The sequence below is a fragment of the Felis catus genome, chromosome C1, assembly GCF_018350175.1.
Source record: "Felis catus isolate Fca126 chromosome C1, F.catus_Fca126_mat1.0, whole genome shotgun sequence".
Classification (NCBI taxonomy): Eukaryota; Metazoa; Chordata; class Mammalia; order Carnivora; family Felidae; genus Felis; species Felis catus.
In genome coordinates, this window is record NC_058375.1 from 94,560,949 (window position 1) to 94,633,037 (window position 72,089).

Genomic DNA, 72,089 nt, shown 5'->3' on the forward strand with positions numbered 1-72,089 from the left:
GTCAAGCTTGACAATGTGAACTTGGGGGTCACGAGGTCCAGCATGAGTTCCTCTATTACCTGGCTGCCTGATTCCTCTCCTGGGGCGGGATCTGCTCTCCAAACTTGGGGCCCAAATAACTTTTGAACCCACTGGACACACTAGCCTCCAATTAAACCCACAGCAGAAGGAAACCCTGGTCTTGGCGATTACCCTGCCAAGGGAAGAAGAATGGAGACTATTCTGTGCACAGGCCCTACACTGTAGCCCCTCAGAATTCAGCCCCAAGATAACCCACCTGGACTAGCTTGAGTTGGGCCCCCATCATTGTTGACCTGATCCCTGGAACCCAACCTCAGAGACAAAGGCAGTACCCCCTTCCACTCGAGGTTAGAATGGGTACACAAGAGCACCTGACCAAACTCAGAGAAGCAGGTATTCTAACTGAGTGCCAATCGGCTTGGAATGCCCCGCTCTTGCCAGTCAAGAAGCCAGGAGGATGATACCCATCAGTACAGGATTTGAGGGCCATTAACAAAATGACTGTTTCTTTACACCCAGTGGTTCTGAACCCATAGACTCTCCTCAGCCAAATTCTTGGGTCAGCCAGATGGTTTATGTGCCTCGACCTAAAGGATGCTTTCTTCTGCCTCCACCTGGCTCCTCAAAGTCAACCACTGTTTGCCTTTGAATGGACTGAGCCCATTACAGGGCACCAGATGCAGCTGACCTGGACACAACTTCCCCAAGGTTTCAAGAACTCGCCCACTCCTTTGGGGGGAAGCCCTACCTGCAGACCTCCCCGACTTTCTGACAAAAACCACAGGGTGTGTCCTCCTCCAATATGTAGACGACGTCCTCCTTGCCAGTGACACCCCAGAAGACTGTACAAAAGGTACCAAGGCCCTCCTGCAGCTCCTGTCCTCCTCGGGGTACCAGGCCTCTTGGAAAAAGGCACAGATTTGTCAGCAGCAGGTCCGATACTTAGGCTTCCTCCTCACAAAAGGAAAAAGAGAACTAGGACCAGAAAGGAAGAAAGTTATCACCACACTGCCACAGCCCCAAACAAAACGAGGCTTGTGTGAATTTTTAGGGGCCACCGGATTCTGTCGCATTTGGATTCTGGGATTCTCAGCCACAACAAGGCCCCTCTATGACCTGTTGGGAGGGCCAGCCCGGGAGCCCCTTGCATGGACTGAGGAGGCAAAGGCCGCTTTCACAGAAAGAAAGTCGGCTCTGGGACAGGCCCCTGCCCTAGGTTTGCCTGACATAGAAAAGCCCTTTAACCTCTTCATACATGAAAAGTACAAAATAGCCCTTAAGAGTGCTCACTCAGAGCATGGGGCCTTGGCAATGGCCAGTAGCCTACCTGTCAAAAAAAAACCTTGATCCTGTGGCTGCAGGATGGCCACCCTGCCTCAGAGCACTGGCAGCCACAGTCCTGCTCATCAAGGAGGCAGACAAACACACTGGGACTAACACTTAAGGCCCCACACATGATCATGTCCCTCGTGGGCAGCCAAGGACATCGTTTCCTCTCCAATTCTTGGCTGACACAATACCAAGGCCTTCTCTATGAAAACCCAAGGGTCACTCTCAAAACAGTAAGAACACTAAACCCAGCCACCTTCCTTCCCACAGAGGAGGGAGAACCCGACCACGGCTGTTCCAAAGTAGTGGATGCAGTCCACACCAGCCACCCAGACCTCCAAGACCAGGCTATAACAAGCCCAGAGATCACCCTGTTCAGCGATGGGAGCAGCTATTTACAAGAGGGCAGCCGAAGAGCAAGATATGCAGTAACCACAACCACCGAAGTTCTGGAAGCCAAGGCCTTGCTGGAAGGATGGTCAGCACAATGAGGTGAGCTACACGCCTTAACCCGAGCCCTCATCCTGAGCAAAGGTAAATGAGTTAACATCTACACTGATTCCCGGTATGCCTTCACTATTGTGCAGTACACGGGGCTATCTATAAGGAAAGAGACCTCCTCACTGCTGCAGGGAAAACTATCAAAAATAAGGAAGAAATACTAAAGCTTCTTGAGGCCGTATGGCTGCCAGACAAGGTAGCTATTCTACACTGTAAGGGACATCAGAAAGGAGACGACCCCGTAACTCAAGGAAATCGCCTGGCCGACAAAACAGCCAGAGCGGTCACCTGTGGTGACCCAGGCGAAGCTCCTACCTATGCTATGACTCTTGTGCCCCAGAGGGAAGCCTCTCCACTTCTGTACACAAATGAAGAAAGAAGATGGGCCTCGACAGAAAGGGACACACTAAGCAAAGAAGGAGGGTGGGTCACGCCAAATGGACACATCTTTGTCTCCTAGCGACTCCTAGTGAAGGAATATCACTAACTCACTCACCTAGGGAAAACTGCACTGGAGCCCTCCTCAAAAAGAACTACTGTATCTGCCAGCTGCTGGCATTATGCCGAGCTATCAGTGAGCCGTGTATAACGTGTGCCAAAACCGATGCCTGGTCTGCCCCACGGCCCCTGCCTGGCACACAAAGGACGGAGGCCGCCCCTTTCGAAGACTTAGAGGCGGACTTTACCGACATACAACCAAATAAAGGATTCAGGTACCTTCTTGTGATAATCTGCACATATTTGGGATGGGTCGAAGCATTCCCGACAAGAACGGAACGAAGTTGCGAGGTGGCCAAAGCTCTTCTATGGGAGATTGTGCCTCGGTTTGGTCTACCCTTAACCATACACGGTGATAACGGACCTGCGTTTGTGGCAGACATTATACAAACCCTAACAAAGTCCCTCAACATTACCTGGAAACTGCACACTGCTTACTGACCCCAGAGCTCAGGGAAAGTAGAGCGGATGAATCGCACCCTCAAGGAAACCCTGGCTAAGTTCCACCAAGAGACTAATCTCCCTTGGCCATATTTACTCCTGCTGGCCCTCCTGTGTGCCCGATGCATGTCTGGAACACTAGGATCCTCCCCTTTTGAGTTATTATATGGGAGACCCCCCCATGTTTAGGAAAACTCCCAGGAGACCTACACCAGATTGGAGACAAGGGAATAAGAGAACAGCTCCAGACCTTGGGGGCAGTCCTAAATAAGTTACAGAGATACACCATAGAGAGGGCCCCAATTCCCTTAGGGACCCCTGTTCACCCCTTTCAGCCAGGAGACTCTGTGTGGGTTAAAGATTGGAAGAGGGAACCTCTTAGACCATGGTGGACTCGGGCCTCATACTGTTATTCTAACAACTCTAACAAGCTCTTAAAGTTTCAGGTATAACCCCATGGGTCCATCACTCCAGAGTTAAGAAGGCCAACTCAGGTGAACCCACAAACGGGCGAAGTGATCCAGATCTAGTCAACCCACTTAAACTGACCCTCAAAAGGGAAACTGGCCCGAGACCTCCAGCCCTGTTCCAGCCACGCCTTGGAAGCTGGCTGGCCTGCGCATGGCAGAAGCTTGAGGAATCAATGAGTGAACCTAGCCCAGGGGTATGGATGCAACTCTGCCAGTCCTTACCCCTTACTGGTGTCATAGCCCTGATCTTACTTCTTACTATTGGGCTGATAGAGAAGCTGGACATGGGACAAAAGATGCATGCTGGGTCTCACATACCTCCTCTGGATGGGATGATTATTAAGTATTGCCTGTATATTATAATAACCTCTCTCACTCTCACAACTTCCACTTACCCACTTTGCCCCCAGGATTGTTATATGACAATAAGGGGGTCAAGGGTGTTCAGTGCCTTCACCTCCCTCCACAAAGATTGCTACAAGGGAAAAACACCCATTCTCTGTCAGTCATCCGGTGCCCCAAGGACTAAGTATTAGACTGTAGAGATAACCTAGAATGTCAGGACCCCATGTCATAACAAGGGCCTCCAGAGAGGGACGTGAGCTTGTTACACTTACCTTCCTCAATGGGGGATCTCAGATGGGGGAGGGGTGCAAGACAGGGCCCTTCAAACAGTTATAAAGGATACCCAGGATAGGGTAATACAAGCCATAAAGGCGAGCACTCCCCTGGCAGCCTACCAGGGTCTGAACCTTTCAGCCCTCAATCAGATGCTTACCAATTTCCCACTCCAGCGTTGGACTAACACTACTCTACAAGTCCTCCATAAAATAGATAATCACACCCAAACCTGCTGGATGTGCTTGCCCCTCGGCCAGAGGGCTTACTTAGCCACTCCCATCCCTTTGACCTGGGAAGCTCCTGAAAATCTCAAAACCAACACCTCTGTCTTAATTGGACGCCTGGCCACTGGGGTCCATCTCACAAATGCTGACAATCTAATCTGTACAGTCCCTGAAGGTATGAACGGTACCTCTCTAGGCAGAAGAAATATAACTTTAAAGAGGAATTCAACCCTATGTTCAACCCCTGGGGTATTCTATCTGTGTTCTAATTCGGCCGACTGATGCTTAGAGGTCAACTGGACTCAGATATGTTATTCCGTTTTCCTAACCCCAGAGATGTATGTTTACACTGAAGATCAGCTCCTAACAGCCATTAGCCCCAAGTCCTGGGCTAAACAGGCAGTCTTGCTACCTGTTCTGATAGGAGCAGGAATTGTGACAGGAGTAGGAACCGGAATAGGGGGCATAGGTTCATCTGTAGGACTATACCACAGACTAGCTCAAGAGATAAGTGAAGACATGGAACGGGTCGCAGATTCTCTGGTAACCTTACAAAACCAAATAAACTCCCTGGTGGCAGTGACCCTCCAAAATAAGCGAGCTCTTGACATCCTCACTTCAGAAAAAGGAGGGACTTGAATCTTTCTGGGGGACGAATGTTGCTATTTCGTAAACCAGTCAGGAATAGTTACAACTAAGGTTAAGGAATTCAGGGAAAGAATTCAACATAGACAAAAGGAAAGTATCAATCAATGGAAAGGATGGGATCTCACAGATTGGGCATCCTGGCTTCCTGCTCAGGTGGGGCCCCTCCTCTCCATAATTTTACTTGTATCCATCGGCACCTGTATACTGAATGCCGTGATACATTTTATTGAAAACACTGTTGTTCACCAAACTACTGCACGTATCTTAGCCTTTCGAAAGTACCAACCTGTAAAACTGAAAGGTGATGCCTAATAAAAGTTTTTTTAAAAGGCATCAAAGGGGAGAATGTTGGAGAAGTGAATAAAGTATGACAAAGATGGGAGACGGGGCTAAAACAGACTTTGGTCTCTGGCTCAGAGACCCCTCCTCTGGGTTCTTCTTCCTTTGTTTGCTGCGGGCTCAAAAACCCCACAGATATGGAAGCTGACGACTATAAACTACCCTCCCCCCTTGCATTCGGCGCTCAGATCTTTGGAGAAATGGTCTCCTCTGAGCCCGTCGGTGTTAAATAAATCTCCGATCCACCAAGATCTCCGAGTGCTGCTTGGTTTTTCCACCAGCGTTCCAGCCTGGTTCCGCAACAATTTTAAGCATCAACTTTTATCCTGAGAATCATTTAACCTCTTTTTCCTGAAGCTTGAGGCACATACATCAGTGTAAACACTTCCCCAAAATGGCACCGGCAACCTCCTTACTGGCAGGCAAACCAGCAGACCGAAAGAGGTTACAACACATTTAAGCTTTTAAACCCCCCAGAGTCTTCCACTCAATGTGCCCCACACTTACAAATGGGACCCAGATTAGAGGAAATCAATACCAACAAAATATCCTGTCCATAAGAGGAAGAGGAGTGCGACCAGGAACCTCTCCCTATTTCCCCAGCTTCCTGGGGTAACCTCTGTCAACCCAATAGCAAGGAGTAAAGACAGTCTACTTTATGGGACGGGTGATTCCTCAAGCTTCTGCCATGCGTAGACCAGCCAGCTTCCGGGGTGTGGCTGGAGCAGGGCTGAAGATAGGATCTGGGTCAGTCTTCCAAGTCTGGGGTTCCTCAGGCCTGGCCCTCTTGACTCTGGAGTGGTGGACCCCTGGAGTGAGACCTCTATGAGGCCCAGTCCACTGTGGTTTGAGAGGGTCTTTTTCCAGTTTTTGACCTCGACCAAGTCCCCTGGTGAAAAGGGGTGTAGATGTGCAGGCAGCCCCACGGCACAAAGTGCAGGCTTACATCCTGGTCACCTGGGCGGGTGATGATGGGGCCAGCTTTGGCATGATGGGGCAAGACCCGGCTGTTCAGGAGGGAGTGGTCACTGGGTCTCCTGCAAGTCCAGGTAGTGGGGCCCCAGTGTGGTCAGGTGGCTGGCCAAGAGCCTCCCTTGGCTCCTCGGTAGCTGAGGCGCTGACCACCCTCTTGGAGCCACACGCGGGGCTGCTGCGGTCCGGGAGGCTGGGGCTGGGGAAGAGGCGCAGGGGCTGGATCCCATGGCTGAAGAGCTCATTGGCCAGACCCAGGTAGTTGTGAAGTGCCAGAAAGCTGTCCCACTGCAGCCTCACCATCTTGATCTGCCCCCACCCCCACCAAGCTCTCGAGGTACTTGGTGAACACGGCAGAAAAGGCCTCCATTGGCAGCTGCAGCACCGTGGAATCTTGGGCCACCTGGGCAGACACGGTGCCCTGGGGGTGCTGGTGGCCAGTGATGACATCCAAGATGCTCAGGAGGCTGCTGACACTGTCCCCAGGGACCACTTCCTTCACCACACACTCCTTCCCATCAGGCCCTGGCAGACAGATCTCCAGCAGCCCATCCTGCACCACATAGATACTGGCATCCAGCTGGCCTGGCCAGAAGACGTAGTCACCCTGGCTGGGCCACTGGGAGAACATGAGTCAGCAGAGCTCCAGGAAGAGCAGCTTCTCAAAGTGGCCCAGCACCCGGACATTCTTGAGCATATAGAGCACGTTGGGGGGCAGGTGGGAGTTACCCAGGTCACCCTCATCAAGTCAGCTTCAAACATCGCGGGTGGGGGCTCCTTCCGTTGTGGTGTTGGTGCCTCTTTCTGGATGCGCAGGATCTTCAACACCTGGGGCCATCCGGGGCTGGGGTTTTCTGCACTCACTCGCAGTCTGCATACCAGCGGCAGGAGGAATACGGCTGTGACCAGCACCACGACTCCAGCCCCAATCATCATGTCCAGCACCTCCTTATTAGCTGCTTTCTTGGCTGCTTTGTCTGCTAGACGATTTCCTCGTGCTGTAGGGTTGTCTCCATTCTGGTGTCCTTTGCAGTGTGAAACCGTAACTTCTTTTGGAAGCCAGACGGCCTCGAGGAGCTTTCTTCCCCGCCATGGTGAGGCCCCTCTCTTTGTAGATTGACCCATGTATATGTACAGTAGCAACGGCATACTGGGAGTCGGTTGGCTCGCTTGTCCTTTTGAATGCTGAGGGCTCAGTGAGGGCACGTCATTGCATGCCCTGCCTTTTGAACGTCCTCCGTGATGAAACTGCTACCATCACTGAACAAGGTGAGGTCTGGGTTCTGTCCAGCCTGGTCATGCAGATCTGGGCAGTTTGTGAATACTTTATCGGTCACCTCATAACAGTCATGGCCTGGTTTCCCTTCCTCAGAAGGTAGGAAAGCTGTAGGGTTCAGCGTGTGCACTGTTTTAAGAGTGACCAGTGGATTCTCGCAGAGGAGCCCCTGGTATTGTGCTAACTGCGAGTTGGAGAGGCATGAGAGTTTCTTCTCTTGGGCAGAGAGATTCCACACTGAAACAGTCTGTGACCAGCCAAAACTTGCCGGCAAGGGACCCTCAAGGATGCCCAGTGGTACATCGACCTTATCACCTGGAATCTGAGAGCAGCAAGCCCCCCACCAAGCTACCACACAACTGTCTATCAACTCTCCTTCTCCCCCAGTATGAGCCCAGTTCTGGCTCTGCAGACATTGGCAGTGAGGGGTGACAATCCCTGGGCCTCTGCGGCCTTCCTTTTTCACCCAGGCCTGAGAGCTGCCACCTCTCCCAGGCTGAGACACAGCAAAGTTCTCTCCCAAATGAGCACCAAAGCATAAATCCACTCCACCATCAAGAGTCACCCCAGCACACAGTCTCGGCCCCCTCCTTGGGCTTCTGAAACAAACATCTCTCCGACCCGAGCAGGTACTGAGATGTGACTTCACAGAATGAATCAACCTCTCAGCCCTCCATAACCCCGTGCTCCTGTGGGCGGAGAGGCATCCACACTCCTGGCTGTAGCTGGAGATGTAGGAAAATTCAGGAGTGAGGGGCAGGGGGCAAAGACGGAAGTGGCTGTACCACCTTTTCTGAAAGTCACTTTAAAAGGCTTTTCTGTATTCGGCAGGCCAAGGGCTGATACCTGCCCCGAGGCAGCTTTATCTCTAGGAAGGTGGCTTTGGCCTCTGTCCAGCCAGGGGGTTCTCCATCTGGCCCTACCAAAGATTATAGAAGGGTCTTGCTGTTGCTGAGAATCTGGCAATCCAGATTTGGCAGAACCCTGCAGCCCCCAGGAATTTCATAGCCCCATCTTGGTTTGGGGCTAGGGTAGGGAGGTGATGACCTTCTTCTCCAGCTCTAGTGCTCTCTTTCCATGAGACCCGATACCCTGAGTCTGACAGGAGTTGGAGGAGGGCCCTTGGGCCCTCTGTAAAATTCTCTCGGGTATTGCTGGCAAACAGGAGGTCATCCACACGCTGGAGAAGGGTGTAGTGTGTGGCCTCCCTTGGAAAGCTGGCAAGCCCTCTGGCCAGTGCCTCCCCAAAGAGGGAAGGCAAGTTTTAAAACCCCTGTCGGAGGTGCATCCAAGTCCATTGCATTTGATGCTCTGTATCTGATTTGGTCTATTTGAAGGCAAAGAAAAGGGTTGAAGGCAAAAAAAAGGGTTGGCTCCTGGGGCCAAGTGGAGGCAGAAGAAGGCATCCTTTCAATCTAGGCAGGTAAACCGGCTGGCAGACCCTGGGATCTAGCTAAGGAGGGTGTATGGGTTCAGGACCACTGAGAGCAAGACTTGAACTGGTCGGTACCCTCCTCCTGGCTTCCTCACTGGCAAGAGTGGGGTGTTCCAGGGTGACTGGCATTCAACCAGAATGCCTGATTTCTTGGATGCCTGCCCTTGCCTCCTGTGGGGCGTGGGGGGAGGGCATTGCCACGGTCGCTGCAGTTGAGCCCCTGGGATGAACTCTACAATGATGGGGGCACGGCTGTGGGCAAGTCCAGGGGGTTGTACTTAGCCATGAAGTGGGGAAGGCAGTCCTGAATTCGGGCAGGTCGCTTGGTTGGGAATGGGCACAGAATAGTCTCCATTTGGATCGAATCTGAGGCTGGTACATCCCCTTGGATCAAAGGTTATTTGGGCCCCTAGCTTTGAGAGTATATCCCAGCCAAGGAGAAGGATAGGGCACTCAGGTAGGTCATGCCGTACTGTGTGGCCCCCGAATCCACATAAAGGTCATAGTTTGGCCCCCTACTTTTATTTTGACTGTGGGCTCACGGAGGCCAAGAAGAAGTGAGCCAGGTCCCCCTCAACCTGAAACTATTCTTGCTTTAATGTCCTTTCTCCTTGCAGCAGGCACAATGATCCCTTGCTGAGGAGGTTGTGGGCCTCCTCCCTTTTTGAAGCTGGATCTTCCCCATCGTTTTGTCATGGCTCTCTTGTGCCTCAGGGTCAAACAGGGTGTAAACCTTGCATAGTCTCTCATAATTATCCCTGGGGGATTCCCCTTGGGCTGGACATATTCATGGGCTTCTTCGCTTCTGCTCAAATCCCCATGGAAGAGAGCCTCTTGGTACCGGTGCTGTGGACCGGCATCTGGAGAGTGTCTGCGCCTGGTGGAGGGCACAATCTGGCCACTGGTTCCAGGGGAGAGAGAATCTTCCAATCCCAGAGGTGGTGGGGAGACCAAAGGTGGCAGAGTATCAGGAACCAGAAGTTCATATGGGGGGGGGGGCAAACATTGGTTCTTTCTCCAGTTCACTGGTGAGAATTTGTGGAGGTCAGGACTTATACAGGAGCTGATCAGGGTAACCTGGGTCTCTGGCGACAACATGCCAGATGTAGCAAACCATTGGGACAACGAAGGTTCCCTCAGAGGGCCTTCTTACACCAAAAGTGAGCCATTCTAACTCACATAGGGTCCTTAGTGTGCCGGGGGTTATCTTAATTCCATAGTCTCCCCAAAATCCCTTCTTTGCTCTGTCCCGATCCCATAATGTTCCCATGAGGCAGAGTCGCAAAGACAGACAGAGGGATGGGGTGCCCCCTCTAATGAGGAGACCAGTCAGATCCCCGTTTGTCCGTGTCCAAAAGGAACTTAGGTGACAGCCATAGCAGTCTCAGCTTTGTGACTTATGATAGGAAACTATTCCAAGGCCACCATAGACTGTATGCCATTCACCACAGAATTGTAGACGGGCCCACTCAGACTCCATATGCTTCTGGGGACCTTAAGGGTACTCGCTCGTGGAGCCACAGAATCGAACTCGGCAAGCAAGCCAGACCGAGTCGCACATTCACACTCACATACACACCAGAGGTTATGACATTCCCTCCCACAGAATGTCTACAGATGAGGCCACTGAGGTCTCCGGGGAGTGATCAGGTTCCCCTTCCACCACTATGGGTGGACAGGACAGGACAGAATTGGGTCCCAGGTCTTACCAATCTCCGACGTTGGATCCAGATCCTCCATTTCCAAGTCTCGAGTCTGGTAGGAAGGGTGGAGCAGGGCCGGCCCAAGGTGACCCAGCGGGAGACTGCCAAAATTCAGGCAGGGAACGCCTTCTCCACTGTGATTCCTCATTCTGTCACTGCCTCGCAGTTTTCCCAAACTGGTGGCAACAATGGGCCAGTGCAGTTGGGTTTCCCGGTGAGGGCACCAAATGTTACGGAAACTGGTCTGGATCACCCGGCAGAAGAACCAAGCGGCACTCGGAGATCTTGGAAGCCAGGAGGTTTATTTTACACCAGTGGGCTCAGAGGAGATCATTCTCCAGAGGTCTGAGCCCAGAGCGGCAACAGAGGGGACAATTTATAGTCTGTTACTTCCGCATCCCTCATTGGTAGTAATCTGGTGCCTGAGGCAAGCAGGGTGTGAACAAGAACCTGGAAAGGAAGTCTTCAGACAGGGACTGAAATTCTCTCATCAGTCCTGTCGGCCATGATATATCAGATTTTTCCCTAACACTACAAGGGTAGACACATAAAGGTAGTTGCAAACCTGTCCACTGAAATTTGTCAGGGCAGAAGGGAGTGGTAGGAAGTATTCAATGTTCTGAATAGGAAAAATATGCAGCCAAGAATCCTTTATCCAGCAAGGCTGTCATTCAGAATAGAAGGAGAGAGAAAGGCTTTCCCAGACAAACAAAAAGGAGATCATGACCACTAAACCAGCTCTGCAGGAGATCCTAAGGGGGACTCCATGAGTGGAAAGCAGCAAAGACTACAAAGGACCAGAGACATCACCACAAGCACGAAACCTAGAGATAACACAATGACACTAAATCCATATCTTTCAATAATCACTCTGATTGTAAATGGGCTAAATGCCCCAATCAAAAGACACTGGGTATCAGAATGGATAAAAAACCAAAATCCATCTATATGCTTCCTACAAGAGACACATTTTATACCTGAGGACACCTGCAGATTGAAAGTGAGGGTATGGAGAACCATCTATCATGCAACTGGATGGCAAAAGAAAGCTGGAGTAGCCATACTTATAGCAGACAAACTAGATTTTAAAACAAATACTGTAACAAGAGATGAAGAAGGGAATTATATCATAATTAAGGGATTTATTCATCAAGAAGTCCTAACAATTGTAAATGTTTATGCTGCCAGTGTGAGAGCACCCAAATATATAAATCAATTAATCACAAACATATATAAATGTATACATAATAACACAGTGATTGTAGGGGACTTTAATCCTCCACTTACAGCAAGAGACAGATCATCTAGGCAGAAAGTCAATAAGGAAACAATGACTCTGAATGACACATTGGACCAGATAGACTTAACAGATACATTCAGAACTTTTCATCCAAAAGCAGCAGAATACACATTCTTCTCGAATACACATAGAACATTCTCCAAAATACATCACATACTGGGTGAGAAAACAGCTCTCAACAAATATAAAAAGATTGAGATCATACCATGCACGTTTTCATATCACAATGCTATGAAACTCAAAATGAATCACAAGAAAAAATTTGGAAAGCCCTCAAATATATGAAGGTTAAAGAACATCCTACTAAAGAATGAATGGGTCAACCAGGAAATTAAAGAAGAAATTAAAAAAATATATGGAAGCCAATTAAAAGGAAAATATGACAATTCAAACTCTTTAGGATGCAACAAAGGCAGTCTTAAGAGGAAAATACATTGCATCAGCCCATGTCAAGAAGCAAGAAAGGTCCATACACAACCTAACCTCACACCTAAAGGAACCAGAAAGGCAGCAGCAAAGAAATCCCAAAGCCAGCAGAAGAAGAGAAATAATAAAGATTAGAGCAGAAACAAACAATATAGAATCCAAGAAAGAAAGAAAGAAAGAAAGAAAGAAAGAAAGAAAGAAAAAGAAAGAAAGATATCAGTAGAACAGATCAATGAATTTAAGAGCTGGTTTTTTAAAAGAATAACCAAAATTGATAAACCCCTAACCAGACTTCTCAAAAGAAAAGAGAGAGGACCCAAATAGATAAAATCATGAATGAAAGAGGAGAGATCACAACCAACGCCACAGTAATACAAACAATTATTAGAGAAAATAATGAAAAATTACATACCAACAAACTGGACAATCTGGAAGAAATGGACAATTCCTAGATACTCACACACTACCAAAACTCAAACGGGAAGAAATAGAAAATTTGAACAGACCCATAACCAGCGAAGAAATTGAGTTGGTTATCAAAAATCTCCCAGCAAGTAAGAGTCTTGGGCCAGATGGCTTCCCAGGGAAATGTTACCATACTTTTAAAGAAGAGTTAATACATATTCTTCTCAAGCTGTTCCAAAAACTAGAAATGGAAAGAAAGCTTCTAGACTCATTCAAGGAGGACAGCATTATCTTGACTCTAAAACCAGATAAAGACCCCACTAAAAAGGAGAATTGGAGGCCAGTATCCCTGATGACTATGGTTGCAAAAATTCTCAACAAGATACCAGCAAATTTAATTCACAGTATATTAAAAGAATTATTCACATGATCAAGTGGGATTCATTCCTGGGCTGCAGGGCTGGTTCAATATTCACAGTTCAATCAACATGATACATCAGATTAATCGAAGAAAGGATAAGAACCATACGATGCTGTCAACAAATGCAGAAAAAGGATTTGACAAAAAACAGCACCCTTTCTTAATAAAAACCCTCAAGAAAGTTAGGATAGAAAGAACATACCTTAACATCATAAAGGCCATATAAGAAAGACCCACAGGTAATATCATCCTTAATGCGGAGGGTTTTCCCCTGAGATCAGGAACATGGCAGGGATGTTCAATCTCACCACTGTTTTTTTTTTTTTTAACACAGTGTTGGAAGTCCTAGCTACAGCTATCAGACAACAAAATGAAACAAAAGGCATCCAAATTGACAAAGAAGAAGACAAACTTTCACTCTTCACAGATGACATGATCTTCTACATGGAAAACCCAAAAGACTCCACCCAAAAACTGCTATAGCTGATACATGAATTCAGCAAAGTAACAAAATATAAAATCAATGTACAGAAATCGGTTGCATTTCTATACACCAATAATGAAGCAGCAGAAAGAGATATCAAGGAATTGATCCCATTTACAATTGTACCCCCAAACCATAAAATACCTAGGAATAAACCTAACCAAAGAGGTAAAAGATCTGTATACTGAAAACTATAGAAAGCTTATGAAAGAAACTGAAGAAGACACAAAGAAACTGAAAAAAAATCCAATGCTCATAAATTGGAAGAACAAATATTGTTAAAAAGTTGATAATACCCAAAGCAATCTACACATTCAATGCAATCCCTATCAAAATAGCATGAACATCCTTCACAGAGCTAGAACAAACAATCCTAAATATTTTGTGGAACCACAAAAGACCCCAAATAGCCAAAGTAATGTTGAAAAAGAAAACCAAAGCTGGAGGCATAACAATCCCAGACTTTAAGCTGTATTATAAAGCTGTAATCATCAACACAGTATGGTATTTGGCACAAAAACAGACACATAGACCAATAGAATAGGATAGGGAACCCAGAAATGGATGCACAAATAGATGGCCAACTAATCTTTGACAAAGCAGGAAAGAGATTCCAATGGAAAAAAACATAAGTCTCTTGAGCAAATGGTTCTGGGAGAACTGGACAGCAACATGCAGAAGAATGAAACCGGACCGCTTTCTTACACCATACACAAAAATAAATTCAAAATGGATGAAACACCTACATGTGAAGCAGGAAACCATCAAAATCCTAGAGGAGAAAACAGGCAACAACCTCTTTGACAGAGCAAAGGAAACAATCAATAAAACTAAAACGCCAACTGATGGAATGGGAGAAAATAATTGCAAATGACAAATCAGATAAAGGGTTATTATCAAAAATTTATAAAGAACTTACCAAACTCAACACCTGAAAAACAAATAATCCAGTGAAGAAATGGGCAACAGATATGAATAGGCACTTTTCCAAAGAAGACATCCAGATGGCAAACAGACATATGAAAAGATGCTCAACATCATTCATCATCAGGGAAATACAAATCAAAAACCACATTAAGATACCATCTCATACTTGTCAGAATGGCTAAAATTATCAACTCAGGAAACAAAAGATATTGGCGAGGATGGAACCCTCTTGCCCTATTGGTGGGAATGCAAACTGGTTAAGCCATTCTGTAAAACAGTGTGGAGGTTCCTCAAAAAGTTAAAAGTAGAATTACCCTACAATCCAGCAATAGCACTACTAGGAATTTATCCGAAGGAGACAGGAGTGCTGATTCGAAGGGACACACGCACTCCAATGTTTATAGCAACACTATCAACGATAGCCTAAGTATGGAAAGAGCCCAAATGTTCACTGACTGATGAATGGATAAAGAAGATGTGGTTTATATATAACATGGAATACTACTTGGTGATGAAAAAGAACGAAATCTTGCCATTTGCAACAATGTGGATGGAACTGAAGGGTATTATGCTACGTGCAATAAGTCAGTCAGAGAAAGACAGATACCATATGATTTCACTCATATGTGGAATTTGAGAAACTTAACAGATGACCATAGGGGAAGGGAAGGAAAAATAAGATACAAACAGAGAAGGAGGCAAACTATAAGGGACTCTTAAACACAGAGAACAAACTGAGGGGTTGATGGGGGTGAGGGCTGGGGGGGGGGGTTGTGAAAATAGGTGATGGGCATTGAAGAGGGCACTTGTTAAGTGATAAATCACAGGAATCTACTCCTGAAGCCAAGACTACACTGTATATTAGCTAACATGGCAATAAATTTTTTTTTAACATTTATTTATTTTTGAGAAACAGAGAGAGACAGAGTGTGAGCAGGGGAGGGGCAGAGAGAGACACAGAATCTGAAGCAGGCTCCAGGCTCCGAGCTGTCAGCACACAGCTCGATGCAGGGCTGGAACTCATGAACTGTGAGATCATGACCTGAGCCAAAGTCGGTCACTTAACCGACTGAGCCACCCAGGCACCCCAACAACGAATTAAAAAAAAAAAAAAAGAAAAATGTATCCAATTACAAATAGAAGTTCCAACAAAAAAGCATTACCCAAAGTTGAGATAATACAAAATGCAATTATATAACATAAAAACTAAATTTTGGACACTGTCTTCAAGCTTAATATTTAACAAATTTAGATTCTTGATTTTGTGTGATAAATTTCATTTATTTTTGTTGGCTTCTATGGAAGAATTTGAGACTCCATTCATATAATATATTGAATAGAGTTCCAAATTGTTTTGATTTAAGTACAAAAAAAAAGATATGATATACACAGTGAAATATTACTAAGTCATAAAAAAGAATGAAATCTTGACATCTGCAATGATGTGGATGAAGCTAGAGAGTATTATTCTAAGCAAAATAAGTCAGAGAAAGACAAATATCATATGACTTCACTCATATGCAGAATTTAAGAAACAAACAAACAAACAAAAAAACAAGCAAAGGGAATAAAAGAGAGAGGCAAACCAAGAAACAGACTTCTAACTTTAGAAAACTTTAGAAAACATACTAATGGTTACCAGAAGTAAGGTGGGTTAAATAACTGATGAGGATTAAGGAGTGTACTTGCATGAGCACTGGGTGTTGTATTTAAGTGTTGAATCACTAAACTGTATACCTGAAACTAATATTACGTTGTATGTTAATCCATGGAATTTAAATAAAAACTTTTCAGGGTGCCTGGATGGCTCAGTCAGTTGAAAGCCAGACTTCGGCTCGGGTCATGATCTCACAGTTCGTGGGTTCAAGCCCCACATTGGGCTCTGTGCTGACAGCTCAGAGCCTGAAGCTGCTTCGGATGCTGTGTCTCCCTCTCTCCCTGACCCTCCCCCCCCCTCTCAAAAATAAATAAACATTAAAAAAAACTTGAAATAAAAACTTTTAAAGAAAGAAAATTCTTACTGGAAACAAAAAGGGATGGACATACCCTGTTTAAAAAACAATAATTTTGATAATATATAACGTATCTTTGAAAGAAAATAACATTTTCAGAAATCAGAAAAAAAATTAAAAATAAAAACATTACTACCGTCCTACATAATCTCAGCACACAAGCATAGATACCCAACATAGAGCAATACACACTTCAGTATGTCCACATATCAATCACATGCATAAACCTTATAATACACTTGTACAAATCCTCCATCGACACATGGTATGAATTTGGGTACCAAGTGGGTATGGAACAAAAGGATATATATGATAGATAGATAGATAGATAGATAGATAGATAGATAGATAGATAGAATGTAGGATGAATATAAATATCATGAAAATAGAATGTGACAAATATGAATAGCCTGAAAGTACTGTTACTACTCAACCCTCATGATTATCACTTTCCATACTTTCACCCACCCCTAGATAAGCTTCCAATGTCAATGTGATACCCAAAGGAATACAACATCATATCCACAGATGAAAACAATACATACTGTAACTATTATTTAACAGATTTTCCAAACTTTCCATTTTTTGGCAATTTTTGTGTGAGACATAAAGATATACAATGTGACAACACACATGACACTTGGTACCCCAAGGTTTCATCAACCTACTCAACATTTAGAAAAGAGGAAATGGAACATTTGCACCCACAGGATTAGCCTGGAAGTTAAAAATAGGACCAACATTGCTTACGCACCCAGACCATCACTTCACACATCAACTAGACCTTATTTACATGTACAAAAAAACACACATTACTAGATGAAACCATTATGCCATAATTGGACATTGGCATGCCTCAGGGACTTTAAAGGTAATTTTACTGCATACTTACGCAGGGACGATGTTACAAGACCAATGCTTTCATTTATTTATTTATTTTATTTATTTTTAATGTTTATTTATTTTTGACAGAGAGAGTGACAGAGCATGAGCAGGGGAGGGGCAGAGAGAGAGGGAAACACAGAATCCGAAGCAGGCTCCAGGCTGTGAGCTGTCAGCACAGAGCCCGACACGGGCCTCGAACTCACAGCCTGTGAGATCGTGACCTGAGCTGAAGTCGGACGCTCAGCCAACTGAGCCACCCAGGCGCCCCAGACCAATGCTTTTAAAACCAATTCTTCTATGATTTCAACTGAACCTTATAGCATCACACCCTATGGGGCACTTTCATGCAGAATATTCAGAAAACCAGCACCTAAAGTATCCATTTGGACCAATTCACACTTTGGTTTAGAGGGCATGGACATCACCCTGAAGGGCTAGTAAATTTCCCTAGAGCAGGAAAGATAACCTCAAAGTCAGTCTTTGAAATTTTCTGCATACCACGTCATAATGGAATGGAATCAAAATTCTTGAATAATACCATGAATGGACAACTCCCACCTAATGGGATAGCTGCATTTAAGTTATACCTCAATAACACAGGATATAGTATATAATGGAATGAAGACACAAAAGGTTGTATCTATGGATGCCACACAACACCTCAATCACTGAAGACATCCCCATGGAATATATCATTATCGTGCCACGCCCTCATGGAGTTGACATATCTTCCAGTGATAACACTTTTGGATATGATCCAAGCTTATCAAAAATTGAATGCAATATTAAATAGTGGAATATTTTGAGAGATAACATTTATGACTTTAGGGATTACCTGTTATGGAGTTTCCTACTACAAGCTAAATCACAACCTAACAAACTACCAGTAAATATCACTAACTGTTGGAAATTTGGTCACTGTAGTTAAGGCAAAATGGTTCTCAGAACAGTCTATGACACCTTTACAATCAAACCTAAATGAGTTTTGTCACATGAGAGGTAAATGGGGTAATACAGTGTTTACGTGTGATCATACTCTAGATAATTTTAATAGCCTTGCACCTCTGAGGTCTGGTCACCTCAGGTCCTTTCACACCTACATAGAATAAGACACAACTCAGTTGCCAATACTATAATGCTATCTTAATATCAAAATCTAAAGTCAACCTATATAACAAAGGAAGTAATCATACCTCCATGTCCATTAGAACAATTAGATGCAATATATTTTTACTATTCCTTGGTTAATAAAGCTTCAATTATACAAGGAAGATCACAAGCATGATGGGAAACATTAGGAATTGATTTTAATGCAGATCTAGTGACACAGATCGATCCAGGTATGCAGCAGTATTTCTCTTCATTGATCCAACCATCAGAGGCACAATGGGGTAGAACACACATAGTCAGCAGAGCACCCCATCTCTGAGAATATAACCAGAACTGATGGATCAATACCAATTTATATAGCTAAAGAAGTTACCTTTGGCAAATGTGATGTATCACACAATAGTGCAATGTATTATTGAGAGGGGATATTGGAATACTACACATTGTATGAGAACTTTCCATTGGGAGCCATAATGGACACATGGCATTACTGACCCAACACCAAAAATTCTCAGACCAACTATGTTTGAACCTATATTACTTAACCCTGTGAGAATTGCATACAAATTACGTGGCATAGAGTTGAAGTAACCTTCCAAAAGAAACAATTCAAACTGTTCTATATACAACCTGCATGTGAAATTTATGCAACAGAGCTGGGAAGAGCCACCACGAACTGCCTGACTTGCCACCCATCAAGAGAATTAGATTAGAATATCTCTAACAATGCAGGTAGGACTAGACATCATCTTTAACTTAATTATCTCTGGAATTCAAGAAGGAGAAATCCAGACTATCGAGCAGGAACTATTTTGTGTTTAAAAAACACGTGAACCCCCTACTTACTGCAGTAGGAAATTTAGGTTCCAAAATCTCCTCCGTGTTCAGAGACCTACATTCTATTATTTTGCCTATGCATGATTACCATGCCTAGCACCTGGAGCTTAACTATAACATTGGCCATAAGCTCCAAACCTTCCAACAGAATTTACTCAATCTTAGAAATTTCTACCTAAGAGAACAATTAAAAAATTACTATAGAATCAGCAACCTACTGGAGAGAGTATGGAATAATATCATAAACATTATTATAACAGGTAAAATGTGTTCTTTGGGCTGGATGGGGTCTCTCTTACAGTTAGACACCTCCAGACCATCGGGTTGTGACAATACAATACAATGTAAACTTTCATTGTTGAGACTATTAGAGGGTCGAAGTTTATTAGCATTTGACACATACACATATGAAAGTACATGGTAACACAGCTCTTTTGGCAACCCATGTACCCTTCTGGATTGATGGCTATTTACTACCCAAAGAGATGATATTTCAATGGTCTAATGGCATGTATTATACCTAGTGTGAATTAGAAATCAATGCTAATCTGGGGCACCTGGGTGGCTCAGTTAAGTGTCCTACTTCAGCTAGGGTCATGATCTCACAGTTCGTGGGTTTGAGCCCCTAGTCAGCTCTGTGCTGACAGCTTAGAGCCTGGAGCCTGCTTCAGATTCTATGTATCCCTCTCTCTCTCTCTGCCTCCCCCATTCGCACTCTGTCTCTCTCTCAAAAATAAATAGAACATTTAAAAAATTTTTTAAAAAAAGAAATCAGTGCTGATCTGTATCCTTTTCCAAGAACATCCAAGGAAAATGTATTCCTAGACATGGGACATTTTAACTGGACACCTGGTGTTAAGAACTCAGAGGTCATATTCTGTAATCACTCTATGATGAATGATACTGTCATCACCGTGGACAATGAGTACATTAAAATACTGTATGCTATTAATGTGACATTGAATAATGTTACCATGATGGGTATTTTTTATCTCAGAATATTCATATAAAGATTTTCCAACATCCTAGCATACTAAAGTAACAGAAATACCTTGGGTGAAACTGACAAAATTGACCAGCTTTTAGATGGAAGCTTAGAAGATCCCATAAAACCTAGCAGCCCATAAAACAAGCTAACCCACTCTGAACACCCTGTACAGGCCATTCATGCGCCCTCAAAACTCATCAACACCAACATAGCTGCATTAAACAGAGATACACAAAATTTACATATAATTTGTTTTGTTTTGTTTTGTTTTGTTTTGTTTTTCTCTAGAGTTCTATTTCTGTTCTTGTCTTCAAAAAAATTTTCCCCGTTTATGTTCAAAATAAACAACTGTATCGTTACTTCCTGTGTTTTATTTCAATTGCACTATACTTGGAATGTAGATGTATTTGGAAAAGTCAGAGTACATCAAAACTATTACAAGAGTTTTGAAAATTACAGTTAATGTTTCAGAAGAAATCTGCTCAGGTTTGCAGGTTCTTTATCTTTCCATTAAAAGATGAAAAAAAGCCATCCTAGTCACGCCTCACATTTAATCAGATTCTTCCGTATTAATGCGTTAAAGCTTTGGAACAAATCAGTCTCAACCAGGAACAGCTCGTGTTAGAAAAAAACTAGAATAAGAGCTACCATTCAATTTTTCATGTTCAGAATGCCTGAGAAAGCATTTTTGGACTATTAAGAAAGTTTATTTAGCATAAAAGTTCAATATGAAAATGCACGACCTGATTTTTATATTGTAGTAAAACAGATGCTATGGAGGGGACATGTGAAAGCGGTTGGTTTCTTCCGGTGAACACACCCATTGTTTATACTCGTTCCAAGGCTTCTAACAGGATGATACGATTTCCTGGCATTACCACCATTCCAATATCGTTCTCTTGCCCACTAGTTGCCATCTCCACACATTCATCCATCACAAGATTCATAAAGGGATCGAAGCCCCGCAATATTCCTTGGCCACGTCTGCCACCATTTAATTTCAATGGTAATTTCTTGTCCGTAAATTTTTTCAACTCAGGAGGGTGAGCTTTGCTCATGGTGTCTACTTGGCAAGCTCAAAGATCCAAAATTTACATATTAAATATTCCTTCCTGGAATTGCTAACAAAACCTTTTCAACATGTGATTTGTTCTGGCTATATTTGTTCTGGTCTGGGTATAACCCTTAAAATTACTTACAGGTGGGCAGGAATTATTTCTCTACCCATATTCGGAAATCCATTAAGGAAATCTTTCTCATTGCTTTTAGCTATTATCTTTGCTCCATATCTTATTGAACATGCTATTATAATGTTATGCACCCTGAGGCTTAAGAAGGGAAAATTACAAAAAGACTGATTAACCACACCTTTGCCATTCTTTTCTGTGAGCCTATAATGAAGATCTCATATGTATTTGTGGACTTCTACCTACCTGTACTTGACAATATGATTTTCATTTGGTTGTTTTGTTGATTTCTTAGCTTACCTTAATGGACTTACTTACTAAGATAATTTCACTTACCTTAATACTAAATTCAGACTTAGTTTGGCTCTTCTTACTTGACTTAATTCTTATTAAATGTGACTTTGGGTTTTAGTTTTGACTGCGATTTGACTTTATAACCTGATTTGACTGATATCTGATTTAATCCTTAATTTTGCTTTACTGTAAACAATCGAACTTGTTTTATTTAGTGTGATGTTCATTTTATGATGTCAGTTGACATTTCATAGGATCTGAGATTGATTTGATTTTGTTTGATTTTCATTGGAACCATGGTTGGATGACTTAGATTTGCCTTCATCCAAGTTAGCAGAATAAAAGCACAGTGCTGATCTGGTTAAAGATGTAGTTGATTCCTGAATGATCCTTAAGATTAGTCATGAGGAATCTCTGGGTGCGATGTAGAGAACAAGATGGAGTCACTCCTGTCAAGCAATGACTCGTGTCAAGCAGTGACATAAGCAGCCAAGGTATTGCAGCTAAGACCAGATATCACTAAAACCAGCACAGGCTGATGGCATCCAGAACCGATAACCAGCAAAGCCAAGAGAGCCTGGAAGAACCCAGAGCTGATCATCACTAGAATCAGAAGAGACCTGCAAAGTCCCAAGACTGATTAAACCCCTTTTAAAAAGGAAGGACCTTCTGCAGCAAACTGTCAGACTCTGACGCTGACTCTTCCATGTCTGGCTGCATCAGAAAGACAAGTGCCGCCAAAGGCCCTGCCCTATTGATCTCTGAACATAACACAGATCCTCCAACAGCCTGAAAATAATAAGCCGTAAGTACCGAGAACTGACCCGGACCCTACCTTGGCCTCATCTCAACTGCGAGCTCACAGACGGACTTCACACTTGATTTGTTAACTCTTACCCCTTATTGTATCTCGTTTGTTGTGTGCCTTTGTATTATGCTTTGCTTTGTGTGGCATGTATGAAGCCATGTTACATGCATAGTATAATCTCATGGAGTCTGGAACCCTGCACCTGCTTTCAGTTATACTAACCTTGCTCTACGATTGAATAAAGCGGACCCTGTCAAAAAGACACAACTCATGTGTGCGCCTTTGTAGCGTGCTCGCCACAGGCCTGGAGAGCTTGAACACAAAAGAGAATGAAGCTTGTAATCAAGGAGAAAACTTACCCTCAAACCCATGGCGGGGGCGAGAAAGCAGGGAGCTCAGCTGGCTCTGTGGGTACAGGCACCTGTTTGCTCACCAGCCTCAGAGTTGGGGGGTCTTCTTCCTGCTTCAGACGGCCAAGTAATGTTAACCTCAAAAATAAAACTGCCAGCTGTCTTGCTAACAGAAACGGGTTTGAGAGTAGCACAGAATTGCAATTCCCAACTAGCAGGTTACGGCAAAACCACAGGCAAGCCCAACGAACAAAGGAGAGGAGGGCTCTTTTATAGAGGAAAAGTGGGACGTGGGGAGGACGTTCTAAACAAGAAATTCATTGGGGGTAAACTGGGAGTTGGAAGTGTAGTGACTTTTCATTGGCTGAGTTGTGATAGTCTCTCATTGGGTGAGCTGTTGCCAGGCAAAAGGGAGAGACTATCCTTTCCGCTGGGATAGTGAAATAGTATCCAAGCTCCGGGTCCATTTCTTTCTCTTGGGGAGGCAGTTGACAGCGCGGTAAGGTGTGAGAGCTCCCCGTGCTGGCCTCCCGACTCCACGCCAAACAAGATTTCCTTTTACTAACTTTCACAGCGGCCAGGAGATAGATATAAGAGCTCTCTGAACCTTCCGCTCATTTTTGCTCCAAAAATAAACTTATTTTAAAATAACAATAGTAATAATGATGAGACATCAATTATCCATGAAGAATTTGGAGCTTCCGGTTTCTTCCTCTGGAGTAGATTTGGTCTAGGCGGAGCATATTCTAATCCCTTGCATTAGAGAACTTCACAGTGGGAAGTGAAGGTTTGGGGAGGTGAGGCGAGGCAGAGGACCCACGACAATATCCACAGGGCTCCTTCTCCCCTCCTGCTGTAGGGGCAGGCTCAGTTAGAAGCTGGGGCTTTGTAGTTGAGTGTCACCTCCTCCCGCCAGGCGCTCTGCCAGGCTCTTGCCCCTAGTCACTCCCTTTCTGACGTCATGTGCTCTCTGTACTTGGAACACAGGGTGTGGTGGGCATGCGTTTGTTCTTTGTTCTATGCAACTCTAAAGAGCTGAGTTGACTTCAGAGTAGAAAAGCTGAGCTCAGCAACACACACTCAGAGGCTCCTTGCCTCTTTGGCTTCTCAGATTATGCTCCCCCAGTGCCGGGGATACAAATATGTCTTGCCCAAACTTTTCTTGCTTTTTTTTTTCTTCTAAGTTAAGCAAAGAGATTATGTTCCTCATTCATGGAGGTTATTCAAAGCCCTGGCTGGAAACAGTACATGTGAGTCTGTGCTGGGTATCTGAAAGCATTCTCAGTCTTTGCTTTTTATTTTATTTTTCATTACTTTTTTTAACATTTATTTATTTTTGAGAGACAGAGTGAGACAGAACACGAGAGGAGGAGGGGCAGAGAGAGAAGGAGACAGAGAATCTGATGCAGGCTCCAGGCTCCGAGCAAGCGTTCATCACAGAGCCCAATGGGGGGCTCAAACCCATCATGACCTGAACTGAAGCTGGACTCCTAACCGACTGAGCCACCCAGGTGTCCCCCCCCCCCCTGTTTTTTAATGTTTGTTTATTTTTGAGAGAGAGAGAGAAAGAGAGTGATGCTGGGTTTGAACTCGTGAACCATGATATCATGACCTGAGCCAAAGTTTGGTGCTTAGCCACTTAACTAACTGAGCTACCCAGCGCTCTGGGCTTTGCTTTTTGAAGAGAGAATTGCACTCTTCTTGTTCGTCCTGTAAACCCAGAAAGTATCGTGAGATCACCTTAGGGTACTCCTGGGAAAAGTAGACATGGTCAGCTTTCAATTATCCACAGGTTCAGCAAGTATTAGACTGTCAGATTAGCTCCCAAGGAAGCTGGATAACTGGAAAGGTGAGTGGTCTTTTGGTCACGGGCAAGTTTTTTATTTGGGCTCTGCTGCTTTCTAGCAGTGTGCTTTGGGCAAGTTACCTGAACAGACTAGTCTTAGCCTTTCTCTAGCAAAGGAGGAGATGCCGTGCCTATTCCACACTGCCACTAGGTGAGAACATGTGGAGTGTGCTGTCTGGACCACAGGAGGAGCTCAGTAAATGGTAGCTGTTGTAACTCTGCTTCTAGGCTCCACCTCCTACACCACATCCTAGCCAAACTACTATTTTTTAGGAATTCATTTTCGATATTATAAGGTCATAGATGTTCTGAATTTTTAAGGTCCGGAGAGAATGTGCGGATTACCTAGTCTATTTTCTTTCACAGAGAAGTGATCCCTTAGGGGGTTGGGTGGACTTTCCCTGGGTAATTATAGAATGACGAGAATCCAGAATTTTTGTTTCTGAGTCCAGGCCTCTTTCCCCCACACCACACCACTTACCAAAACCCAGTGGCTTTTCTCCTTGCCCAGGGACCAGAAGGAGCTCCCCCTGGGTACGCCAGAACTGCCGGTAGGATTACCATTTTGTTATACTTGGCTGGGAGAGAGTGTAGTGTGTCACAGTTCACAAGCCCGTTGACAGCCCAAGCCCCACATTGTGCCTCCTACAAGTTCACAGCCTCAAATGAGGTAATGAAGCCTCCGGGTGTTTTGTGGCTGTCAGCTGAGAAAAGCATTTCCCCATTATTCTTTCTGCAGGAAGCCACAACTCTCAGCCTCCCAAATGGGGAAGAGGAGCTGTGGGGTGTAGGACTGGCTTCCTATTTCCACTGAGCCACGGCAATGAAACTCGGAGCCTGGGGAGTCTTTCTCCAAGTGAGTGAGGGCTGAATGACGGGAGGAACCACAGCCCCTGGTCCCACAACTGAACAGAAACCCCACCACTGGCAAGGCAACCAGGAGCCAGTGGTTTTCTCTCCTTGGGGTTGGGCAGAGAAGCCTAAGAAGCCACCAAAGGCCAGAGAGGAGGAGCCCCACCTCTGTGTTCTCTGAGCAGTTCTGCTTTTATCTCTCTTAGTTATCGCTGTTCCATTTTAAGCTTCATTTGAATAAAGAGTTTTGCTGCTATGTACGTATACTCACACACACATACACACTCACACACATGCTAGACCTTTTTTTTTTTTTTTTTTTTTAACTAGACCTTTTCCTTTTAGCTTCCCTTACTTTCCCTGCTGGACAGGTATACAAAAATGAGGGGCTCACATTTGGATCAATTCATGCCCTGTAAGGCCAAGGACAATTGGTGTGCCCTGAGAAGAGAATAAGGAGAGAGTATTTAGAGAGAGCCACAGCTTCTGGGATAACCAGCCTTCTAAGGATGTTTACCTGCACTGTATTTTTTAAGCCTCTATATCTCTGTAACTGACTTGTCTACAAGTTGAATCTCAAAGCAACACTTGCCAAGGACATCCCCAGGCTTACTGAGGATGCCTGTCCTTGGGGGGCACTGGATACCCCAAGTTAGCATGGCCGCACCCTGACATATGTGTTCTTTGAGCCTCAGGAGTGAATTGGCCTGCAAAAGGACCCTTTTGTCACTCAGATTTATATCTCTTTTGAGGAGAAATGAAGGGGATGCTACAGAATGACCTATAAGTTCCTAATTCTTGTCCTAGGGTGGTGCAGTCCTTTGCTGATAAATGGGAGGGGATATAGACACACAGTCAAGACTGGATGGGTCGGGGGGTGGTCAGGAAAGGAGATCATAGCCACTTCTGTCATCACGGAGTAACTGTGTTTGCAGAGACCTGTCACTCTGCTCTCTGAGCTCAGGCAGGAGGGCAAGAAAGCCCATTTTGTCGGCACTGGTGTCATGAAATTTTTGGTGGTTTCTTACTTATCCACACCCATTTGAGCTTAAAGACGACAGAACCCTAATAAGAGAGAGTCATAATTTCCATGTGGAAATCATGAGCCTTCAGCACAAGGAGATCACTTCTTCTGCATCCTCCTGGGACTGACCGTCTCCCTAACCACTGAGTGAGCTAACGATTGTGATATCTGCTTAGTTCCTATCTAGCTGACAGAACTTGATCAGGAAGCCCCCTCTCACCAGACACCAAGTCGGTGCCTTGATCCTAGATCCTAGCTTCCTCAGTCTCCAGAGCTGTAAGAAATAAGTTTATGTTTATAAACCACCCAGTCTATGGTATTTTTGTTATAGCAGCCGGAATGGACTAAGACAGTATGTTTTTTTTTTAATTATAGCTACAATAACCAACCATGATATTGCCTTGCTTAGTGCAATAAGACATAGATTGGCAAGCATACATCCATGGCAGTGCCCCACTGATACTATTGTCCCAAGTTCCATACTGCCAAACAGTTACATAATGTCTGTGATACAGCTACTTAGTTTAAACCCTGAGAATGATATGGGCACTAGACAATAAATGCTCACTTGCTGAAACCCAGATTTGTAATCTATTTCTCAACATGGATGGTTTTTTGGAACCCCAGAAATATCCAAAACATACAAAGCCAAATGTTAGAATTTTAAGTGCCCTATATTTATTTCTAAGATATAATAGCGATCAAATTGCACAACAAATTTTCTTTTTACAAATGATACTCTATTGTGCTCTCCTCAAAACTCTAACCTCAGAGTCCACAAGCAAAATCCACTGTGCTACTCGTTAACTTCAATCGCCCACTGGAAGCTTACAGTCTTGCAATTTTCAAGCATCTACCCCTCCCAAACTCGAATATTCTTGTGTATTTCAGTAACTTGATGAAAAACAAGTTGGGACTTTTTATTTCCGCTCATATTTCAATAGTGACTTTTTTCTAATAATAAGAACAAATTCACTCCCCTAGAAAGTTTTAAAAAAAGCAAAAAGCCTCAATGAGGACCAACGATTTCTCCCAGGTACCACCGTGACCTATGTAGCTTGACCAATAGACCACTCACTGAGAAGACCAAACTGTGAGTCTAAGTTTCTGCTTATCTCTTTCCTGATTTCATTTTTCAAAGTGTTTGAGCATTCTCCTGGACCAATCAACAACACAGTCTGCCCTGACATTGTCTTATTCTCAGGGTTTTTCCTTGTCTCTCCAAATGGATTGTAAACATCTCCTGGTCAGAAATAGTATTAGTTCTCAATAAAATCTTACAGGTTTGGGTCTAAGTGGGCATACAATTCTCCTCTCTTACCTGATTCCCAGACGATAGCCACGTCTAACTGTCAGGCACTTAGACCAGATCTTCTCAGTGGGATCCGGAGAGGGGTACATTAAAGGAAGAGTTTTCTACATTAAAATGAGTGTCCATTTCTGCTGCAAACAACTCTTGAGACATTCTTTCTGATGATCCTAAAATGCCCTCTCTCATAACCACTTCTCCCTCCACAGATGTTCATTCTCCTGACGTCTCTTTCTCGTACTTGCTCCTCCCTTCCCAAATCTTCAGTTACCCTAACTTTCAGGCCTCACAGTACCTAAAGCTATTCGAATATTTATAGAACACCTCTGGCCTTCCAGACGTAATCATCCAACATCCACTAGAGAAACACAGAACCTACCTATGGAGCTTTGTGTCCATGGCTAAGACAGACAATTATAAAAACAATGAGTGATAAGGGGATACGTGTGGGTAATGGGAGCGTGTAGCAGGAGTACCTAGTCGTGTTTTGAGGGCTTCCTGGAGGAACCGAGATATGGAGAATGTGTAGGAATTAGGTGAAGAGGTGAGAGGATATTCTAGAAAGAGAGAGGAAGGGAGAGAGGGAGAGAGAGAGAGATAAAGACTTGTTTCAAGCAACTCAAAGGAATTCAGCATCAAGTGTGGCAGGGCCATGGTGTTGGGGTTCGGGGAGGAGAGGCCAGCTGAGAGTTCTAAGAGTTAATAGGGGCCGGGGCCGCTTAAAACCTAAAGGGGGCCTGGCTGGCCCAGTCAGTGGAGCATGCCATTCTTGATCTCAGGGTCCTGAGTTTGAGCCCCACCCACACTGGGTGTGGAGCTTACTTACCCAAAACAAAACCGAATCAAAAACCTAAGGGGAAACCATTGACGAGTTGCAAGCTGGGGAATGACACCATTAAATTATCATCTTTAGAAGGCTTTCCTTGCTAGGGTGAGCAAGAAAACACCCCCAGCTGATCTCGAAGGAGGTTGGGATGCAGTAAAACAGGTGAGAAATGAGGACTAGTGTATGGTTCTGGAGTAGGAGAGAAGTTGCCTGATTTGAGAAATATTTAGGCAAAGGGACAATTTATAGGACACGGGGGTTGATAATATGCTGCGAGGTGGGACAGAGGGTAGCCTAGGAGGACGCCTGACTTGAACAACATGGAGGTTAGTGGGCCTTTCCCTGAGCTGGTGAATACAGGAGAGGAGCAGGTTCAGCAGGAGGATGCCCAGGTTACTAAGCTGAATGTTGCATCCCAGATTTAACGCACTTGCGTGGAGCTCAACGAGAACTCGGGTTCCATGTATAGCTTTGTGAATCTCTGGCACAAAGAGATAGTCACGGAAGCCACAGAAAACGTGCGAGTCAAGCAAGAAGTCTTTCCTCAGCTCTTTCACCTCAGGGTCCTGTCATCGTGACAGCAGCTCCGAGTGAGGGGCTCTGCCTCCACAGACTGATGTCAGACGGGGACAGGAGAATTTACGACAGCATTTCCTAAGGGGCAGTTATGCTGAAAATCTGTTCCCTGAGAAAAACCACACAGCCACATGCACACATACATGTTATTTCGTGATCAAATAAGTTTGGAAAAACCTGCTCATCTAGAGACTATTAAGGGTTGACAAGTTCTGCAGTAAAGATGCATTTCCTCTCTAATGCAGCATTCTTCACAAGCCAGCCCTGGTCACAGATGATTCCGTGAATCACATTCACAGAATCTGAATGGGTCAGGGTGAAGGAAGAGAGAGAAAGCTAGCCTTTCCCAGATGCGTGTTTTTAAGTCAAGCCCTGGGGAGAGTGTCCACACCTTCATTTATCAAAGTAAAAAATTGTATCTCAGTGGTAGGTTCCACATTTCACAGCTGGCTTGGGATACATTGGGCTTATCACTTAGCCCCTCAAGGTTTCAGTCTCAGACAATCCCAGTAGACACAGCAGAGGGAAAACTGGAAGTATAATTTTCAAAATCTAAACTGGTCGTAGGGTTTCTAAAAAAGCATTCTCTGTGACTTTGAATTTGAGTCCCAACTGTGCTATTTCTTTAACCAGCGAGGCCGTCTTTCAGAATGGAAGGAGAGATAAAGAGTTTTCTAGACAAAAATTAAGAGTTCATGACCACTAAACCAGCTCTGCAAGAAATTTTAAGGGGGACTCTGAATGGAGTTAAAAAAAAAAGAAAAAAAGACCAAAGCAACAAAGACTAGAAAGGACCAGAGAACATCACCAGAAACACCAACTCTACAGGTAACACAATGGCACTAAATTCATATCTTTCAATAATTACTCTGAATGTAAATGGACTAAATGCTCCAACCAAAATACATAGAGTATCAAAATGGATTAAAAAAAAAAAAAAGATCAACCTATATGCTGTCTGCAAGAGGCTTATTTTAGACCTAAAGACACCTGCAGATTGCAAGTGAGGGGATGGAGAACCATCTGTCATGCTAATGGACATCAAAAGAAAGCCAGAGTATGGGGCACCTGGATGGTTCAGTCCGTTAAGTGTCCAACTTCGGTTCAGGTCATGATCTAATGGTTCGTGACTTTGAGCCCTAAGTCAGGCCCTCTGCTATCACTGCAGAGCCAGCTTCTGATCCTCTGTCTCCCTCTCTCTCTGTCCCTCTTATCTCCCCTCCCAACAATAAATACAAATTAAAAAAAAAAAAAGAAAGAGGGGTACCTGTGTGGCTCAGTCAATTGAACGTCCATCTTTGGCTCAGGTCATGATCCCTCAGTCTGTGAGTTCGAGCCCCACGTCAGGCTCTGCATTGACAGCTCAGAGCCTGGAGCCTGCTTCGGATTCTGTGTCTCCCTCTCTCTCTGCCCCTCCCCCGCTCATGCTCTCTCTCTCTCTCTCTCTCTCTCTCTCTGTCAAAAATAAATAAACATTAAAAAAAAATTTTTTTAATAAAAAAATAAAAAAAAAAAAGAAAGAAAGAAAGCCAGCGTAGCCATACGTATACCAAAGAAACTAGATTTTAAAACAAAGACTGGAACAAAACATGAAGAAGGGCATTATATCATAATTAAGGAGTCTATACATCAAGAAGATCTAACAATTATAAATATTTGTGCTCCCAACCTGAAACACCTAGATATCTAAATCAATTAATAATAAACATAAAGAAACTCATTTATAATACAATGATAGTAGGGGACTTTAATTCCCCACTTACATCAATGGATAGATCATCTAAGCAGAAAATCAACAAGGAAACAGTGGCTTCGAATGACACACTGGACCAGACTGACTTAACAAATATATTCAGAACATCTCATCCTAAAGCAGCAGAATACATGTTTTTCTTGGGGGCACATGGCACATTCTCCAGAATAGATCACATATTGGGTCACAAATCAGCCCTCAACAAGTGCATAAAGATCAAGATATACCATGCATATTTTCAGATCACAATGCTATGAAACTTGAAGTCAACCACAAGAAAGAATTTGGAAAGACCACAAATACATGGAGGTTAAAGAACATCCAATTCTTGTGTTTCTTAGTTGTATAATCTTGAACCGAATATCTAAACTTTTTGAACCTCTGTTTTCTCATCTGTTAGTGGGGCTATAACAGTAAATATCTAGAAGGATTATTATTAGATATTACCATGAATAAACTGAAGGGGAGAGGCTGAGGTTGTACCACAGAGTTGGAAGAGATAAAGCTGGAATTGAAACCCAGAGCTTTGGGTCCTAAATCTGGGGCTCCCTTTACTAACCAAATCATTTCTACTAGTGTCCTTTGGATTGTGTCTTGGGGTTTACCCTTGACGATAACCTTATACAAGGAAAATCCAACTTCTGAGACACAGAAGTCTAGAAACGACAGCCCAGTTCAACAGGAGATGAGAGATCTTCTGGAAGGCAGCTGGAGAGAGGGTGGGGAGAAGGCCAAGGGCCTTAAGACACATTCCTGTCTCAGTCCTAGAAAACTTTTAAAAATAATTATTCTTGGGTTCTACCAAATGGAGAGCCAGGCATACTTATTCTTGAGCAGATCCACAAGTAATTCTGAGATGCCACCTCGATTGAGAAGCACTGAGTTTTTCTAGACAAAAATCAATGCCCAAATCACCCTAGAACCCACAAGTGCTCACCAATTAGTGCCTGGACCAGCTCGGTCTTTGACTTTTCATGGGTTTCATACAAACAAGTTTAGATATTTGTGTGGGTCGTGGGAGTAGGTGTTTAACAGGCCACGGGAGAAGGAGTGTCTCTGTACCTCTTGAGGCTCAAGAAGGTGGGCAGAGCCTCACTTCCTCCCTCTCTTCAACTGGGCTTCCTGTCGTCACAGCGTGAGCACATTTATTTTCCATTCACTTCTCCTTTTACACAAATAGCCCCGGACATCCGTGTTACCAGCCTTGCCGTGGCCATTTCAAGTATAATCACCAATCCTGCCTGAAGAACTGAGCGAAAGTGCCTGCAAAAGGTAAGATTGGTGATATTTTCATTGGACTTGAGAGCAAAGACCTGAACCATATTGTGTGGGATAGGGTATCTTCTTAGGAGTCTCCGTAGATCTCTCTAGTAAGCCTAAAACCTCCTGCAACTTCTATTTCACAGATATTTAGTGCATGAAGGTAGAAAGACCAAGATCCTAGCACCCCTCAAAAGGCAAGCAGGCCAGAAAGACTTTTCAATTAATTGGTTCGCATTATCTGATACCTCTTTGGGTCAGGGCATTTATATGCTTAAGTTGCTTCAGAACTTGAATTTTTCTGTGTAGTCATTTCTGATGTCTGGAGCCCTCTGTGTGACATGAAATTGTGGAGATTTCATACATGTTCAGGTCTCTTAGAAGACCGATCTTGTGATTTTAAGGTGAGGAGAGAGCCAACAGCCAGAGCCTTAAGAAAGGCAGCCGGAAGATGGCAGTTCTTAATTTTACAAATTTTTATGAATCTCACTGTGATTCCTCAGAGCCACTAAATAGAAGGACAGCTACAAATGACAACACCCAGCTCAGAGTCAGGAACACAGAGAATGCCCACTGTCTGTATATCAAGAGGTAAAAACTGAATGCGCCTAAGAGATGCTTAGATTGATTGTTTTCAAATAGCAGAAAGAACATTGTGATCCTCAGGGTTCAGCCAAACCCTGCCAAATGTATACATTCAGTATACAAAATGTAAATATTGATAAACATAATATGACATGCACCAACCAACAAAACTTGATATTGTAACCATTTCTAATTCATGCCATGTAACGAATGACTGTGGCCTCCTGGACTCGGAAAGTCATGGCCAAGCTCTGGTTCTGGTGGTCTGTGACCACCATAGTAGTTACTGGATGTCAGGTGACCACAGGAAACACTGAATATCAGAGCTTTCTCCTTCCAAGACCCGCAAGAATCTCAACTGATCATACCCTGGAGGAGACAGAAAAGTCCTCAAGGACCATACCCACCCACCTAACAATGAGGGATAGCAATGCCACCGAGGGCTTTAGATTCCCAAAGCACCTCAGGGGCCGCTGAGCCACAAATTAAAACAATTTTATTTTATTTGTTTAAGATTTTGTTTTAAGTAATCTCTACGCCCAGCGTGGGGCTCGAACTTACAACCTCGAGATCAAGAGTCGAATGCTCTACTGACCGACGCACCCAAGACCAGACTTTTTAATGAATTCATTTAATAATCATATGTTCAGTGCCTCCTGGAGCCAGGCGCTGTGCTCTGGAAGATACTGGTGGGGAGGCAGAGGAGCAAGGTAGAGACTGGTCCTGAAAATAGTCCTGCCCTTCAGGAACTCCTGTGGAAGATAAGAGATATCAGATGTGTATGTTATCAGATGTGTATGTGTATGTGTATGATATCAGATGTGTAAGTGCTGTGGAAAGACAACTGAGCAAAGGCAGAGTCTTAGCTGCTGGCTGAACAAAGAAGTTTTACTTCTCAGTCTCCACCAGAATCTGCACTGTTTTGAAATTGCGGTTGGTTTGGAGCAGAGACTGAGCTGAAGCATGATTTCCTGTGTTGTTTTCCCTGTGAGCCAATTAAGAGTACTTAGCCTTTAAATGAAAGGATTGGGCGCCTTTATGCCCACAGGGAATGATTCAAAGCCCATCCCTGTGCACTTGAGGCTGCTAAGCCACTTCTCCTTTGGTAATTGACCGGCACAAACCGGCAAGATCAAGCTCCACTGGTCTTTGATTCCTGGTGTCCTCTGGTTGACCTCTGACCACCCAGAGGGCTTCAGACACCAGATCTGAAACCTGTTCCCCTTCCTCAGCCCCAGCCCACAGCATAAGAACAGCTAAGCGTTGTGCTAAGTGCTGGAGACAGGGAAAGCTGGTGTTTATCAATCTCAAAGCGTTTGTAGATTCTGGTATGGAGCACAGACACGACCACACACAAATACAGCACAATGTGATCTTTTCTGCAATGGAGGGTAAGTGCAGAAAATGTGGTAGGCATGTTGGAGTGTGCCGTGGGAAGGAAGTGACTGCTTTGGGTCGTTTTCAAAGAAGTATGACTTTGCTATGGAGACGGGGGGTAAACGGCGTTCCAGGTAGGGCACAGTATATGCACACTTAAAGAAGTGTGACCCTCCCACCCCCCAGACATATTTGAAACGAGAGTAAGCAAGTCAGGCTGTAGTGCAAGCCATGGCTGCAGGAGCACAGGAAGTGGAAATCTCCCTCTCTGCCTTGGATCTAGAACCCTTGAACCTGAAAGTGAGAAGCAAGACCAAACAACTGGGCGGGTAGTAGGTCTAGGGGTACGCTGAGATGTCAGAATTGATGGCATGTGGCCTGAAATGAGGGTGAAGGGGCAGATTTTTTACTCCTCAATCTCGATTTCCCCCAGATTAGGGTGAAGTTCGGAGCTTTTTTCGAGGTTATGCCCTGTCTCTCTCTCTCTCTCTCTCTCTCTCTATCTCTCTCTCTCTCTCTCTCTCTCTCTCGCCTTCTGTTCCAGGAAACGCTATGTTGATTTAGTTACAGTGGTTTGGTTTGTGTTCTTATATTAGTCCTCCCCCAGCACTTCCTGTACTGAGTACCCAGTGTGTGCAGATCACCCCGGGCCCACAGACTGGGTATCTGCACTCAGGAAGCTCCGGGCCCCAAGAGCCCCTGCAGGTACAAAATCCTGAAGCAAAGAAACCGAGAGAGGAGACTGCTACACACAGTAGGCCTCCAGGGGGGCTGCTGGGCCAGAGGAGGCAAGGACTGCAGCTGGAGTGTGACTGTGGGAAAGCTGTCTGGACACAGCTTTCTTCTTTGAGAAGAAGGGAGCCATTTCCAAAGCCATTGGGTGAGCGTTCAGACCTCTGTGTTGGGGTACAGAGGCAAGTCCTCTATTCAGTCCCCCACGTCACAAGCACACAGGAGGCTTCCTACCCAAGCAGTAACATCAGTACATCATAGCTATGGCCAAGGGCTGTCATCATTCCAAATAGAGCACTATTTTCCAAGTGTGAGAATGTTGTTACTTCAGTGGAATTTAGAGGTTATTGAAGTTCGAATAAAGTGTTCAGCTCATAGTGAGAGCCCAGGAAATGTTAGCTATTCTTGTAACATTCTAAACTGGTTATTTTCCAGGTAGGGTGAAACTTGTCCAAAATCATACAATTAAATAGCAATTCCTGATTCTCAATGGGATGCTCCTTCCTCCCCATTACACTATACTCTCTTTCCTTATAAACTTTCTTATAAACATAAAGAAATCTCCAGTACACTTTAACATGAGCAAACATAAAGAACATGACTTAGTTATAAATCCAGTTGATCTGACATCAAGATGCTAACAAATCAAATATTTAAAATATATTTAACTTGTCAAAGTTTTGTTTGACATTTTATATTTCAGGAGAACTGGATTGAGGAATGGGGGTGAGAAATCATTTTGATACCTCATGTCTTTTAAATTTGGACTCATGGCTTAATAATCTATATCAGGAGCAAATAGAGGCTCTAAAGAATCATCCCGTGGTTTGTTCTTCTAAAAACAGCTCCTGTGGAATCTCAGTATTTATACCATTAGGGAATTATGTGATGTAATGACCTAAAGATCAGAATTCCTTAGATTATTTACTCATATTCAACTCCTTCTCTGTCTCTTTAAATTCAGACTTAAAGAAAACTTGCAAAAACACTACGAAGAATTTCTGAACCCCCCTCCCCCTAGATTTCCCAAATAGCAACCTTTTATCACATTTTCTTTATCCTTCCTTGACTTTCTCTTTGGGGGTAATTGCTGGCCTAATATCTTTTCCCACAGAGTACTTTGCCGTGTATTTTCTACAAACAAAAGCATTTTCTTACATAACCACTTTATATTCATCAAAATAGGCAATTTACACGGATGCAATACTGTTAACAATCTATAGATTTTATTCAGATTGTATCTGAATTAGTATCCCATTAGTATCTTTATGGAGACTGGAAATCTCTGATCACACATTGCTTTTAACTGTCCTGTTTCTTCAGTCTCCTTCTGCTTGGAACAATTTCTGAGTCTTTCCTTGTATTTCATGACATTGATATTCTTGAAGCGTAGAGGTAAGCTATTTTCTAGAATGTCTCTATATTTGGTTGTCTCCTGTTTCTTCATTACTGGATTCAGGTTATTCAAACTTTTTATGGGAATACTACATAAGCAGCTTTAATTATCCTACAGAGAAACGTGCTTGCTTTGGACATAGCTTGCCTGAATGCACCCATAGATGGGTTTCTAGGACAGGGACCCTTCACAGGAAACCTCCACATACTTTTAGCAAAGGGAAACACAACCTCTAAGAAATGAGCCTCCAAGATCATCTGGATTTGTCTTTCCTCATTTTTTTCCCTCCTCTTCGCTTCTTCCTTCTTTCTCTCTTCTACAGATCACTAATTTCTCTCCCTGATCACAGCTTTGAAAAGGAAAAAGTTTTCACCAGACCACAATTTTGGGGAGAACTAAGATGACAAACACATTCCTTGGACAAAGTGACGGAGAAATGAGGGGAAACTAATGCATCAACGTGGACGGTTTGGTTTAATTTTATTTGAGTATCACCTCTCCCCCTGCAATTGCTTATTACTTCCTCAAAGAGACATACTTGGATAACCCCCATTCCTCCTCAGCCACTGCTCACAGGGGTTCACGCTGAAGGATGGAAGGAGTCCTCCTGGGGCTCCTCACACTGCAGGGCTGTGAGTTGGATTGGGAAGTGAGAGACACAACATGGAGCCTGGGGCAGCAGAAGGAAGGTGGGCTAGGAGGCTGCGAGACCTTGCCTTGTGCCCTATTTTGCTGTTCATTAGCTGGGTGACCTTGCACCAGTAAATAAGATTTATTTGTGAAGAACTTGGCATTGTACAGGGTTCAGTGAACTCTATCATCTATTTAAATTTATTTTGGCCTGAACTCGGGGGCCCTCTTCGAGAACAGATTTTCTTTCCTATTTAGAAAAATCTTGTGTGAATCAAGGCCCCACTTTCCTTCACTGATGAACCACAAACCTCTACAGTCTCTGTGTAGAAAGGGATAGGAAGCCAACAGTCACCTTGATGAATATCTTGTCCTTCTGTGTAAATTGGCAAATAGATCCACATAGAGAAAAATGTCTAGAAAGGTGTTCATCAAAAATGTCAGTTGTGGTTATCTTTGGATATAGGGTTTCAGAAGATTTTTATGCTTTACACTTGTACTTTCTTTATTGTTTGAATTTTTTTGCAGAGGGTGAACAAAGATTTTTTTTTAATTTTTTTTTTAATGTTTATTTATTTTTGAGACAGAGAGAGACAGAGCATGAACAGGGGAGGGTCACAGAGAGAGGGAGACACAGAATCTGAAACAGGCTCCAGGCTCTGAGCTATCAGCACAGAGCCCGACGCGGGGCTCGAACCCACAGACCATGAGATCATGACCTGAGCCGAAGTCGGATGCTTAACCGACCGAGCCACCCAGGCGCCCCAACAAAGATTTTTTTTTAAGTGTTTACCCAAAAATGAATCAAGCAAAGGATTATTAAAGGCCTTCTGGTCCCTGATGTATTTTATTCCTGAAAATCTAGCAGGAAGCCTGGGGTTGCCCTTAGGAATGGACTGGTAAGGAAGCTCTACACTTGATCTTTTATGCATAGGGGCACTTGTACCCCAATGTTTATAGCAGCACTTTCAATAACAGCCAAATTATGTAAAGAGCTTAAATGTCCATCAGCTGACGAATGGATAAAGGAGATATGGTTTATATACTCAATGGAATACTACTTGGCAATGAGAAAGAATGAAATCTGGCCATTTGTAGCAATGTGGATGGAACTGGAGAGTGTTACACTAAGTGAAATAAGTCAGGCAGAGACAGACAGATACCATGTTTTCACTCATATGTGGATCCTGAGAAACTTAACAGAAGACCAGGGGGGCCGAAAAGTGGTGGTGGGGGGGGAGTTACAGAGGGGGAAGGAGGCAAACCATAGAGGCTCTTAAATACTGAGAACAAACTGAGAGGTGATGGGGTTGGGGGAGAGGGGAAAGTGGGTGATGGGCACTGAGGAGGGCACCTGTTGGGATGAGCACTGGGTGTTGTATGGAAACCAATTTGACAATAAATTATATTTAATATGAATACAATAAAATACACAAAAAAAGAGAAATAAAACACATTTTCACTCAAAAAATAAATAAATAAATGATCTTTTAGTCAGTGTTCACTGAACCAAGCACTCTGATGCTGAGCCATCCAGGAAATGTTATCTCATCTAACCCCCTGAACACCCTGTGAACCGTATGTGAATATCACTATTTTAAAGATGAGACAGTTGTGAAAGAGAGGTTACACAGGTTACCCCAGGCCACATTGCCAGCATGCAGCACTACCAGAATTCAAAACTAGGTCCATCTGATTCCATTATTAGTGTTTATCAAACTGTGTTCCATGGAACACTATGTCCTTTGAGTTATTATAAGTAATCTTGTAAGAACAGGTGTGTGGTAACAATGTACATTAGTGTATGACAAGTTGCTCAGAAGTCGTTCATTAAAAGAACTATTTATTGCTTTTTCTTTTATTTTTATTTAATCCTGTTTACTTCCAAAACTATTTGACCATGGATTCCTTTCAGTCCCTATGGTTTTGTTTGTTTGCTTGATTTTGTTTGGGGAACACTTATTAACATCTCATAAATATAACAGGCTGCATAACACCGAAGCTATCTTTCTGTGGTTCCAAGAATGGATCACATAAGGCTGTATTGAATTGATAGCTTCTTGAAGCTTCTGTCCCAAACTTAGCCACTATTTTTTTTTGTTTTTAGCCACTTCTTTGTTTTTTAAGTTTGTTTGTTTGTTTGTTTACTCATTTATTTATTTATTTTTGAGACAGAGAGGGAGAGAGAGAGAGAGTACAGAAGAGCAGGGGAGGAGCAGAGAGAGAGGGAGAGAGAGGATCCCAAGCAGGCTCCACGCTGTCAGCGCAGAGCCCGAGGTGGGGCTCAAACTTACAAACCAAGAGATCATGACCTGAGCCAAAACCAAGAGATGAATGCTTAACTGACTGAGCCACACAGGTGCCCCCCAACCTTAGCCATTCCTAAGCTTGACTGCATTCAAGACTAGATTTGATGACCCTGCAAGTATGGGTTTAAAAAGGGGGGAGGGATTGAACTAGGAATGCACACGATGGTTTACTAGCCCAAGATCATTGCTTGGCAGAAACTAAAAAGTGAGCTTCATCCCTGGCCTCCACAGCGGGCCGTGGGAGATGGCCACAGCTAACTGCAGTTTCATCACAGGAAGCTGATGTCAGGGACTTTCTTCACTGAACCATGAGTCATGGGGCTGGGCCACAGATTCTGACTGCAGAGAGATATCAGTTCTTCCAGACCGTGGGGTCGGAAGGGGCAGGAGCTCATAACCGGCACAGTCACAAGGAAGAAAGCGGGGTGAGGGGGTGGGGGAGCAGAGTGCTGTTCTATCTGGGTTAATACAAAAAGTGGGGCCATCACTGCGTGTGATAAAAGTAGTGACCATCTCCACCAAATAGGCAGTTTTCTCCTTCAACTGGTGGGAGTCTCAGCAAGTGGAAAATCATGGAAAGAGAAACAAGAGGTTTTTCTTCCTGTCGAAGGGAAGAATCAGGAGGGCTATTTGCAGGTCTCTGGCTGCCTCATTAGTTGGTGCTCTGTGGACACTTCAATGACGGGGTTCTGAAGCAGGTCTCACAGAATCCCAGGATGTTGGGGAAGAGGTGACCTTAGGAGGCATCTGGCCCAACCTTCTGTGTAAGTTATTGGCCCACATCTAAAAGTTTAGCTTCTTGGTGCATAAATCTCAAGCCCAAGGCTTCGGATGCTGCCGTGTCACGTTTATTCCACTCCATCAGCTTATTTAGGGTTAATGGACAAAGGTTTATTGAAGAATCACACTTTTTTTTAGTGTGATCAGGGGACTGTGTAAGATCTCGAGGATTCAAAGATGAATAAACTAGCTCCTACCCTCAAGGAGCTCACATTCCAGAGAGGAAAGAGAGAATTATAAGACAAAGTGGCTAGGGCAATAATGGAGATGTGTAGGTATTACAGGCACTCCTTGTGGGGAGTAGCCTGGGGTGTGGAGAAGTAGACACACTCAGAGAGGGCTTCCTGGAAGAGTGACACTGGAGCTGAGTATCAGGATGAATAGTGGCTAACCAAAGTAAGGGGTCAGAGGGAGAGAAAGGGACAAATTCCAGCAAAGAGCACAGGTAAAGAGGAGCCACTAAAACAAGTACTCAGTGTTGCTCTCTAGACAGGGGATGTTGCCACAAGTTTGGAGAAATGGACAGGAACAAATTAGGAAGGGCCTTTTGACATATGCGTACATGCCTAAAACTCTCACGCCAGTCAAGGTAACATATTCATCACTTCCAAAAGATTATTTGTGGTCTTTTGCAATCCCTTTCTCCTGCCTGTCTCTATTCTCCTTTCATTTATCTAACACTGCCACTACCATCACTTTCCTCTACCTCCGTCCCCAATGACTGATCTGCTTGCTTTCTGTTGCTATATATCAGTTTTCATTTCCAGAACGGTATAGAACTGGAATCATACAGTATGGATCTTCTTTCTGTCTTTGTTCATCCACCATAATTATTTGGAGATTCATCACCGCTGTGTTGTGTATCAACAGTTGAGTCTTTATTTTCTCCAGAGTAGTGCACCATTTGATAGCTGTATCAACTTGTTTTCCTGTTTATCTGTTGATGGACCTTTGGTTGTTTCCAGTTTGGGGCTATTACAGATAAAGCTGCAATGAACATTCTTGGATAAGTCTGTATGACCATATGCTTTTTGTTCTCTTGGTAAATTCTTTGGAGTGGCGTGGCTGAATCATATGATAAGTGTATGTTTAGCTTTTCACAAAACTGGCAAAATGTTTTTCAAAGTGGATATACCATTTTACAATTTCACCAAAACCATAGCCTTATCAGTCCCTGGTGTTGTCAGTTTTTTGTCTTTGGTTTTTGTTGTTGTTGTTTGTTTGTTTGTTTTTGTTTTAATTTTAGCCGCTCTAGGAGGTACGGGTATCTCATTTCCCCAATTTACATTTCCCTAATGATTAATGAAGTAGAGTACTTTTTCATGTACATATTCTCCATCCATCTGTCTTCTTTGGTGAACTATCTGTTCATATCTTCTGTCCATTTTTATTTTTTTATTTTTAAAAAATGTTTATTTATTTTGAGAGAGAGCACGGGTGCAAGCAGGGGGAGGGGCAGAGAAGAGGGAGAGAGAGAATCCCAAGCAGGCTCTACACTGAGTGGGGAGCCCAACATGGGGCTCAGTCTCAGATCTCACAACTGTGAGATCATGACCCGAGCCAAAATCAAGAGTTGGATGCTTAACTGACTGAGCTACCCAGGTGCTCTGTCCATTTTTAAATGGGACTCTTTGTCTTCTGAGTTTTGAGAATATGTTGTCACAAATGGGAGGATTTTCTTCTTTCTCATGGCTGAACAATGTTCTTTTGTATTTTTATACCACATTTTCTTTATTGAAGTTTGGACCTAGGTTGTTTTCCTGTCTTGGCTATTGTCAATAATGTTACAATATATGTGGGGCTGCAGATATTTGAGACTGTGATTTCCTCTCCTTTGGATATATACCCAGAAGTGGGATTGCTGGATCGTAGGGTAGTTCTATTTTTAATTTTTTTTTTTTTTTTTAGAAACTTCCATACTGTTTTCCATAGTGGCTGTAACCAATTTACAGTCCCACCAACAGTGCAACGAAGGTTGTCTTTCTCCATGTCCTCTCACTACTTGTTATCTCTTATTTTTTTGATGATAGCCATTCTAACAGGTATGAGGTGATACCTCATTGCAGTTTTGAATTGCATTTCCCAACCCGATGGTTAGATGTTGAGCATCTTTTTATGTACCTGTTGTCCACCTGTGTGTCTTTTTTGGAAAAATGTCCATTCACTTGCTCTGCCCATTTTTTAAAAAAGTTTTATTTATTTACTGTGAGAGAGAGAGAAAGAAAGAGAGAGTGGGGAAGGAGCAAGGAGAGAGGGAGAGAGAGAGAATCCCAAGCAGGCCCTGCATTGTCAGCATGGAGCCTGAGGCAGGCTCGAATTCACAAATTGTGAGATCATGACCTGAGCCAAAATCTAAAGTCAGATGCTTAACCAACTGAGCCAGCCAGGCGCCCCCTTCCCCTCATTTGAAAATCAGATTTTACTTTTTGTTTATTGCTATTGAGTTGTAGGAGTTCTTTATATATTGTGAATATTAACCTCTTCCCAGATATATGATGCAAATATTATTTCCCATTAAGTAGGTTGTCTGTTCATTTTGTTGATGGTTTCCTTTACTGTGCAGAAGCTTTTTAGATTGATACAGACCAGTTGCTTATTTTTGCATTTGTTGCCTTTGTTTCTGGTGTCATATCTGAAAAATCCTTGCCAAAACTAAATGTCAAGGAGCTTTCCTTTTATGTTTTCTCCTAGGAGTTTTGTGGTTCCAAGTCTTACATTCAAGTCTTTATGCCATTTTTATTTTATTTTTGTGATTGGTGGAAGATAGGGGTCCAGTTCAATTCATTCGCAATGTGGCTGTCCAGGTTTCCGAACACAATTTATTGAAGAGACTGCCTTTTCCCATTGTATGTGCTTGGCTCCTTTGCTGTAAATAAGTTAACCACATATGCATGGGTTTATTTCTGGGCTTTATATTCTGTTCCATTGATTTATGTGTTTGTTTTTTATGCCAACATCATACTGTTTTAATTACTATAGCTTTGTAATAGATTTTGAAATTAAAACATATAATGCTTCTAGTTTTGTTTTTCTTTCTCAAGATTTCTTTGGCTATTCAGGGTCTTCTGTGGTTCCACATAAATTTTAGAATTGTTTATTTTGTATCTGCGAAAAATGCCATTGAAATTTTTATAGGGATTGCATTTAATCCATGGATTACTCTGGGTGGTATGGACATTTGAACAATATTAATTCTTCCAATCCAAGAGCATAGAATATATTTCCATTTATTTGTGTCTTCTTACATTTCTTTCATCAGTTTCTTGTTGTTTTCAGTGTCCAGGATCTTTTACCACTTTGGTTAAACTTATTCCTAAGCATTTTATTCATTTTATTTTATTTTATTTTATTTTATTTTATTTTAATGTTTATTTTTTAAGAGGGAGAGAGAGAGAGAGAGAGAAAGCGGGGAAGGGGCAGAGAGAGAGAGGGAGACACAGAATCCGAAGCAGGCTCCAGGCTCTGAGCTGTCAGCACAGAGCCTGATGTGAGGCTCGAACCCATGAACTGTGAAATCATGACCTGAGCGGAAGTTGGACACTCAACCGACTGAGCCACCCAGGCACCCCAGCATTTTATTCTTTTTGATGAAATTTTAAATGAGATTGTTTTCTTAACTTCTCTTGCTGATAATTCATTACTAAATGTTCTTTAATCCAATTGGCTATCTTGTGTCATACCTGGAATATTTAGAGCATTTCATTTACTGTGCTATTAATATGGCTAGAGTTGAGAATATTCGCTTTCTATTTTCCCCATCTGTTCTTTGTTTTTCTTTTAGTCTGTGCAGGTTGCTATAACACACTACTACAGACAGAGTAATTTACAAAGCACAGAAATTTACTTCTCACAGTTCTGAACCTTGGAAGTCTGAGATCAGGATGCTAACATGGTCAGGCGAGGCCACTCTTGAGTTGCAGACCTTTTGTTGTGTCCTCACAAGGGTGGAAGGAGCTAGCAAGCTCTCTGGGATCTCTTTTAGAAGAGCTCTAATCCCATTCAGGAGGGTTCTACTCTCATGACCTTACTACCTCCCAAAGGCTCCACCTCCTAACACTATCACATTGGGCATTAAGATTTCAACATGTGGATGTTGTGGGGACACAGACATTCAGACCACAGCAGTTTCCTTTTTCCTCTTTTTAGGTTTCTTTCAATTAATCTAGTATTTTAAAATAATTTTTTATCTCCCTTGCTTGCTTATTAATTACAGTTCTTTGTTTTGTTATTGTAGAGGTTGCCTTATGGTTTATACTTTACATCTCTAACTCACCAGAGTCTATCCTCAAGTGACATTACCACAACACACATGAGAACCTTATAATAGTATATTTCCATGTCTCCCTTCCCAGAGAGTTCCTTTCAGACTAAATAATCATGGGTTTCACTTACTGAGTCCTGGTCATATATCAGTCTCTGTTGTAAGATCACTTCATCTTTACACCCACCCTAGGAGACATAAGTATTTACCCCATTTTACATAGGAACAAATTGTGACTATAGATGTCAAGTCAGTTTCCAAATCTCACGTAGCTGTTTAGTGGCATAGGTGGAAGTTGAATTCAAGTTTGACCTCAAAGCTACTACTTATAGCAGAGGTAGATCTACTACCTCTACTACTATGCAGTAGATCGTCATACCTTTTTTTAACCTCTCAAGTATATCCAGACGCATTTATAATCTAATTGATTTTGTTTTAACTTGGTTAAAATTATGGGGAAATGGGGGGGTTAAAAATTATGGGGTTAAATTATGGGGATTAAGAAAAATCCTGAGGGTCAAGACAAGAAGGAGAAGGAGAAAGAGAAGGACAAAGTAAAGGAAAAGGAAAATAGTACCAAGTAAGTATATGTATTTGGTCTTTCCAACAGAGAAGATTATTCTATTGTAGAATACAAATAGCTCATGAGGCTTAGACAGGCTGGATGACCTATCCCTCAAGACCATCTGATTTCTGGCTGCTGTTAAGAGGGTAGAAGCAATGGATTATACATGCAATCTATATACTAGAAAAGGCATAGTTCTAACGGTAAAAAACCAATAAATTGACATCCTGCTTTATGGATCAGTCTTACGTGCAGTTTTCAAATATGAGTTACTCTAGGGAAACTAACTGTGTCTGACAGAAAATTCACAACTGTGTATCCAGATCTCTAGAACTGAGGATGAGGCTTTGCACATTAATGTCCTTGCTGGGAAATGAAATTATATTTTTTAAAAAATCAAGCTCCAATTTCTACCCCTTTTCATTTCTCCATTGGGTATTGGTTAGCCAGTTTTACCTCTGCTGTAAGATTCACATCTTCTGGAGGGTAGGTACCGGAGAGTCATGGTTATATCTCTCACTGTATCTAGGACAGAAAACATCATAAACGTTGCTTCAATAAAAGCATGAATCAGACATAGGTTTTCCACCCCCATTTTCATGTGGAGAGGTTTACAGACCACATGTGGTATGTACATGCATCTCAGGGCATTTAAGGAACAGGCTGATCAAGTCACTGACCTTCTCCACAGCTGATGAATCAGCTGATTAATGCCTGACCCCTGGTCACCTTCTTGAGTGCCCAAGCACTAGTCTCTGAGAATTGGCCTAGTGGTGTCACTGTGACTCACTCTCCTCTGAGAGCAGCTCCATGGGTTTCTTCTACAGCACCTAATTCAGTGGTAAGCATTCTTGGCTTGCAGAATTGGAGCCAAAGTGAGTGTCCAAGATAAACCGATTGGTACCTCAATGCAGAGATTGAGAGATCTGGGAGTTTGGGGAAACTTCCCAGAGGAGAGTCGCAGCTCAAACCCAGGGTGATGCTGGAGATTTTAAACCCTGAACATTTGTGTCCTCTCTTCTCTGATGCCAGGTCACTTACCTCCTCTTTTCTTTCACTTTTTAGGGCAAGAATATCCCAGCATGGGCATGAGTGGCTTGAAATTGCTGAAGTACGTTCTGTTTTTCTTCAACTTGCTCTTCTGGGTAAGTGTGTTTCTTCCGAGCGTGACTGAGCTCACCTCCTCCTGGCTACACTCTATTTCTCGCTCCTCTACTGAAGAGTCTGCTACGAAGAGCAACCCATGCGTGTTGGAATGACATAACCAGCTTAGAACAAGGGAGTGATAATTTCCTCCCCTTTTCCCATCCTGCCATAGGATATGCTTATACAATTGAAAAGTACCAGTGCAGTTATTTATAGGCGGGCTGTTTCTCTCTCTGGGGACTTTAGGCGACTACTGCTCACTGCTGACATCTACGGGTGAGAAACCTGACACTCTACGTTCTGTGTATAAATGACTCTTTTTCTTGCTCTCCCTTCCCCCCAGTCCCTTAGACAAATAGCTGATTGAAAAGGAAGCCCCCTTTTTGGGGAAAGCTTCACTGTACCAAAGTCAGCAATTGAACTTCAAACAGAGAATCGGTTTGTACTCAAGTGTCTATGAGAAGATTCTCAAAAGTTTGGCTTCTCTAGCTTTCTGCCTAGCAAGATCAACTTCTCACCCAGGGCCTCCCCTCTAACGGTTGTGGTTTCCAAAGGGAAGACCACGTGTAAGCCGTTGTGGGAATGAGGAGCGGGGGATCTGAAGCACGAAGATACTGTATTACTCACAGGAAGGAGCTTCCCCTGCTATCTGATATGGGTGGGATGAAGCATGAGTAGGACATCACGGGAAGAAGCGAGGGTCACCTCTTTTCTGGATGCATGGGGAAAGCTGGGGAAAGAGGTTGCTCATGACAGTCTCCATAGGACCAATGGAAAGAGCTGATTCTAATTTGAAGTGAGAATGTGAGCAGATATTCAAAAGTGTTGCGGAATTCTTTCTTTCAGTTTTGTGGCTGCTGCATTTTGGGCTTTGGGATCTATTTCTTGATCCACAACAACCTCTGGTTGCTCCCCTTCCTCCCACTGGGCAATGTGCTTGTCATCGTGGGCTCCATTATCATGGTGGTTGCCTTCCTGGGATGCATGGGCTCCATCAAGGAGAACAAGTGCCTGCTTATGTCGGTGAGTCCTTTGCAGCAGATGTGGTACCCTAGGTAGAGAGACGTGATGCCCTAAGCCCCAGGCAAGATATTTCTTGGTAGCTAATCTATGGTCACAGGGAAATCATAGGAACATAAGATTGGCACTTTAGACCATCTGAGTCTGTCTAGACCACTAGTATTTTGTTTCTAACTGGGATCCCAGGGATGGGTGGCAGAGGACACTGCTATCCTCCTTGGGATTCATTTTACAGTGTTACTAATGACCCGCATCATAATTTCCCTTTATGGCATTTTATTTCTTCATGTCTGGTTGAAATCGAGTGTCATCCATCTGCCTAAGTGCTCTTCACATTAGTACGTATTTTGAGGATCTGAGTCAGAGTCACTAAGTGGTGGAAAATGTACTCTCTAGATTCTTCTGAGTACTGTGGCCCTCCTAAAAGGAGGCAGAAGATGCTTCTCTATCTCAGATCTGCACAAGGCACACTAGAGTGTGATGACTCAGCTTAGGTGAAGGCCTAGGTGGCAGCCATTGTGATCTAACATGAGAGATGCTAGAACCTTTCAGTTGCTCCCTGTCAGTTAAGTATCCTGAGGAGAACCCTTAGACTTAGGTTTTGTTTGTAAGCTCTCTGAAGGAAGTCTCCTTGTTGCTCTAGTAGACCCAGAATAGTGCTTGCTGTAACAGTGCCACTCCGTCCATAAGTAAGTGTTCCCAGCTGCCTTGGTTCTTCCTTACATCATTGGTCAATCTCTTTTCCTTTATGAATCAACTCAAACTGGAGCCAAGAGATAGAATTAAGAAGTCCCTGTTCTCAGATAGCTCTCAGATTAATGGCAAAAGATGGGAGATGATAGACACAGGGAAAAGGTAAAGCCGCCAAGATTAGTGTTGGGATAAAAAGGTGAAGGAGAGGGAATAAGTGAAAATGTGTTTTCTGTGGTGTGTGATTAGCATGGAGGGAGCAAGCTTCTCCAGTTGGAGATAAATAAGGGTTAGGAGGGTGACTAGAATACCTCTTCTCCCCATCTGTACAGGGCTCCTCTCAACTTCCACTATCACCTGCCCCCACCCCAAACTAGCCCTGATCTTGCAGAAAGGACCAGGCCCCAAACTCTAAAGGCACATAGGTTAGTTTGCTGGTCTCTTGTTCAGCTTTCAAAAAGCCGATGCCAAAATTGCTTCATTGATTCAACAAATAGTATTGCATATGCATTATGCGCCTGGAATTGGGTAGGCACAATGGGAAGGGGAGAACAAAGTTACAAGACAGTTGATCTGCCCTCCAGAGACTTGGGGTCTAGTTGCAGAAAAATGACACACATCCCTCATAAAACAAGAGAAGGTTTATGAATGTCCGAGCAGGCAGGAACAGGAGCCTTTGCACATGTGCAAAGACATACCTAGATGTTTCCAGCGTGGCTTGGGAGTGAGGGAAGAATGGGAATCAGCACTGTGAGCATGTCTCTGCTTTGCTTCAGTTCTTTATCCTGCTGCTGATTATCCTCCTTGCGGAGGTGACCTTGGCCATCCTGCTCTTCGTGTATGAACAGAAGGTAAGCTACAAAGAGCACAACTCGTTGTATTTCTGGCTGTAGGGAAGAAGTTGGCCCCAAATAAATCCTATAATAGAGGTAGAAGCAAAGTGGAAAAGGGATGGAAGAAGAAAAATCAACTGTAATTGGGGAGAGGAAAAAAATTCTTAAAGGAGATTGCCATTGAGTCATACTTTGAAGCATGAATAGGAAGAGCTATAAAAACAAGTTTATCTTCCTCCTACTTACTTTTCTCCATGTTTGGCAGTAGAAAATGTCTGTCTCCATGCCTAAGAGAGCCCATGCTTTGGTTGTCCCTCTTCCTCTGAAAAACTAGAGAGAGTTCTGGAAGGGCAAGAGATCACCACCACGCACCATCTTCCTGTATATATACTCCCTCTTGTCACACCCTTAGCTCTGAGGAGATCATTTGGAAGGGAGGAGCAAATGGAACCACTAGCCTATACTAGAAATTGCTTATTTCTTGAACTCACCTGCTTTTTATAATGTCTCCTCTGTTGGGATGTGCCCGCCCAGCTGAATAAGTATGTGTCTGAGAGCCTGACTACCAGCATCCAGAAATACAGCTCGGACAACAGCACCAGGGAGATGTGGGATTCCATCCAGTCATTGGTGAGTGTAGATGAAATCCTCCTCAGCTCAACCAGATTTGATTTTCCAACCTCAGTCCCTGGGGGCTAGAAGGACCTTCCTTTCTTGAAAGTTCCAGAATTTAAGGTCCACAGTCCCTAAGTCAGAATAATGTTTAACAGTCACAAACTGGAGAGCACAGTACAAAATTGTCTACATTCTCTCATCCTTCCCAGTCTCAGGTAGGCTTATTATCTAAGTCCTACTGAGATGTAAGAAAGACTCAACCATGTCAGACTAAATCTGCTGTGTGTTTAATTTTTCATGTGTAAAATGTGAGTAAATTAAATATGCCCTCTCTGCTTCAAGCAACCTTATGTGATGGAAATGGTATGATGGATTTGAAAGTATTTTGTTCTCAGGAGCCATAGTAGCCCAGGTAATTCTGGATTTTTGGCTAGAGTCAGATATGAAGGGCCCACCTTCTCTCCAAGGTTCAATTTTCTTTCTGTTGACTTTCTAACCATCACATTCTTGGGGGTTTGGCTTTTAGCTGCAATGTTGTGGTGTCAATGGAACAAGTGATTGGAACGGTCACCCACCAGCATCTTGCCCCCAAGGTCCACAAGTTCAGGTAATTTTTTAAGCAATATTTCTGTTATTAATCTCTCTGGTTAAACTTTCAATTGTCTTAGAAACTCCAGTCATACTGAGCTTAATCGTCCCCGCCAGAGACAGGGAACCTTGGACAAAATAGAGGCCAGGGAGACAACCCAGGTAACTAAACAAACTAGACAAAAGTTGTCCAGACAACTAGACAAAAGAAACAAAAAAGGAACAGCCTCATTTAGACTAGGAAGGCCATCACAAATCTTGCACTCTAAACTATTACATTAGAGGGGGGAAGGTTTATGTGATGATAGTAGTAGATCTACATTTTTCTTGAGCAAAAATTACGTCTTATTGTTGAAAGAGAAATTTGTAAAGGTGAGCTAGAAAAGCTTCTCCTTCTTCCTGTTTCTCTGCTCTTCTTTCTTGGAAAAGGCATCACCCAGCTCCTTGGTGAAATGAATCATAAGTGAAGGAGTGAGGAGTTGGGGAGAAAGATAGTTGGTGGAACTATTGAAACAACCGGTCCACTGAATTCGGACCTCCAGATTAAGCCCAGAGAAGAAGCCAAGGTCATATTCCCTCAAGATCAAGTTCCTAAATTCCTGTTACCCCATGTTATGCACCCTTGGGATTTTTTGAAAATCTCCAGACATTTTTAGGTCTGTGAAGAAAGACTGAAACACTCACCAACTAGAACTGCCCTGGAGCTTGGTAGGGCCATGATAGATTTACATTTCAGCAGAAGCTGAGATGCAACCGAACCTAGAATTCCATGGGCTATATTCACTTTTAGTAATCCCAAGTCAGCAGTGAGAGTTCAAAAAACCTAAGGATATCTATTGCTGACGTGCCTCTCAGGAGCTACTTTGACTCAGTGTGCAAAGATCTAGGACTTCTGCATCAGGTGTCACTGTAATGATAACAACACCAGAAAGGGCTCTGTTTAATGTTTGCTGCTTGAAGCCTGTTTCTTCAACCATAGAAAGAAAATAAAAATGGTCTAAGTCTCTTGGCATAAGGCAAAATAGAAACTATCTTCTGAAATTAGCCTCCTGATAAAGTCAAATAATATAGTGTTATCATTTGTACTTGTGATTTTTTCTAGGGTTGCTATGCAAAAGCAAAACAGTGGTTTCATTCCAATTTCCTGCATGTTGGAATCATCACTATCTGTGTATGTGTGATCCAGGTAAGAATTTAACCACAGGACTATCGTGAAGATTAAATTATTTAAGCCATGTAAGGTTTTAAAACACTACCAGGTACATAGAACATGCTCAATAAATATGAGCTTCCCCAGTCACGTAACAAATGATGTCATTACCAATTTGAGGCATACAGAAAATATCCCGATCTATCGGGTCAACTTATCCCTAAGAGATATGATTGCTTCATAGTCAAATTAAAAGTCATCAAGCAGACCCCTACTTTTGTCATTCACTCAGCTGGGATGGAAAAGCTTGCAATAGATAAACATTCTATATGAAAATTTGGCCTTGTATGCTAAGCAGGAGTTGATAAAAGTTACAATCAATTTCCTCCTTGTTTCTCTGCTTAGCATGATAAGTCAGGGGCAAATTTTTTATTATGTGACATTTCTACTATTTTTATATACAAGTGTTTTTGGTGTGTCACAGAATAACTAAGATATCGATCAAGAAGCTCAGGGGGAAACAGTTTTTCTCTGCTCGGAAACCAAGGAGTCCCAGGGCATGTGTAGAGATGGCTCACTGCACAGCGTTGACTTGTGCAGAACTTGACTATACAAGTGACTTCTTAAGGAGACAAAGATGTCCCAACACTCTATCCTCTACTGTTTTTGCACCATCATCTCCCGCTGCCTTTCTAAAGCTAACTAAGGGAACGGAGAAGGAATTGGAAGTGATGGCAGGAAGGGTGGTTCCAGTGTGGGAAATACTTTGTTTTTCTCTAGGGCTAATCCCAGGGGTTATGGGAGAGATGGCTTCTCCTATGAAGACCTGATATTTTCCCAACTCTTTTCGCAGGTGTTGGGGATGTCCTTTGCGCTGACCTTGAACTGCCAGATTGATAAAACCAGCCAGGCCCTAGGGTTGTGACCCGCTACTGCCTTGTGCTGAAGAGGCTTATTTCATCTCTGGAAATGCAAAGTCATTTATAGCATGAAGCCCTAAATGGTCACCTCTTGGCCTGGTGTCTTTGTCCCCCTCTCATCTCTTCCCTGTTTTGGTCCCTGTCTCATACAACCAGAGAAGAGATGTGTTTGCTAGTCATTTCCCATCTCAAGCACCAGAACAATCATTCACCCACTCATGGAGACACACCTATGTCCCTCAAGGTGGTGACACTAATACCGACCATTTTTCAGACATGAGAGGCCAAGAGACCTCTGGCACTAATGGTTCAAGATCAAAGGATGAGTCTGGGACTTGAATCTTCGCATCTTCTTATTGTCAAATAACTCTCTAGCCTCCAAATGATGCCCTGTCCACTCTCCAAAGTCAAGCAAAAAGACACACTGAAGGGAGTTCTGGGGCCAGACTCACTGGATCACTGTTACAACGCCCTGCTTCCTTTTGGCTGGGCCTGGGCCTTGGCTACAGGAATGACAGAGTACTCTTTCTCCAAAGGGTAAGGTTTCTTTCAACTTCCTTATTACGGGCCTTATTGATTCATTCTGTCCTTCCAGAAGAAACTGTCTAGTGATTTGTATCCTGACTTCAGCCAATCTCAGCCCTTGATTTACATAGCTGTGGAGGAACTCAGCAGGACCAGTATCTCTGGTGGTTTAGCTGATAATCACATTCATAAGAATTCTGGTGTTATTTCTCTAGCAAATAAGGTTTTGTTAATGTACTATTTTAACTCTTCAATAAACAAAATAGCTTGTGATCTCAATCATTACATTCTTTTTCTTATATCTGAAATATATTTTTTGTGACTCAGTCTGAATGTCCTCCCAGCAGTCGATAAGTTATCAATTGTTGCATAACAAATTATTCCCAAACTTAGTGGCTGAGAACATAGACACCTTATCTCACGTTCTTTTTGGTGAGTGGTGAACCTGGGAGCAGCTTAGCTGAGTGAGTCTGATTCGTGGTCTCTCACATGACTACAATCACTATGTCAGCCAGGGCTGCATTTATCTGAAGGCTGGACTGGAAGAGGATGTACTTGCAAGATCTTTCATATGCCTCTTGGTCGGCCTCAGTTCTTTGCCACTTGCAACTTTCCACAAGGCTACTTTACGACATTGCAGTTGGTATCCCCCATTGCAAAACAGCCATGAGAGAATATGAAATACAGCACCCCAAACAAGCCATAATCCTTTATAATCTAACTCAGAAGTTCCATCGCATCAATCCTGCCATATTATATGCCTTAGAAGTGAGTCAAAAAGGTCAGCCCACACTCAAGGGCAGGAGATTATACAGGATGTGAATACCAGGGAGTGGAAATCACTGGGGGCCATCTTAGAGGCTGCCAACAACATCATGTCTTTTGGGCCAGGAAAAACTGAATTATATTGTCTAGAAGCTAAATTAAATGATTTAATAACCATATGTTACAAAGCATAAAATCAGAACATATTTCGCACAGAACCAAATGTAGAGAAGGTAGAGAAAAGGACAGAAGAATTGGGTTTTTGTTCTTGAAGTTTTGTGTAAGATCTCCCGCCTTCCTTTAAGGAAAATTGGTCATTTTTGTGGTAGTTATAGGGAAACTTACATATTTTACACTTTCCTGAGGGAGACCAGGAACAGAGGACACGTTCTTTTGAGCACAAGTATCAAAAGTATCCCACGTTCAACAGGTACAAAACAAAACTTATTGTACCTTCCAAACCTGCTCCTCCTTTTTTGTTCCCCATATCAGTGAATGATAACACCAACCACCCAGGTGCCCTAGCCAGAAACCTGGGCTTTGTCCTGAACTCTAGCCTGTCCTTCACTCCAAAATCCAGTCATACAGCAGCCAAAAATAATATTTCTAAAACATAAACAGAAACAAGATACTTTCCTGCTCGAAACCCTCCAATACTATGTTTCTCTTAGGATAAAGTTCCTTATTATGCCTACTAGGCCCTACATATGTCCCACTCTTGGCTCTCCAGACTTACCTTTTATTCCACACTTTAGTTCTATTAAAGTTTACTTAGTTGCTCTGGGCTCTATCTATACAAACTGATTTCTCCCATTCATCCAATGATCCCTTTGGATAATTCCTACCCTCTCTCTAAGGTAGGTTTCCCTAGTATGACCAAGTTTAATATCTATCGAGGTCTTTGCAAGTATGAGACTGCTTGCTAAGAGCTTTATGTACATCTCCCCATTTAAATATTGACAAAATGTCTTTTGTGAGTACCTCCATAATGCACTCATAGAAACTTCACAGATCTTATTACATTCTATTTTAACTCCTCTTTATTTGTCTCTATTAATTATTGGCCTAATCAAGTTAGAAAAAGAAAGAGAAAAGGCAAAAATTAACTATAAATAAAAATTGTGTCATAACCACAAATACAGTTCAGATTTTAAAGCCCATGAAACTATACAATTAAAAAAAAAAAATCTATGGGGCGCCTTGGTGGCGCAGTCGGTTAAGCGTCTGACTTCAGCCAGGTCACGATCTCGCGGTCCGTTGAGTTCGAGCCCCGCGTCAGGCTCTGGGCTGATGGCTCAGAGCCTGGAGCCTGTTTCCGATTCTGTGTCTCCCTCTCTCTCTGCCCCTCCCCCGTTCATGCTCTGTCTCTGTCCCAAAAATAAATAAACGTTGAAAAAAAAAATTAAAAAAAAATCTAGGCCAATCATTTTGTGGAAAAAAAATGTAGTTGCTATAAGCATTTGTCTAAAATAATAGAAACCATCTAAATTGACTCAAATAGCAAAAGGAGATTTCTGTTTCTGATAAGAAAGCAGACAATACTACTACACCAAACTGCCACTATAAACAACTAAAGTGCTAGATAAAAGCTTTAAAACATTTTGTTAAGAGCACTATTTAGCTGGAATGAAAGTAAGGAATACTCAAGCCAGAGATGTTGTGATGACGAGAACCAGAGAGGTAAGAGGAATTTGAGGACATTTGCCAAACTAGGTGAACTTGGATTTCGGTTTTCATGCACACGGGGTATAGGAGGCAAATTTTAGGGTCTGTCTAAGGCGGAGAGTTTAAGCAGAGATCTTTCCTCTTATAAGTCAGAGGCACCTAAGTGCTATATACACCTTAGTAAAAGAGTAAACTAAAAATAACACTCACTTTCACCAAAGATTATGTGAAAATTTGTCCTCAACTTTGCAATTTAGCAGAGGAAGGCAATATCCCTAAAAAGTTGAATCCATAATCTGACCATTTGGCTTAAAGTGCAAATTTATAGTGTTTGAGTCATCTGCAAACTCTCAAACTAAAACTTTAGTTTAAAATAGTTCCAAACAAGAAGTTATCCCAAACTCTGGCAGAAGCAAAATGCATACACTTTCTGAATGAGCCCACAATAATACCAATAATATTAATATTAATAAATATTAATAATATTAATAATAACAATTAAGGTCTCCATGAATCTCAAAAAGCAAACTTTTTATGAAATTGAACTACTCACAAATAAAATTCACTAAAAAATATGAGAATACAAGGCATCATGAACCTAGAGAATCAACAAACAATAGGAATGGACCTACAAAACTTCAGATATTGTATTTACTTGAAACAAAATATAAATTGCCATGTTTTTCTATATTTAAGAAAATAAAGAACATCTTTAAGATGGGTGCAGAGAATGAAAGAAAGAAAGAAAGAAAGAAAGAAAGAAAGAAAGAAAGAAGAAAGAAAGAAAGACAAAGCATTTTAATTTTTATTTTTGAGACGGGGAGGGAGGACAGAAGGAGAAAGAGACAATCTTAAGCAGGCTTTACGCTAGCATGGAGCCTGACGTGGGGCTTGATCTCAGAACCATGAGATCATGACCTGAGTGGAAATCAAGAGTCAGATGCTTAACCAACTGAGCCACCCAGGGGCCCCTAAGCATTTTGAAGGATGAAAATATATAGTTGAATTTTTTTTTCATTTAAATGAATATGCTAAAAAAATTTTTTTTTAATATTTATTTACTTTTGAGAGAGAGACAGAGAGACAGAGTATGAGCAGGGGAGAGGCAGACAGAGAGGGAGACACAGAATCCGAAGCAGACTCCAGGCTCTGCGCTGTCAGCACAGAGCTCGATGTGGGGCTCTAACCCACGAACCATGATATCATGACCTGAGTCGAAGTCAGATGCTTAACCAACTGAGCCACACAGGCATCCCTTAAATGATATGTTTAAAAGGAGATTTGATACAACTAAAGTGAGACTAATAAACAGGACGATTTATATGAGGAAATTAACTAGAATGTAACTATAGTGGGTTGAACTTTGTCCCCCAAAAAAGTATATCCAAATTCTAATGCCTAGTACCAATAAATATGGCCTTATTTAGAACTAGGGTCCTTGAATATGAGATTAAATCAATGATCTTGAGATGAGATCACTCTATATTTAGGGTGAACCCTAAACCCAATGTCTCATGTCCTTATAAGAGAAAGGAGAGGGAGATTTTAAACTCATGTATGAAGACCCATCAGGCAAGGCCATGTGAAGACAGAGGCAGAGACTGAACAATGTATCTAAAGCCAGGGAACACCAAGGATTGCCAACAACTGCTAGAAGGTAAGAGGGTGACATGGAACAAATTCTTCCTCAGAAGGAAGAATTCTTGGGGTGCCTGGGTGGCTCAGTTGGTTAAAAATCCGACTTCGGCTCAGGTCATGATCTCCTAGTTCCTGAGTTCAAGCCCTGTGTTGAGCTCTGTGCTGACAGCTCAGAACCTGGAAACTGCTTCACATTCTGTGTCTCCCTCTCTCTCTGCCCTTCCCCTGCTCATGCCCTGTCTCTGCTCTGTCTCTCTCTCAAAACTGAATAAACATTAAAAATTTTTTTAATTAAAAAAAAAAAAGAAGAAGAATTCTTCATCCAGAAGGAATCAACACAGAGAAACACTTTGATTTCGGACTTCTAGCCTTCAAAACTCTGAGGGAATAATTATATTTTGTTTGAAGCCACCAAATTGTGGTGATTTGTTCCAGCATCTCTGGGAGATTAATACAGTAGCATATAGAAAGTGTGAAAAATATGAAAGTGAGATTAAGAAATGATGAGGACAGAGTTACAGAGTCTAACATAAGTATAACTGGAGTTCCGGATAAAGGAGATACAATGCATAGTAGACAGAATACTTGAAGTCATAATACTTGAGAACATTCCAGAATGGATGAAAGGTAGGTACAATCCACAAATAAAAAGCCAAATGAATTACTTTCATGAAAGAAAAAAAGAAAATCACATCTAGACACAGCATGGTGAACCTCAGTAAAAAAAAACAAAACAAACAAACAAACAACAAAACAAAACAAAACAATTTAAGAACAGCAATAGAAGTTGTGGTTCCAGTAATAGGCAAGCAGAATGGAATATTAGAGCACCAAGGTTACCTATGTTGAGAAGGTATGAACTACTACCACAAAGGTAGTAGCAGTAGGTAGTAGAAGGGAAGGAAAAAGAAGACACAGACAGGGAGGCAAACCATAAGAGACTCTTAAATAGAGAACAAACTAAGGGTTGCTGGAGGGGTGGGGGGGATGGGTTAAATGAGTGATGGGCATTAAGAGGGAACTTTTGGGGATGAATAGTGGGTGTCATAGGCAAGAGATGAATCACTGGGTTTTACTCCTAAAGACAAGACTACACTGTATGTTAACTAACTTGAATTTAAATTAAAAAATAGGAGAGAGAGAAAGAGAGAGAATGAAATAAAAACAAATAAATAAATAAACATTAAAAAAAGCAAGGATGAAAATTAATGAGCTGACATCTCAAAAAGTTAGGAAAAGAATAGCAAATTAAAAACCTAAACATTTTTTAAAGAAGGGAAAAAGTTGAAAAATCAGAAGTTAGAACTTACGAAACAAGGGGTGCCTGGGTGGCTCAGTCGGTTAAGGGTCCGATTTCAGCCAGGTCATGATCTCACAGTCCGTGAGTTCCAGCCCCATGTTGAGCTCTATGCTGACAGCTCAGAGCCTGGAGCCTGCTTTGGATTCTGTGTCTCCCTCTCTCTCTGCCTCTTCCTCACACACACTCTGTCTCTCAAAAATGAATAAACATTAAAAAAAATTAGAAAACAAACACAAGCAAAGTCCCAAGTTTGTTCTTTCAAAAGAATAATAACATTGACAAATCTCTGGTGGTAAGACTGGGAGGTGGAAGGGAGGGCGGAAGGGAGAAAGGGAATTGAAAGGGGGACATCACTGTAGATGCTACAATGACATTAAACAGATAATAAGAGCATCATCTATCAGCATAAGCTAGGTAACGATGCGGTAAAAGAAAACAATGAAGATTTACTTCTTGCTTTTGTTATGTGTCTATTGTTGACAGAGGGCTTCTTCTCTAGAATATGCATCTAAGTTTAGGTTAGGGAAGAGGCTTTGGCTGTTTTATTCACTAATGTATTACCAGTAAACATGAATGGAGAATGAATAGTTCTATGGAAGCTGCTTCACCTCCAATGAAGGAATGAATGAGAAATTCCAGTTTCAAGAGCAGGAAGAAAGAAGCAATAAAGAAGAGATATACGAAGAAAACAAAACTTTTCTTCCTGTGTTACTGGCGCACTGGCCAAACTGTTACACGGCCACCTCTAATTGCAATGAAGCCTGGGAACATGACTGTTCAAACACAATTTACCTTCTGTTGGTAAAGGAGAGTGAATACTGGGTAGATGGCTGATAATGCCTGCCACCAGAACCATATCTACCACATTTTCACAAAAAGTTTAGGTTATAAGAACAATAAATAAATACTATAAACTATTCAGACAAAAAAATTTATTGTTACCCAAAGTAGTCCAAACTTTCATAATTTCTACTTTTGTTTCAGAAATACTAAGGGGAAAAAACAACACAAATTTTACTTTGTCATTTTTCCAAAGAAGACATACAGATGGCCAATAGAAAGATGCTCATCATACTCAACATCAGGGAAATACAAATCAAAACCACAATGAGAGATCACCTCATACCTGTCAGAATAGCTAGAATCAAAAAGACAAGAAATAGCAAGTGTTGTTAAGGACGTGGTGAAAAAGGAACCCTCATGCACTGTTGGTGGGAATGTAAGTTGGTGCAACCACTGTAGAAAACAGTATGGAGGTCCTCAAAAAATTAAAAATAGAAGTACCATATGATCCAATAATTTTATTACCTAGATATTTATACAAAGAAAACAAAAACACTAATTTGAAAAGATATATGTACCACTATATTTATCACAGCATTATTTACAGTAGCCAAGATATGGAAGCAACTCAAGTGTCCATCAATAGATGAATGGATAAAGAAGATGTGGTATATATACACAATAGAATATTACTCGGCCATACAAAAGAATGAAGTCTTGCCATTTGCAATGACATGGATTGAGCTAGAGAGTATTACGTTAAATAAAATAAGTCAAAGAAGGACAATTACCTCATGATTTCACTTCTATATGGAATTTAAGAAACAAAACAAATGAGCAAAGGGGAGAAAATGGAGAGAGAGAGGCAAATCAAGAAACAGACTCTTAACTATAGAGAACAAACTGGTGGTTATCAGAATGGTGGTGAGTGGGGGGGATGGGGTAAATAGGTGATGGGGATCAAGGAGTACACTTGTGATGAGCACCAGGTATAGTATGAAAGTGTTAAATCACTATATTGTACACCTGAATCTAATATTGCACTATGTTAACTAACTGGAGTCTAAATAAAACATAAAAAAATAGATGAATGAACAAAGAAATTGTAATATATGCATACACACACATACATGTATAATGAAATATTACTCAGCCATAAAAAAGAATTAGATTTTCTCATTTGCGACAACATGGGTGGGCCTAGAGGGTATTACATTAAGTGAAATAAGTCAGAGAAAGACAAATACCATATGATTTCACTTATATGTGTAATGTTAAAAAACAACAAAACAAAAAAGCAGAAACAGTTACATGAATACAGAAAAAACTTAGTAGTTGCTGGGGGGACGGGGTTGGCCAAGATGGATGAAGGGAAGTGGGAGGTACAGGCTTCCAGTTATGGAATAAATAAGTCATGAGGATACAAGGTACAGCATAAGGAATATAGTCAATGGCATTGTAAAAGCATCATATGATGACAGATGGTAACTATATTTGTGGTGAGCATAGCATACAGACTTGTCCAACCACCATATTGAACACCTCAAACCACTGTAACATTATGTGTCAATTATACTACAATTTTAAAAAAGACATTATAAGGTTAGGATAATGAAGGCAACACAATACTGGCCTAGGGATAAACAGACCAATGGAATAGAAGATGAAATACAGAAACACTCATGCATGTACGTAAATGTGATATGTAACAGATGTGGCACTAGAGAACACTAGAGAAAGGATGGATTTCTTACTATGGTGCTATGACATTTGAGTATCAATATGAAAATAAGTAAATATACCCACACAAAGATCTCTTCATGATAAGGCAAAGTAAATTCTTAACTATGAAAAGAAAAACTATAAAGTTTTTAGAAGATAATGTAGGAAACTTTCTTCGTGATCTTGGAGGAGATAGGACTTTTCAAAAATGTGATTCAAGGGGCGCCTGGGTGGCTCAGTTGGTTAAGTGTCCGACTTCGACTCAGGTCATGATCGGAGCCCAGAGCCTGTTTCAGATTCTATGTCTCTCTCTCTCTCTGACCCTCCCCCATTCAAGCTCTGTCTCTCTCTGTCTCAAAAATAAATAAACGTTAAAAAATTTAAAAAAAAATTTGATTCAATAAGCACAAAAGGAAAAGACTGATTAATTTGAATACATTCTACCAATCAAAAAAATGTCCCCAAATACTAAATACACAAACCACAAAGGAAGAAAAAATATTTGCATCACACATAATGAACAAAAATCTTGTATTCAAAATATATAAAGAAGTCCTATAAATAGATAAGAAATACACAATGTATAGAAATTTATATATAATTTACAGAAATATCTATTGAAAGTAGGCAAAAGACTTGGCATAGCACTTCACAAAAAAAACCTCAAATGAATAGTAAACATACGATAAATTATTCAAACTCATTAGGAATCAAGGAAATAAGATACCACTATAGACATATCACTTTGGATAAACAAACAAGGAACTGACTAGTTCTTGTGTTACACAGAATGTGGAATGTTGGGAACTCTTATAAACCACTTTTGAGTATATAATACAATCCTTTTACCAACAGCGTGACATTTTCTTGATGTAATTCCACTCTTATATAAGCCTTCCCCAAATGCATACTTACATGCATAAGGGCACAAATACAAAACTTGTTTTATAGAAGCATCGTCTGTAACAGTCAAACACTGGGAAAAGGCCTATATCTATCAACAATAGAATGGATAAGTTGTGGTATATATATATACAATGAAATACCACATGGCCCTAGAAATGAATGAACTAATGGATGAATCTTTAAAACATAATATTGAGTGAAAAAACAGCACACTGATAAATACATACAGTATGATTCCATTAAGCACTTTTAGAGTGCTATATTTCATACTAAGAGATATTGTTAATTACCATTTATTGAGGATATCAGCTATTTAGAAATAAACCTTCAAGAAGTTGTGCAACATCTCTTTAGAAAATATTTTAAAACTCAATTGAAAGGCATTACAGACCTAAATAAACAGAGAAATGTACCATGCTTAGAGATTCTATCAACATGTCAATTATCTTCAAATTTTTCTATTGAATCCCAATACCTGCCCAAAATATTGCATTATGGGATGCAACAAGATAATTCTAAAATGTATATAAAATTTAAAAGATCAAGAATTCAAAACTACTTTTGATAAAGAGGAGTAAGAGTACTTTCTAAGATTTACATTAAAGCTACTATAATCAAAACACAAGCATTTACTGATACATGGATATACCAATGGAGCCTAAGAGAAAGATAAGGAAAATAAGCCTCCACATATATGGACACTTGTTATATGATAAAGCTATTATTCCATGCCACTCAAAAAAAAGATGGACTTTCTAATTAAGAATGTGGGGTACAATTGGTTAAACATATAGAAAAAAATGAAATTGAGCTTCTTATTCACACTATACACAAAAATCAATATGAGGTAAAGAACAATCTTTGAAAGCAAAATTCTAAAATTCATAGAAGAAATTATTGGAGAATTTCTTTTTTAAAAAATTTTTACACATTTTTATTTATTTTTGAGAGACCGAGAGAGACAGAGCATGAGTTGGGGAGGGGCAGAGAGAGAGGGAGGCACAGAATCCGAAGCAGGCTCCAGGCTCTAAGCCATCAGCAGAGAACCAACACAGAGCTTGAACCCACGAACCATGAGATCATGACCTCAGCCAAAGTCAGATACTTAACCAACTGAGCCACCAGGTGCCCCAAGAATTTCTTTATAAATTCGAAGATAGTGTAAAAAAAATTCAAGAGTAGTGTATCAGAGTGCAGTCAAATCTCAGAACTACTAGAATGTGTAGTGTGTGTGTGTGTGTGTGTGTGTGTGTGTGTGTGTGTGTGTGTACATATTTGTTCCAGTAGTCTGATCTTCTTGCCTCCTTGTGAGGAGATATTGTCTTACCATTAATCCTGGAACTTGAAGCCACAGTGAAGAAAGCCAGGAAGAAAGATGCACGTAGTGTGAAGGAGCAAGAACAAATTAGAACACACAGGCACAAGCTGAAGGCCACCAGAACAAACTGAAATCTGTGTCAGTCCTTGTTGTCTTTGCTCTTGATGGTACCCATGTCCTCCAGAAGCCAGGGCTCATTTTCACAGAGCTAAACACACTCACCTGGCTGGGGAGTAAGAGAAGTTGAAGAAAAATCCAGGGGAAGATAAAATAGTTTTGGACCTGGCTATTTCCTCATGCCAAGATGAGCCAGTGGAACAGAGAGAATGTGTAGGAGCTACAAGATGACTACTGTTTCACTTTTGCCCTCCAATTCTCCCACAAGAATCTCTTTGTGACTCTAACTGGAAATATACACCAAAGGGAATTCTGGGAAACGTAGTCCAGCCTAGCCAAACTGACATAGTACAAAGTCAACAAAAGTAGGAATATTTTTCTTAAAGAAGACACAATAAGCAGTTGTAACAGTACATGTTTAAGTAATTTTATTCAAGAGGAAGAGATGAAAAGTATATTTTCTGGGCTCTAGAGTATTTGAGAATATATTTTTCTTGGTAGCATATATCATTCAAAATATACACATAGAAGGTTCTTGATTTAGATTTTTATCCTCAGAAATCTGTAAATTTTGTGTTGTTTTTTTCTCTTAGTATTTCTGAAACAAAAGTAGAAATTATGAAAGTTTGGGCTACTTTAGTTAACAATAATTTTTTTGTCTGAATACTTTATAGTATTTATTTGTTGTCCGTATAACCTAAACTTTTTGTAAAAATGTGGTAGATCTGGTTCTGGTGGCAGGCATTATCAGCCATCTACCCAGTATTCACTCTCTCCTTTACCAACAGAAGGTAAATTGTGTTTGAACGGTCATGTTCCCAGGCTTCATTGCAATTGGAGGTGGCCATGTAACCATCTGGCCAGTGCTCCAGTAACACATGAAGGAAGGTTTTGTTTTCTTCATACATCTCTTCTTTACTTCTTCTTTCTTCCTGCTCTTGAAACTGGAATTTCTCATTCATTCCTTCATTGGAGGTGAAGCAGCTTCCATAGAACTATTCATTCTCCATTCATGTTTACTGGTAATACATTAGTGAACAAAACAGCCAAAGCCTCTTCCCTAACTTAAACTTAGATGCATAATAAACTCTTTTGTATACCAACATATAATAATACAATTAAATAAGTATAATATGCAGAATATTGATAATGATGATGGTTATGGGAAAAAATAATATTGGAATATGGAATTGCAGGAGGCTGGTGGGTGCAAAATTAAACAGGGTGGTAGGGAATGCTTAATTGATGAGGTGACGTTTGAGTAAAGACAAAACATGTGAGTGAGCAGGCCATGTAGTTAGCTATAGGAGGAACAACTAACGGTAGTCAAGAAAAACCCATGCAAGCGCTTGAGCCAGGAATGTGCCTGCTATATTTAAGGAATAGCAAGAGGCTGGTTTGGCTAAAGTTTAGTGGGAGTGGAAGCACTAGCAGGAGATGAGGTTAAAGAGAAAACAGGGAGACAACCAATGTAGGGTTATTAGGCCATCGTGTAGAATCTGGCATCTACTTTGAGTAAGATAGAAAGCCACTAGAGGTTTTTTTTTTTTTTTTTAAGTTTATCTATTTTGAGAGAACGTGTGTGGGGAAGAGGCAGAGAGAAAAGGAGGGGGGAGAGAGAATCTCAAGCAGGATCTATGCTGTCAGCTCAACGTGGGGCTTGATCTCATGAACCATGAGATCATGACCTGAGCCAAAACCAAGAGTCCATCGCTTAACTGACTGAGCCATCCAGGTACTCCACCACCAGAGGATTTTGAACAGGGGAGGAAATGTTTTGATTTACATTTTTATTATTATTACTATTATTTTCAGTTTTTATTTTAGAGAGGGAGAGTGTGCACACAAGCAAGGGAGAGGGGCAGAGAGAGAGAGAGAGAGAGGGAGAGAGAGAGAGAGAGAAAGAGAAAGAAAATCTTAAGCTGGCTTCATGCTGGGCATGAAGCCTGACATGGGGTTGATCCCATGACCCTGGGATCATGACGAGCTGAAATCAAGAGTTGGGCACTCAACCAATTGAGCCACCTGGTTGCCCCCTGATTTGCATTTTTAAAAGATTTTATTTTGTTTGTTTTCAAAATTTTTGGTTTGATTTGATTTTAGACTTATAGAAAAAATGCAAAAATAGTACAAAAATTCCTTTATGTCATTTATCCCACTTCTAAATTTAACACCTTATAACAAGAACAGGGAATTGTCATTGGTGCAATATTATTAGCTAAACTACAGGCCTTATTCAAATTTTATATATATATTTTTTTCCATCTATGTCATCTTTCTGTTCCAGAATCCTATTCCAGGTCCCTAGGTCCTATATTGCATGCAGTTGTTTGGGTTTTTTTCCCCTCCTTAGTCTCTCCAGTCTGCAACAGTTTGTCAGTCTTTTCTTTGTCTTTTGATCTTGACACTTTTGAAGAATACTAATCAGTAATTTTATAGAATGCCCCACAAATTGAGTTTACCTGATATTTTCTTTTTTCTTTTATCTGATATGTTCTCATGCTTGGAAAGTATATTAGTCTGCTAAGGCTACCATAACAAAACACCACAGCCTAGGTGGCTTAAGCAACAAAAATCTCTTTTCTCAGTTTTGGAGGCTAAAAGTCCAAGATCAAGTTTCCAGCCAATTCAGTTTCTCATGAGAGCCTTCTTCCTGCCTGCTTGCACATGGCAGGCAGCATTCCAGCTATGTCCTCACATATCCTTTCCTCAATTTGAGCATGCTGGCTTAGTGCCTTTGTGCTGGGGTGGGGGTGTGGAGAGAGACAGGGTGCACTCTGATGTCTCATCTTATAAGGACAGTAATCCTATTGGATCTGGGCCCTATCCTTATTCTCATTTAACCTTAATTACCTCCTTAGAGCCCCCTTCTCCAAATATAGGCACACTGGGGGTTAGGGCTTCAGTGTATGAATGCTAGGGGAGAAACAAACATGTTAACAGAAAGGTTTTTGTTTTATTTTTGTTTTTGTTTCTTAAGAGAGAGAGAAAGCGGGAGAGGGCATAGGGAGAGGGATAATGTTAAGCAGACCCTCACACCCAGTGCAGAGCCCAAGGCAGAGCTCAATCTCACAACCATGAGATCACGACCTGAGCTGAAATCAAGAGTCAGATCCTTAACCAACTGAGCCACCCAGGCACCCCAACAAAAAGGTTTTATATTTTTAGAGAGACTACCACACACACACAAGACTATGCATCATATAATGGATTTGTGATTATTGGTATGTATTATTACTGGTGATATTTACCTTGATCTGGTAGGTTTTTCCACTAAAAAGTTACTATCTCTACATTTATAGTTAATATCTTTGGGAAGACTTTGAGACTGCAAATCCTGTTTCTTCTCAAACTTTTGCCCATTCATTTTATTATCCATTGGTGAATCTTGTTTGCAATAGTTATTGGGGCATTTGCAATGATGATTCTGTATTTCCCATTTCTGTCTACAACTAGTAATTGGAATTCAGCCATAAGGAAGAGCTGTTCCTTTTCCCTCATTTATGTATTTGCCTTTTATACATACAGTCTAGACTCCCTGGGTGTATTTTGTCTAGGGTTTAAAATCAAATGCCATAATTTTTCATTATTGAAATTATTCCAGTTTTGGCCATTAAGAAGAGATCCTTCAGATTGGCTCCTGTTTTTCATACACCTCCATCTTGAGGGCAATATTTCCTTACATTCTGACATCACAAGATGTTCTAGGATCACCTTGTATTTTTCTTGCCTGTCCTGGAATCCACTTCTCCAAGGAGCTTGATTCTTTTTGTTGAAGAATGGTGTTTAGAAACCAAGATTTGGTGCTAGGTGTGCTCATTGTCCTGGAGTGTCACTGCTTCTAGGCCCTCTCAATGAAAGCTGGGAAATATGTGAATGTATAGATATATGTATAACCTACACATATACCCACATGTATAATATGTCTGAAAGCATATTTAAAAACCTGAGTTTAAACTAATGCCTCTTATTCTAATCTAATACTACAGGGTTTATCTTAGCCTTCCTCCTTAGGTCTTCCTCCAACAATAAGAAACCTGTCTCTCATTAACTATATGTACTTTTTCGTTCAATTCTGGTATACAAATGAAAGTGGTATGTATGCTAACTCATGCCCTTATGGGAAGCATTTTTACCAAGTAGATTACAACACTTAGACCTTTGGCTTTTCAGTGTCTAGTGAATATACTGCTTTCTAAGTCACTTAGGTTAGCTTTCTTTCCTGTCCCTTTAAGTGTGCTCATGTTATTCTTTTGTAATATATGCTTTCATTAGTTAGTATTTGCATTCCATTTGGGGATCCCCTATTTCCTGGTTGGTTTTAATCGTTTATCTGGGGGCATGTAAATGGTATGCAAAACATTACTACGATTCCAAGAATCAGAGCTGTACCAAAAGATACAATCAGAGAAATGTTACTGTACTTCATCCCTGCTAACCCATTCCCATTGTCTTCTTCTCTTTCCCTTAGACTCAATCTTAATAGTTTTTGGTTTATCCTTCCTAATTTCTTTGGTATAAATGAGTGGATGCCTATATATTTCCTTGCATTTTTTTTTTCTTATATGAGGGGTAGCAGGCTATACATATTGTTTTGAACTTTGCTTTTTTCATTTTATAGTATGTCTTGGAAATCACTCTGAATCAATTCAGTTCTTCTTTTCTTACAGCTACTTAGTATTCCACTGTGTGCTTGTATCATATATTTTTCAACCACTCTCCTATGAATGGGCATTTGGATTTTCTTATACTTTGCAATTTAAAAATGCTATAATTAATAAACTTTTGCCTATGTTTTCATATTGTTGGAGGCATATCTTTTGGGTAGATTCTTAAAATTGTTGGCTGCATTGGTTGAAAGATTTATACGAGATTTCACTAGACATTGCCAAATTTCTCTCTAGAATTGTAGCAACTTGTATTCCCATCAGTAATGTATAAACATGTCTATCAGCAATGTACGAACATGCCTATTTCCTCACAGCATGCCAACATGAGTTGCCATATTCTTAAATCTTTTCTCCAGTCTCACCAATGAGAAATTGAGTCGTCTTAATTTGCATTTGTCCAATTCTGAGTGAATATGAACATCATTTATATATTTGAGGTTATTTCTACTGGGGTTTTGGTCCCTTACCCTCCTTATACTTTTAGCAACATCACTCAGCTATTGTGCTAAGTACAGATTATAGGAGGATAATGATGGAAACAGGGAGAAAGTTGGTTATTTCAATAATCCAGATGAAATAAAGCAAGGTAGTCATAATAGTGGTGACAAGCAATGGTCAGACTGCAGGTATCATGTGAATGTAAACCAGAAAATTTTCCTAACAGACACATTGTAAGGTATGACCAAAAGAGGTCAAAGTGGACTCCCAAATGTTGTCACTTGAACAAGTGGAAACCTAGATTTGTCACGAACTTAGAGAAGATCTTGGTGGAGGCAAAATTTGTGTGTGGATGATAATCAGAGGCTGGGTTTGGCCTGTATTAACTTTGAGATGCCAATCAAACTTATAAGTGGCAATGTCAAGAAGGCAAATGGATATATAGTGCTGACAGTCAAAGAAGAGTTCCTGAATATAGTATGCATAAACACTGATGCATAAGAACTAGACAAGGTCAGGGGCACGCGGGTGGCTCAGTCAGTTAAGCGTTGGACTTCGGCTCAGGTCATGATCTCTCAGTCTGTGAGTTCGAGCCCTACGTCAGGCTCTGTGCTGACAGCTCAGAGCCTGGAGCCTACTTCGGATTCTGTGACTCCTCTCTCTGCCCCTCTGCCTCTCACTTAAAAATAAATAAACATTAAAAATAAAGAGAGATCAAGAAAAAAAGAACTAGACAAGGTCAACGTGAGTATAGATGTAAAAATAAAAGACCTACAAGCGCTGAGCTGTGTAAGTAACTCCAATAATAAGAATCAACAATAAGAAATCATGGAGAAGGTGAGGAATCAGTCAATAAGACAGTAGGAAAACAAGAGATGGAAGCTGAATAAAAAATACATTTCAATGACAGACTGATGAAAACCATCAAATGCTGACAGGCCAAGTAAGATAGAGACTAAGAATTGACATCAGATTTAGCAAATACGATGTTTGTTGGAGAACTTAAAAAGGTTTTAGAGGAGTGGTAAAGACAAAACCCTAATCTGAGTGAATTTCAGAACGAGAGAGCAAGAGTTTGAGACTATCAATATTGACAAACGGGATGTTGCTGTAAAGGATACAAGTCACATTTCAGCATGATGGTATATAATAGCAGAAGAAGTGTGGGTGCTTGACGATTGCATGATCAGCAGAGCCTTAATATAAATAAATAGAAAAATCAAAAGGAGAAGGTAGGCTAAAACAAACAGATAAGAAAATGAAATGAAATGGAAGATGAATGCAATATGTCAGGGTGATTGTAGTTGAATTTATTTTATTTAACAAACACTGTTTACTATGTGTCAGGACACTTCAAGGACTTATAAATACAATTCATTTAATATTCACCTCTTCCAATCCTCAAAATTTGATCGTCCTTTTTCCAACCTTTAAATTTACTCAGATATGAGCCTACCATTTTACCCTCTGTTTATAGCATCTCCCTAAGTGATGTTTTTCAGACCTATGACTTCAAATATCTATTTACTAATAACCTTTAGTTATGGATCTCCAATGTTAAGAAGTTAGAAAAAGAACAACAAACAAAGCCTAAAGCCAGCAGAGAGAAGGAAACAATAAAAATGAGAGCAAAAATAAATGATATAGAAACAGATCAATGAACCCAGGAGCTGGTTCTTTGAAAAAAATAATAAAATTGGCAAACCTCTAGCCAAACTTATCAAAAAGAGAAAGGACCCAAATAAATGAAATCACAAAAGACAGATGAGAAATAGCAACCAACAGCACAGAAATATAAACAATTATAAGAGAATATCATGATAAACTATATGCCAACAAACTGGACAACCTGGAAGAAATGGATAAATCCCTAGAAACATAAACTACCAAAACTGAAACAGGAAGAAATTGAAAACTTGAATAGACGGATAACCAGAAAAGAAATTGAATCAGTAATAAAAAATCTCACAACAAATGTCCAGGGCAAGATGGCTTCAAAGGTAAATTCTACCAAACATCTAAAGAAGAGCTAATAATACCTATTCTTTTCAAACTATTCCAAAAAATAGAAAAGGAAAACTTCTAAATTTATTCTATGAGCCATTACCCTGAAACCAAGACCAGAGAAAGACTCCACTAAATAAAAGAAGTACAGGCCAATACCCCCAATGAACATGGATACAAAAATTCTCAATAAAACACTAGCAAACCAAATCTAACGGTACATTAAAAAAATCCATCAACTGGGATTTATTCCAAGTTTGCAAGGGTGGTTCAATATTTGTAAATCAATCATGATATACCACTTTAATAAAAGAAAGGATAAGAACCATATGATCTTTTTAATAGATGTAGAAAAAGCATTTCACAAAAAGTACAATGTCCATTCACAATAAAAGCCTCAACAAATTGGGTTTTGAAGGAACATAGTAAGGTCATATATGAATAACCCACAACTAATATCATCCTCAGTGGGAACAACCAACTGAGAGCTTTTTCCTCTATGGTCAGGCACAAGACAGGGATGTCCTCTCTCACCACTTATTTAACATAGTACTGGATGTCCTAGCCATAACAACCAGACAACAAAAAAATAAAAGGCATCCAAATTGGCAAGGAAGAAGTAAAATTTTCACTATTTGTAGATGTCAAGATACTCTATATAGAAAAGCCAAAGACTCACCAAAAAACTGCTAGAGCTGATACATGAATTCAGTAAAGTCACAGGATACAAAATTCATGTACAGAAATATGCCTTTCTATGTGCCAATAATGAAGCAACAGGAAGAGGAATTAAGGAATCAATCCCATTGACAAATAAGATACCTAGGAATAAACTTAACAAAGAGGCCATCACATTATCTCCAAGCCCCAACATTAAAATTTTAGCCTGAGGAGAACATGAAATTTCAACTTTTAATATTTTAGCTTGCTGTATTTTTAAATTGTCTACAATGCACATGTACTGCTTCTTTAATAAAATGGTTTAAGAATTTTCAAAGTAGGTAATGATTCATGAAATTATATTCCCATGATAGATAAATTAAGACCAACTGCTGACTGACCACTAGATCTCGCAACATAGAAGTCACTGGTGTCCTTGAAGAATCCACTTTGGTTGAGGAGGGTAAGAAAAACCCGACTGATATGGTTTGGCAGTTCCCAAAAATGTTAAACAGAGTTAGGATATGACCCAGCAATTACACTCCTAAGTATACAATCAAGAGAACTGGAAATATACATTCACATAAAAACTTACACCCTAACATTCATAGCAACATAACATCTTAGTAGCCAAAAGTGTAACCAACCCAAATGTCCAGAAACAGATGAATGGAAAACAAAGTGTGGTATATTCATATAATAGATTATTATTCAGCAATTTAAACAAGAATTAAATACTAATACATGCTACAGCACAGATGAACCTTGAAAACTTTAAGTGAAAGAAACCAATCCCATAAGAAAACATATTGAATGACTCATACTATGCCTATGACTTTCCACAATACGCAAATCCATAAAGTGTGTTAGTGGTTGTCTAGGATTGGAGGTAGGAGGATTTGGGGGGTAACCACTATTAGGTATGAGGTTTTTTGGAGGGAGTGATGAAAATGTCCTAAAATTAGGTCATGTTGATGCTTGCACAATTCTGTGAAAACAATAAAAACCACCGAACGGTACACTTTTAAAAGGTGAATTTATGGTAAATGAATGATCTCAATAAAACTGTTACAAAAAATCTAAAAGGCAGAATTTAGTTGATCAGTGTGCACTTGTTCTACTCCCTTCAGTACGTATAGGTTGTATGTGACACTACTTCCAGGGATTTATTCATCTTTTTTTGGTAAACTTTTCCTCCTTCCCATTAATCCCTATCCACAACACAAATCCCAACCTCTCCGAATCAAACATAACCAGATGGAAAAATGTTTGCCTCCATTAAGAATAACTACATTTTACAATTTTAAAAAGTATTATATGTGGCCATTGTTCAGATTTACTTCTCAATATGTACATATTAAAAAAAAACAAGAAACAAAAAAAGGAAGAAAAAGCATTTGCCTAGGAATAATAATGCATCACTTTAAGCTAACATTATATAGCCTGAATTCTAAAACCCATTTTGGTTTATATAAAACTACTTTGTAAAAGCCACAAAACAAGTATCCCTCAACTCTTGAGAAATGTTTGGATATTTAAATAATACTGCTATTATACATTTTCTTCCATGAAATAGAAAAAAAAATTACAACAATTACATCATTTTATGGATAGAGACTGAGT

General features: G+C 41.5%; 3 protein-coding genes and 1 long non-coding RNA gene across 9 annotated transcripts in view; 2 read left to right on the top strand and 2 right to left on the bottom strand.

Annotated features, from left to right (window-relative positions):
- Positions 1-19,973: 19,973 nt before the first annotated feature.
- Positions 19,974-24,057, bottom strand: LOC123379002 (small nuclear ribonucleoprotein G-like). The gene has a single exon (XM_045033271.1). It carries the CDS (start codon positions 21,329-21,331, stop codon positions 21,101-21,103), a length of 231 nt encoding a protein of 76 aa, XP_044889206.1. The 5' UTR covers positions 21,332-24,057; the 3' UTR covers positions 19,974-21,100.
- Positions 24,058-24,361: 304 nt separating this feature from the next.
- Positions 24,362-25,866, top strand: LOC111561962. The gene is made up of 3 exons (XR_002745028.2): positions 24,362-24,423; positions 24,705-24,761; positions 25,498-25,866. It is a non-coding gene; the product is annotated as an uncharacterized LOC111561962 (long non-coding RNA).
- Positions 25,867-32,213: 6,347 nt separating this feature from the next.
- CD53 (CD53 molecule) lies at positions 32,214-52,759 on the top strand. Its single transcript, XM_003990431.4, has 8 exons — positions 32,214-32,370; positions 46,059-46,138; positions 46,986-47,162; positions 48,626-48,700; positions 49,217-49,312; positions 49,824-49,904; positions 50,988-51,071; positions 51,889-52,759. Exons 2-8 carry the CDS (start codon positions 46,076-46,078, stop codon positions 51,958-51,960), a joined length of 648 nt encoding a protein of 215 aa, XP_003990480.1. The 5' UTR covers positions 32,214-32,370; positions 46,059-46,075; the 3' UTR covers positions 51,961-52,759.
- A 10,348-nt stretch (positions 52,760-63,107) lies between these two features.
- LRIF1 (ligand dependent nuclear receptor interacting factor 1) overlaps positions 63,108-72,089 on the bottom strand; it is a 25,918-nt gene continuing 16,936 nt past the window's right edge. For 5 of the 6 annotated variants that reach the window (XM_003990432.6, XM_019837600.3, XM_006934987.5 and 2 more), the window contains one exon: positions 71,486-72,089. This exon is cut by the window's right edge and continues 882 nt beyond it. Coding sequence is in view for 1 of the 6 variants with exons in the window: in XM_045033274.1 (XP_044889209.1) it covers positions 63,284-63,292 (9 nt within the window). In the remaining 5 variants the exon portion in view is untranslated. Of the gene's footprint in view, positions 63,293-71,485 lie in introns of those variants that run through there. The other variant, XM_045033274.1, reaches the window with a different exon arrangement.

Coding starts and splice junctions, on each gene's coding strand:
- LOC123379002 (XM_045033271.1), bottom strand. CDS start 21,331: ATGAGCAAAGCTCACCCTCCTGAGTTGAAAAAATTTACGGACAAGAAA.
- CD53 (XM_003990431.4), top strand. CDS start 46,076: ATGGGCATGAGTGGCTTGAAATTGCTGAAGTACGTTCTGTTTTTCTTC. Junction 47,163..48,625: donor ACAAGTGCCTGCTTATGTCG/GTGAGTCCTTTG, acceptor GCTTTGCTTCAG/TTCTTTATCCTGCTGCTGAT. Junction 49,905..50,987: donor CCCAAGGTCCACAAGTTCAG/GTAATTTTTTAA, acceptor GATTTTTTCTAG/GGTTGCTATGCAAAAGCAAA.